The sequence below is a fragment of the Hypanus sabinus genome, chromosome X1, assembly GCF_030144855.1.
Source record: "Hypanus sabinus isolate sHypSab1 chromosome X1, sHypSab1.hap1, whole genome shotgun sequence".
NCBI lineage: Eukaryota > Metazoa > Chordata > Chondrichthyes > Myliobatiformes > Dasyatidae > Hypanus > Hypanus sabinus.
In genome coordinates this window covers 33,688,697-33,759,752 of record NC_082738.1, presented here as the reverse complement: position 1 = coordinate 33,759,752, position 71,056 = coordinate 33,688,697, and the positions used below count along the sequence as shown (strand labels likewise).

Here is a 71,056-nt window from a genome sequence, read left to right as displayed (position 1 = left end):
TGGGGGTGCAGCGAGAGAGAGAGGCTGGGGGTGCAGCGAGAGAGAGAGAGGCTGGGGGTGCAGCGAGAGAGAGAGAGGCTGGGGGTGCAGCGAGAGAGAGAGAGGCTGGGGGTGCAGCGAGAGAGAGAGAGGCTGGGGGTGCAGCGAGAGAGAGAGAGGCTGGGGGTGCAGCGAGAGAGAGAGAGGGGCTGGGGGTGCAGCGAGAGAGAGAGAGAGGCTGGGGGTGCAGCGAGAGAGAGAGAGAGAGGCTGGGGGTGCAGCGAGAGAGAGAGAGAGGCAGGGGGTGCAGCGAGAGAGAGAGAGAGGCAGGGGGTGCAGCGAGAGAGAGAGAGAGGCTGGGGGTGCAGCGAGAGAGAGAGAGAGGCTGGGGGTGCAGCGAGAGAGAGAGAGAGGGACAGGGGGTGCAGCGAGAGAGAGAGAGAGAGGCTGGGGGTGCAGCGAGAGAGAGAGAGAGGCTGGGGGTGCAGCGAGAGAGAGAGAGGGGCTGTGGGTGCAGCGAGAGAGAGAGGGGCTGGGGGTGCAGCGAGAGAGAGAGAGGCTGGGGGTGCAGCGAGAGAGAGAGAGGGGCTGGGGGTGCAGCGAGAGAGAGAGAGGGGCTGGGGGTGCAGCGAGAGAGAGAGAGGGGCTGGGGGTGCAGCGAGAGAGAGAGAGAGGCTGGGGGTGCAGCGAGAGAGAGAGAGGGGCTGGGGGTGCAGCGAGAGAGAGAGAGAGGCTGGGGGTGCAGCGAGAGAGAGAGAGGCTGGGGGTGCAGCGAGAGAGAGAGAGGGGCTGGGGGTGCAGCGAGAGAGAGAGAGAGGCTGGGGGTGCAGCGAGAGAGAGAGAGAGGGGCTGGGGGTGCAGCGAGAGAGAGAGAGAGGCTGGGGGTGCAGCGAGAGAGAGAGAGAGGCTGGGGGTGCAGCGAGAGAGAGAGAGAGGCTGGGGGTGCAGCGAGAGAGAGAGAGGCTGGGGGTGCAGCGAGAGAGAGAGAGAGGCTGGGGGTGCAGCGAGAGAGAGAGAGAGGCTGGGGGTGCAGCGAGAGAGAGAGAGAGGCTGGGGGTGCAGCGAGAGAGAGAGAGGGGCTGGGGGTGCAGCGAGAGAGAGAGAGAGAGAGAGAGAGAGAGAGAGGCTGGGGGTGCAGCCAGAGAGAGAGAGGCTGGGGGTGCAGCCAGAGAGAGAGAGGCTGGGGGTGCAGCAGAGAGAGAGAGAGGCTGGGGGTGCAGCCAGAGAGAGAGAGGCTGGGGGTGCAGCCAGAGAGAGAGAGGCTGGGGGTGCAGCGAGAGAGAGAGAGAGAGGCTGGGGGTGCAGCGAGAGAGAGAGAGGCTGGGGGTGCAGCGAGAGAGAGAGAGGCTGGGGGTGCAGCGAGAGAGAGAGAGGCTGGGGGTGCAGCGAGAGAGAGAGAGGCTGGGGGTGCAGCGAGAGAGAGAGAGGCTGGGGGTGCAGCGAGAGAGAGAGAGGCTGGGGGTGCAGCGAGAGAGAGAGAGGCTGGGGGTGCAGCGAGAGAGAGAGAGGCTGGGGGTGCAGCGAGAGAGAGAGAGGCTGGGGGTGCAGCGAGGGAGAGAGAGGCTGGGGGTGCAGCGAGAGAGAGAGAGGCTGGGGGTGCAGCGAGAGAGAGAGAGGCTGGGGGTGCAGCGAGAGAGAGAGAGGCTGGGGGTGCAGCGAGAGAGAGAGAGAGGCTGGGGGTGCAGCGAGAGAGAGAGAGAGGCTGGGGGTGCAGCGAGAGAGAGAGAGGCTGGGGGTGCAGCGAGAGAGAGAGAGGCTGGGGGTGCAGCGAGAGAGAGAGAGAGGCTGGGGGTGCAGCGAGAGAGAGAGAGAGGGGCTGGGGGTGTAGCGAGAGAGAGAGAGAGGCTGGGGGTGCAGCGAGAGAGAGAGAGAGGCTGGGGGTGCAGCGAGAGAGAGAGAGAGGCTGGGGGTGCAGCGAGAGAGAGAGAGAGGGGCTGGGGGTGCAGCGAGAGAGAGAGGGGCTGGGGGTGCAGCGAGAGAGAGAGAGAGGCTGGGGGTGCAGCGAGAGAGAGAGAGGCTGGGGGTGCAGCGAGAGAGAGAGAGGCTGGGGGTGCAGCGAGAGAGAGAGAGGCTGGGGGTGCAGCGAGAGAGAGAGAGGCTGGGGGTGCAGCGAGAGAGAGAGAGGCTGGGGGTGCAGCGAGAGAGAGAGAGGCTGGGGGTGCAGCGAGAGAGAGAGAGGCTGGGGGTGCAGCGAGAGAGAGAGAGGCTGGGGGTGCAGCGAGAGAGAGAGAGGGCTGGGGGTGCAGCGAGAGAGAGAGGGGCTGGGGGTGCAGCGAGAGAGAGAGAGGGGCTGGGGGTGCAGCGAGAGAGAGAGAGGCAGGGGTGCAGCGAGAGAGAGAGGGACAGGGGGTGCAGCGAGAGAGAGAGAGAGGGGCTGGGGGTGCAGCGAGAGAGAGAGGGGCTGGGGGTGCAGCGAGAGAGAGAGAGCGGCTGGGGGTGCAGCGAGAGAGAGAGAGGGGCTGGGGGTGCAGCGAGAGAGAGAGAGGGGCTGGGGGTGCAGCGAGAGAGAGAGAGAGGGGCTGGGGGTGCAGCGAGAGAGAGAGAGGGGCTGGGGGTGCAGCGAGAGAGAGAGAGAGGGGCTGGGGGTGCAGCGAGAGAGAGAGAGAGGGGCTGGGGGTGCAGCGAGAGAGAGAGAGAGGCTGGGGGTGCAGCGAGAGAGAGAGAGAGGCTGGGGGTGCAGCGAGAGAGAGAGAGAGAGAGAGAGGCAGGGGGTGCAGCGAGAGAGAGAGAGAGAGGCGGGGGGGCGCAGAGGGGGAGTGGCGGGGGCGCAGATTGGGAGGGGCGGGGGCGCAGATTGGGAGGGGCGGGGGCGCAGATTGGGAGGGGCGGGGGCCGCAGAGAGGGAGGGGCGGGGGGCGCAGAGAGGGAGGGGCGGGGGGCGCAGAGAGGGAGGGGCGGGTGGCGCAGAGAGGGAGGGGCGGGGGCGCAGAGAGGGAGGGGCGGGGGCGCAGAGAGGGAGGGGCGGGGGCGCAGAGAGGGAGGGGCGGGGGCGCAGAGAGGGAGGGGCGGGGGCGCAGAGAGGGAGGGGCGGGGGCGCAGAGAGGGAGGGGCGGGGGCGCAGAGAGGGAGGGGCGGGGGCGCAGAGAGGGAGGGGCGGGGGGCGCAGAGAGGGAGGGGCGGGGGGCGCAGAGAGGGAGGGGCGGGGGGCGCAGAGAGGGAGGGGCGGGGGGCGCAGAGAGGGAGGGGCGGGGGCGCAGAGAGGGAGGGGCGGGGGCGCAGAGAGGGAGGGGCGGGGGCGCAGAGAGGGAGGGGCGGGGGCGCAGAGAGGGAGGGGCGGGGGCGCAGAGAGGGAGGGGCGGGGGCGCAGAGAGGGAGGGGCGGGGGGCGCAGAGAGGGAGGGGCGGGGGCGCAGAGAGGGAGGGGCGGGGGCGCAGAGAGGGAGGGGCGGGGGCGCAGAGAGGGAGGGGCGGGGGCGCAGAGAGGGAGGGGCGGGGGCGCAGAGAGGGAGGGGCGGGGGGCGCAGAGAGGGAGGGGCGGGGGGCGCAGAGAGGGAGGGGCGGGGGGCGCAGAGAGGGAGGGGCGGGGGGCGCAGAGAGGGAGGGGCGGGGGGCGCAGAGAGGGAGGGGCGGGGGGCGCAGAGAGGGAGGGGCGGGGGGCGCAGAGAGGGAGGGGCGGGGGGCGCAGAGAGGGAGGGGCGGGGGGCGCAGAGAGGGAGGGGCGGGGGCGCAGAGAGGGAGGGGCGGGGGGCGCAGAGAGGGAGGGGCGGGGGGCGCAGAGAGGGAGGGGCGGGGGGCGCAGAGAGGGAGGGGCGGGGGGCGCAGAGAGGGAGGGGCGGGGGGCGCAGAGAGGGAGGGGCGGGTTGCGCAGAGAGGGAGGGGCGGGGGGCGCAGAGAGGGAGGGGCGGGGGGCGCAGAGAGTGATGGCGAGAGAGGGTGGTGGTGGACAGAGAAGCGTGCGAGCGAGGTGGCTCAGTGAGGGGTGTAGGGAATGAGAAAAATTTCAGCATCATCTGGACATGTTTCCTCAGTAGACAGAGACATGAGTGGGAAGTGGTCCAGTGCAGGGGAACCGTTTCAGTAACCAAGGACAAAGTTTTGGCATCGCTCAGTGAACACTAGCCCTTATACAACACAGGGGAGAGGAGGAGAGACAAAGAGGCAGAACTGTCAGGGTACTAAACATGAATCTCTTAACCAGAAATCTCTGCCACGCTGATCAGGAACAGCACGTACTAAACATTTTACACCAGTAACTTCAGGTCAACACCTGAGTGCTGGAGGATAAACATTTCAATGAGACAGCTCCTACGTTGGTGCAGACATACTGCAGGGAGCACTAAGATAGGGAGAGAGAGCGGTTCAGCCCCTCTCCACAACTCATCACACAGCCACCGGATAGCGCCTGGCCCTCCAGGCCTGAACCACTTCGTCCCAGGCTGACTCGGGGCAGGAGGTTGCTGAACGCAACTGCTGGGACACAGATGTCCTAAACGCACCACACAGCAGTGCGAGATGCAGGGGGTAAGGGGCCCATCCCCTCTCTTCAGTGATGTTCCTCACATCATCTCCATCTATCCATTTCTAGAATGAGGACCAACTTCTCCCTCCAACCCTCCCCATACTGGAGACTCCCTCCTGCATCTCCTCCCTCCCAGTACGCAGGATCTTAACCTTCATCTGTTCCCGCTCCACAGTACGAGGCAGTTTCCCCTCTTCCTGCCACGGTAACCACAACCCTCCACTTCCCTTCCTCCCACGCCCCCAATTCAAAGGAACCTCTCCTCCATCTTCCACTCTCCACGAGGATCCGTCTCCTCCATCTCCATCCCTCCCTCCACGCAGTACGGGAGACCCTCCCCTCCATCTCCTTCCTTCCCAGCGACCAGAAGAGTCCATCTCCGCTCCCCCCCAGACCGATATTGTCCATCTCCATCACAACCCCCCCGTACGAGGGACCCGCCCCTCCATCTCCTTCCCTCTCTTCCCCCAAATACGAGGGATTCTTGCTTCCACCTCCTTCTCCTTCCCCATGTCCACCAAAGTAAAAGGGGGGCTTTCCCTACATTCCACGTATGGGGCTCCTCCCCTCACCATTTCTTCCTTCCCCCCCTCCTCCCCGGCGCTACAGCGGCCCTTCTCTCCCTCCATCCCAAGTTATTTTAGGGCTCCTCCCTCCCCCCCTCCCCTTACTACGCTGTAACTCAGGCCCGTTCCTTCCTGGCGGGGCCCTCACCTTCCGCCGCAACCCCCCCCCCCCCACACCTCAAGACTGCAAACACGATATCCCCGCCTTCCCCACGCCCCGGTGGTTTAGGCCGCATAATCCCCAGCCCTCGAGTGGCGTGGCTGCCGCCCTACCTGCTCCGTTAGGCAGAGCACACCCATGACCCGGTTGGAAGCAAGTGCCGGGCAAGGAGGCGCGGGAGCGGGCGTGGCCGGGGCCTGGGCCGAGGCCGGGAGCAGAGCGAAAGCTGCTGTCGCCGGAAGACGCTCTGGCTCATCACTGGGCTCTCGGCGCCTGGCGCAGCCCGCCTGAGAAAGCGCGGCCAGGGACAGGAGAGAGGCGGGCGGGGCGAGGCCTAACACTGCCGCTTACCGGCGGGAGGTCCGAGTCGGTCTTCCCATTCGTTGACTAGACTTCCGAAACACCGCCGCCAATCGGCGGGAGGTCAGTATTGGTCTCGCACACGTCTCCCGGCTGAGTATGGAGGTGCAGGCCCCTTCTCTTATCCACCGCAGGAGCTTCCAGTCTGTTCCTCCCAAACATAGTCCCCAACAGCTGAGAGGACCAAGTTGGTCCTTCCACATATTGTTTGAGTGGGCGGATTTTGGCAATGGCGAAATCAGGCTTCTTGGCGAGGTAAGTATCTGGTAAGTTCATTATTCTTCATCCTTTGTCTTCAGGAAGTGGTGTCTCAGAAAGCCAGCGTCCATTATTAAGAACCTCCAGCACCCAGGGCATGCCATTTTCTCACTGTTACCATCAGATAGGAGATACAGAAGCCTGAAGGCATACAGTCAGCGATTCAGGAACAGCTTCTTCCTCTCTGCCATCCGATTCCTAAATGGATTCCTAAATCCTTGAACACTACCCTCACTTTTTTTTAAATACACAGTATTTCGGGGGTTTTGCACTTTTTAAAAATCTGTTCAATATATGTAATTTATTTATTTTAGTGTTTTTTTTTCTTCTATATTATGTTTTGCATTGAACTACTGCTGCTAAGTTCACAAATTTCATGTCACATGCCGGTGATAATAAACCTGATTCTGATATGGCATAGTTAGAACAGCGAGAATGACTTATGTTCTTTGTGTTAGATGTGATATAAGACCTGCATCGAGTGCACCGAGCTACAGCTCGACGACCTTCGGTTTATATGGGAAAATGAGGAACAGACAGAAGCTACAGGGAGGTGATCACCCCTAGATTGCAAGACGCATGTGACCGCCAGGAGGAAAGGGAGGAAGAAATAGGCAGCTGGTACAGAGCAGCCCTATATGGCCGTTCTCCTTAATTAGTATACCGTTTTGAATACTGAGGGAGAACTACCTACCGGGGAGCAGTAAAGACCAGGTCGCTGGCACTGAGGCTCTGAAGAGAGGGTGAAGTAATGTTAGGAAATTCCATAATTAGAACGTAGATGATATTCTGTGGCCACCATAGAGATAGTCAGATGACATATTGCCTCCCAGGTGCCAGGGATGCCTCTGATCATTCACAGCATTCTAAAAAGGGACAGTACCAGCTGTCGTGGTACATATTGACACCAATGACATGGGTAGGAAATACAAGGAGGTTATGAAGAGGGATTTCTGGCAGCTAGGTCGAAAGCTGAAAAACAGGACCTCCCGGCTAGTAACCTGTAGATTGATCCGTGCCACACACCAGTGAGGTTAAGAACAGGAGCATTTGGCAGATAAATGCATAGCTGAAAAACTGGTACAGAGGGCAGGGGTTCAGATTTCTGGATCATTGGGATCTCTTCTGGGGAAATTATGACCTGTACAAAAGGGACGGGTTACACCTGAACCAGAATGGGATCAATAACCTTGTATCACTGAGTTGTGGCTGAGGATGGATTATAGCTGGGAGCTTAACATCCAAGAATACACATATCAAAAGACCAAGCAAGGGGGGTGAGGTGGCTGTTTTAAAAAAAGAAATCAAATCCTTCGAGGTGACAGGGATTGGAAGATGTAGAATCCTTGTGGATAGAGTTAAGAAACCCCCAAGGTATAAAGTCAGTACCAAAGATGTGGGTCTCAAATTATAACAGTAACATACAAAATGCTGGAGGAACTCAGCAGGCCAGGCAGCATCTATAGAAAGAGTAAACAGTCTATGTTTCGGGCTGAGATCTTGAAGGGTCTTGGCCCAAAATGTCAACTGTACTTTTCTCCCCCATAGATGCTAACTGCCCACTGAGTTCCTCCAGCATTGTGTGCGCGCATGCTTGGATTTTTAGCATCTGCACATTTTCTCTCATTTGTGATTAAATTACAACAGGCAATAGAAAATGCATGGTGCAATGTTATGACAGTTGTGGGGGATTTCAATATGCAGATAGATTAGGAAAATCAGGTTGGTGCTGGGTCCCAAGAGTGGGAATTTATAGAATACCTATGAGATTGCTTTTTAGAGCAGCTGTGGTTGAACCCACGAGGGAAAAGGCAATTCTGGATTGGATGTCATGTGATGATTAGCTGGAATTGATTGGAGAGCCTAAGGTAAAAGAACCATTTGGAGACAGTGATTAGGATATGATGGAATTCACCTGCAATTGGAGAGGGGGAAACTGTCAGATATATCAGTATCACAGTGGAGTAAACTGAATTAGAGACATGAAAAAGGAGTTGGCCAAAATTGATTAGGAGACACCAACAGGGATAATGGCAGAGCAGCAATAGCTGGAATTTGCAAGGTGCAGGATAGATATTGTACATCGCAGAGTAGTATTCTGGAAGCAGGATGATGCAACCACAGCTGACAAGGGAAGTCAAAGCCAACATAAAAGCAAGAGGGCATATAATAGAGCAAAAATCAGTGGGAAGTTGGAGAATCGGGAAGTTGTTAACAACAGAAAGCAACTAAGAAATCACAAAGGAGGAAAAGATGAAATACAAAAGTATTCCAATAACATTAGAGGATATCAAAAGTTCCTTCAAATATAAAATAATAAGAGGTGAGATTCGATATTGGATCACTGGAAAATGATGCTGGAGAAAAGTGGTAATGGGGGAGGGGGTAACAAGCAAATGGCAGACAAACTGATTATGTATTGTGCATGCCTTCACTGTGGAAGACACTAGCAGTATGCCACAAATTTGAGTGTGTTAGGGGCAGAAGAGTGCAGTTGTCATTACTAGGAAGGTGCTTGGGAAGCCGTTCTGAAGGTAGGTAAATTATCTGAACCAGATTTTCTACATCCCAGGGTTCTGAAAGAGGTGGTTGAAATGATTGTGGAGGCATTAGTAATGATCTTTCAAGAATTAGAGTTTGGCATGGTTCTGGAGGACTGAAAATTTGCAAGTGTCACTCCACTTTTCAAGAAGGGAGAGAGGTAGAAGAAAGGAAATAACAGGCCAGGTAGTTTGACCTCATGATTGGAAAGATGTTGGAGTAAATTGTTAAGGACTTCGTTTTGGCATACTTGGAAGCATGTGATAAAATAAGCTGATGTCAGCAGTTTCATTGAAAAGTAGGTGGAGGGGCAGGTAGTGCTGAGGAAGCAGGGAGGCTGCAGAAGGATGGACAGATTAGGAGAATGGGCAAAGTGGCGGCAGATGGAATTTAGCCTCAGGGAGTGTATAGGTATGCACTTCGGGCGGGGGGAGGGAGGAGAGAAAGAATCTCATTGAAACGTATCAGATGTTGAAAGGCCCAATAAAGTGGATGTGGAGATGATGTTTCCTTTGGAAGGGGAGTCTAGGGCCAGAGGGCACAGCCTCAATAGAGGGACATTCATTTGGAATGGAGATGAGGTATTTCTTTATCCAGAGTGATGAATTTGTGGAATTTGTTGCCACAGGTGGCTGTGGAGGCCAAGTCATTGGGTATATTTAAGGCAGAGGCTGATAGACTCTTGATTAGTCAGGACGTGAAGTATTATGGTAGAGAAGGCAGGAGATTGGGTCTGGCAGGGATGATTAAATGAAGGAGCAGACTCAATGGACCACATGGTCTAATTCTGCACCAGTACCTTATGTCTTATTGATGCTCACCAGTGGGACGTCCAGAGCGCCACGAGGTTGGAGGACAGCTTTGGTCCTCCCCCTATACCACAAATCATGGGGTTCGCACTTTGGTGTCCCAGACAGCAGGAAGCACACTGTTCTTCATCTTTTAGAGACTCCCCACTTCACTACAAGGAGCAGCCACCCTGTGCTCCAAAGAGGACCCATCAGCTAGATGGTTCCACTGCTCAGGAGCCTCAATGGAGGAATCCTTGTGGAGGAATCAAAGTGCAGTAGAGGAGTTTCAAAGTGAAAGGATCCTGTGGGGATGTGACTCAGATGTGGAGATGGTTCACCAGTGGTAGTCTTTAACAAGGAAACTGTTATAAGATTGGGAGGGGGCAAGAACGCTAGTGCTGGCATGTTGCAACATGCTGCAAACTGCTCTAAAGATCTACAGTGTGTAAACAGTCTCTTCAGCCCAAACCATCCACGCCAAATTGCCTAGTCATTTTTGGCTCATATCCGATCTTTCCTATCAACATACCTTATAAACGTTGTTAATGTACCTGCCTGGGAGAAAAAAAAAAGTTGGCCCCCTGTTCCCATCTTTCCTTCCCATCTTAAACCTATGGCTTTGAGTGTTAGATCTGGGGGGGGAAACTGCCCCTCATGATTTCATACACCTCCTTAAGGTCACCCGTCTTCTATACTGCAAGGAATAGTCCTAGCTTGCCCAACCTCTCTCTATACACCAATACAATTGTTGCATTTTTTAAGCTTTATGGCACTGTGAAAGTCCTAACCTCATTTGACTTACAAAAATGCATCTCTCATATATCCAAATAAGACCACAAGGCATAGGCACAGAATTAGGCCATACGGCCCATCAAGTCTGCTCTACTGTGGCAGATTTTTCCTCTAACCCCATTCTCTCACCTTCTCACCATAACCTTTGCTGCCCTTACTAATCAAGAACTATCAACTCTGCCTTAAATATACTCAATGTGACCTCCACAGCTGTCCATGGCAATGAATTCCACAAATTCATCACTCTGGCTAAAGAAATTCCTCCCCATTTGTTCTAAAGGAACAACCTATTCTGAGGCTGTGCCCTCTGGCCCTAGACTCCCCACTATAGGAAACATGTCCATATCTACTATATCTAGGCCTTTCAATATTCAATTGCTTTTAATAAGATCTCCCCTCCTTCATTCTTCAATTGATTTTCATGAACCTCCTCTGGACCCTCTCCAAAGCACATCCTTTCTTAGATAAGGGTCCAAAAACTGCTCACCATACTCACAACTGCAGGTTGACAAATGCCTTCAGCCTCAGCATTACATCTTTGCTTTCATAGTCTAGTCCCTCTGAAATGATTGCATTGCAATAGCCTTCCTTACCACTAACACAACTTTTATTCCCACTCTCTGCCAATCTTCTATCCATGCTATCTTTCCTGTAATACCATGGGCTTTTATTTTGTTAAGCAGCTTTGTGTGGCATCTTGTCAAAGGCCTTCTGAAAATCCAAGTAAGCAACATCCACTGACTCCTTTGTCCACCCTGCTCATTATTTCCTCAAATAATTCCAATAGATTTGTCAAGATTTTCCCTGAAGGAAACCATCCAATTTCAACCCATTTTATCATGTACCTTCGAGTACCCCAAAACCTCATCCTTAATAATGGACTCCAACATCTACTAAAGTAGGGCTAACTCAAATCAAACTCTGTTTGTCATTCCTTGGCCCACTTGCCCAGCTAATCAAATTCTCTCTATAATTCACAATAATCATCTTTACAAGGCCTCCTACAAACTTATTAACCACACATTGTACATTCTCATTCAAATTATTGACATAGATGACACAGCAATGGGCCCAGCACTAACCCCTGAGAACACTACTAGTCATTGGCCTCCAGTCTAAAAAAAACCTTCCAAGATCACCCTCTGCTCATTATCAAACTACTTGTATCCAGTTAGCCAGCTCTCCCTGGATCCCATGCAAACCAACTTGTTAAGAGCACTCACTATGCAAACCTACTGCCCTGCCCTCAAACTTCTTGATTGCTTCAAAAAACTCAATGAAATACATGAGACATGATCTCCAATGCACAAAGTGATGTTGATCATCTGTAACCACCCCATCTTTCCCCAAGAGTTGTACATCTCATTCCTCAATCTGCTCCAAAAACATATACCACAGATGTTAGGCTTAGTCTACAGTTCCCAGGTTTTTCTTTTCAGTCCTTCTTAAGGACAGCATTAGCCAACCTCCAGTCCTGTGGCACTTCACCTACCATTAGGCACAACTCTCAGCCAAAGCTCCTGCAATTTCTTCACTAATTTCCTGTAGTACTCTTGAATGCCCTAAAGACATCCACATTAAAACATCCAGCAGCACCTGTCATGTGGACTATCTCTAAAACATCCCCAATAACTATCGAGATCAAAAGTCTCCACTTTTCTTCGTGGTAAAAAAAAAGGAAGATAATCAGAGAATCTCACCACCTCCTGCAGTTCCACATCAAGATATCCATGGGTTAAATTTAAACAAAGATAGATAAGGGGGGGGCAGAATGGCAGAAAAGCAGTTAGTGTAATGCTTTACAGCACTAATCAGGGTTCAATTCCCACTACCGTCTGTAAGAATTACATGTTCTCATGATTGTGTGCATTTCCTCCAGTATCCTCTCACATGCCAAAGGTGTACGGGTTAGGGTTAGTAAGTTGTGAGCATGCTATGTTGGTGAGACGCATGGCAACACTTGCTCCCAGAACATCCTCTATTAGAGAAAAGACACATTTCAACAGCTGATCTTTAACACCTTTAGCTGAAGGATCAGGAAACAAATGGGGAACTAGAACATTAGGTCCAGGGCAAACCATGTTGAATAGTGTACCAAGTGTGACATACAAGCTAGCAGAGACGGCCTTTTTCTTGGTTCATTATGACGAAGTTCATTCAGCTGAGACAAAAGCTGGCACTGTCTTCGTGTGTTTCCAGTACCTAAAGCCCGTCGCCCTTCTCAGAACAATAGTCCATTGTGTCTCAGGACAGTTAAGGTGAAGAACCCTCCATCACCTACTAACAAACCCCAGGGTCCCAAACCATAGACAAGGAGACAACCCCATCCCTTCAGAGTATGAAAGAATAATTACATCCCACACCTTTTACCCCCCCCCAACCAATATTTGAAAGGAGAAACTTTCCTGCCCACCCACACCCTTCACTCAGATGCCAAAGGGGGACACGCTCCGCACACCAACCCTGCCCCAAACAGGGAGAGTGCCACATATATAACCCCCACCATGGCCTAATGTGTGCTCCAGATGGGGACAGAGTCCTCCCCCCACCACTGGCTTCTTTCCAGAAAGGGAAGTGAACTTTTCCAGATGGAGAGAAATACACAGCCCATCTTCCCATCCAACCCTTGACCCAGACAGGGACAGACACACTCCCCTCCAACAACCTGACCCCATACCAGACAGGGAAGACATACACTCCTCACCCCCCTCCCAACAGCTTAACCCATGCTAAACAAAGGCACACAAATGCCCCATAGAGAGGAGGATCCTGTACCCAGACCAGAGGGTAAACACCTGAACCAAGCCAGTAATAAAAACATTTATTTTCCTGCTTTGAATGCTGAACAACCTGAGGTATGAGACACAATAAGTACATTTACACAACTAAAGTCCAATAGCTCTCTCTGCCAATGTCAGCACAGTGGGTTGGGCAGTGAGGGGAGAGAGATTACTTGAGGCTGGCTCACCCTCACCTCGCCCACTTACTAAGGAGTGTGTGTGCGTGCGCACGCTTTCATGTCCGTCCGTCTTTGTGTCTAAGTCAACATAACACGTCGCCCATTCTCTGACAAAAGATTTTTTTTTAAATTAGGTATCCTTGCTTTTGTCCTGCTCCCTTGGTGCCAGCAGCCCAACCCCCGCCCCCCATCCCAGCTGAGACAAACACAGTATACATCTCATTCTTCAGGTCGTGCCATTCTCTGAGGGCACTGACCAGCACCTCCTCCTCCAGCGACAGTCATGTGGAAGGGCGTGGAGTCCTGCCATTACCCCAACTTGCTCTTGACCAGCTGGATCAGGCCGTCTGTGCTCATGGATTTGGGACGCTCCAGCGGGAAGCCCAGGGCGCGGCTCCAAATTAGCTGGGAGAGCACGCCAAGGGCTCGAGATACCCCAAACAGCACAGTGTAGTAGTTCATCTCCTTCATTCCATAATACTGTAGGGGAGGGCAGAGAAAAAGAGACATGGGTTACAGGGAGTAGTGGCTCACCTACTTCATTCTCTAATACTGTGGGGGGGTGGGGGAGGGAAGAGAAAAGACAGCAAGATGTTACACACAGGGTGTAGTGGATCACTTCCTTCATTTTCTGATATGGGGGAAGAGAAGAATAGAGAGGTTACAGAGTGGGGTATTTAACCCCCTTCATTCTCTAATATTGAGAGAAATGGAGGTTGTGATAATGGAACAGCTGTAACATACTGAATAGTCAGTTGGGTTAAGATCAAGCACAGGACTCTGAGGGAGTGTTACATGTCAGTACCCTCCAACAAACCCTCCCCAATCCCTTCTCCTTGCCCCTCACCTGAAGCAAAACACCACTGTGGGCATCCACGTTGGGCCAGGGGTTCTTGGCCTTGCCCTGATCCAGGAGGACCCCTGGCACAATCTTGTAGAGCTGAGCCACCAGTTTGAACATGGGATCATTGGGGAGGTGCTTGAGGGCAAACTCCCTCTGGCAGGTGTAGCGAGGGTCGGTTTTCCTCAGCACGGCATGGCCATATCCTGGTACCACCTGCAAACCAACAAGGCAGTCACTGCTCTGCTTCTGGACACACACACCTCCGTGGAAAGAAGGATGGGGAGCATTAGAGACTAGCCCCCCACCCCCACATCAGCCCTCCCAACACATCCAAGCCTGGGGACACCAACCCACCAGCACCTGCTCCCAACATTGACCCTGGTTAACATCACCCCCCCCCCCTTATTAACCCCTACCACACACCTCCCCCCACACCTCAGCCACAGACCACCACCTCTCTCCTTCCCCCTCAGATCGCAGATAAGGAAAGGCAAATGTAATGTTAGCATTCATTGAGAGGTCAGGCAGCATCTATAGAATGTAACGCTGAGGCTTAAATACATTGGTCAGAGAACATTTGAAGTATTAAGAGCAGTTTTGGGCACCTTATCTAAAAGGATATGCTGTCATTGGGAAAAGGTCCAGTGGTTTACAAGCATGATCGCAGAAATGCAAGTGTTAATGTACGAGTGTTTGATGGCTTTGGGTCTGTACTCACTGGAGTTTGAAGGGGAGATCTCATTGAAACCTATAAGATATCGAAAGCTCTGGACATTTTCAATAGTGGGAGTCTCACTGCTACCATCAGGGTGGTAGTACAGACTCAATGTTTCAGAAATAGCTTTTTCCACTCAGCCAGATTTTTGAATGGACAACAAACCCATAAACACTACCTCACTTTTTGCACTAAAATGTTTGTATTTCTTATAGTAATTTGTTTTAATGATTATGTAATGCATTGTACTGCTGCTGCAAAGCAAATTTCACAACATGTCAGTGATATTAAATCTGTGATTCTGAACAGATAAGGAGGAATTTCTTCAGTCATCTGTGGAATTAATCGCCAGAGTGACTGTGGAGGCCAATCATTCAGTACATTTAAAGTGTAGGTTGATAGGTTCTAAATAAGTAAGGGTTTCAACAGTTACAAGGAGGCAGAAGAATGGTGTTGTCAGGGGAAAATGAATCACTTGAATGGCAAAGCAGACAATGGGCCGAATGGATTGATTCTTATGATCTGTGGCAATATTTCCCCCCATCCCAGAGACCATCTGCACTATTTCTTGGTCCCATCCTCATCCACTCACCCTGCCAGAGTTGAGGGTGTTCCAGATGAATTCCCTCAGCTTCTCGTCAGACACCTCACCACCCAGCTCATTCTGCAAGTTGGTCAGCCACATCAGCACCTCCTGAATGTCAGGGAGAGAACACACAAGAGTCATACCAGCCCTAGCTGTCCGTGCCTGCCTGAGCTGATCCTGACTCAGTAACTCCGTAAATCCCTTCCTGTCCATGACTGCTGGTGCAAGCACCTCAGTCCCAGGAAACTGGATATTTATCCAAACCACCCCCACCAGAGACAAACACCACCCCTCTTTCCAGAGATTAAAAAGATTAGCTTTGTCACATGTACATCAAAACAATGCAGTAAAAAGCGTTGTTTGCATCAAATCAGCGAGGATTGTGCTGATCAGCCCACTAGCATCACCATGCCTCCAGCACTCACACAGCATGCCCCAAATCACTAACCCTAAATGTCTGTCATGGGAATGTGGAAAGAAACCTGCATGGTTAAAGAGAACATGCAAATACCTTACAGACAGAAGGAACCAAACCCTGATCTGATGAATCATACTCCCCTCCCTCTCCGGAGACCAACAGCTGGAAAAATGGTGGGTTGAGCCTTCTACACCGCCCCCCGCCCCCCCCACCGGAGAGTGGTCCAGGCCGAGTCTCCAGTGACCAGAACAGAGGCAGGACTTTCCCCAGAGTTTACCCCCACTGATTCACATTCCCAATGTGACGAACATTCACCTCAAGCTTGTGACCCCAGTAACTCCCAACCTAATTCCCCTTCCCAGTGTCATCCACAAATTTATTCATCTCATTTACTACATTATCATCCAAATCGTTCATATAGATAAATAATGGACTGAGCACCAATCCCTGTGGCAACACCAAACACACCTCCGTGCCCTACACCCTGACATCAGTGCCCCACCTGTGGATTAAACAGCTCCCACATCCTCTCCCAGTGCAGCCAACACCTTACCTGATTGGCAAGTCCATGAAGAGGGCCTGCCAGTCCATTCATGGCAGCCCCAAAACACAAGTAAGGGTCAGAGAGGGCGCTCCCCACCAGGTGGCTTGTGTGTGCACTCACATTTCCGCCCTCGTGGTCACTGCGGACAAGGTAACAGTGATGACAGTTAAACCAAGTCCAACCTAGAATAACGTGTGAGAGCAGAGCTCCTGGAGAGGGCACTTAACAGGCCTCGTACTGTCTCTCCAGATCAACATCCCAGCACCACCCACCACTTCCAGAACTGCATTCCAAATCATCTACATCTCCCTGTCCCGAAGTGGGCAGTGGTCAGGGAAGTGAAACACTGTTTTACAACTCCCTGATGCAGAATCTGCCTGCAGACAGATACACCTGGGGAAAGGAGGACTTGGTTACTGCCCACACATCTCCTATATGTAGTATAAAACCAGAATGCATCCTGTCACATAGTAGACAGTGGTGGACAAGGGGGCTTGGACTTGGACTTCAACCACACCACACACCCTGCATCTTGTGCTCCTGACCCAGACATTGCCCACCCAATACCGCATCCGAGAGCAGGGCAGGTGCAGAACTCAGACACGAGATACTGCAGGTATTGGAAATCCCAAGGAACACAAACTACTGGAGGAACTCAGGTTAGACACCATTTTTGGAGGGAATAAAGCAGTCGCTATTTCAGCCCTGTAGGGTCACATCCTTTTTATTTCCCTCCACAGATGCTGCCTGATCTGCCGAGTTCCATGAGTGTTGCTGCAGAGGAGCACGGTCAGGTGAAGGGAAGGTTGGCTCCAGTGCAGACACCAGGAGAGACCCAGGCACTGACCTCCACTTCTCTGCCAGAGTAGACAACACTGACCTGTGGATTGTGAGGTAGAGTCTCATCAGCTCAGTGAACTCAGGTTGAGTGTAACCCAGCATGTTAGTGAAGTTGTGTGACCAGTCCAGGTCAGAGTCAATGGCCCCAATACTGCTGCCTTCTCGGTACAGGTTCCTGTAGATCTTTGCCGCCACGCAGGGCAGCTTGGCAATGAGGTCCATCGAGTCCTCATAGATAAACTACAGGAAATGGTGGGGAGAGAGGACAATCAAGTTAAGGCTGCATTGAAACAGCTGCAGCAATTGTTACAGCTCAGAGGATGACCAAGATAGATACCACCATCCTCCCACAGTGACACTTCTGGGAGCCCAGGAAGAGGGGCTTAGGTGAAAGCAGTGGGCCAACTCCACTCCAAGAGTGCAGACCTCAATTACCAAGTCTCAGGGTAAACACACTGCAGGATCCCCACCAGAGAGCCAACTGCTTGGTCTGAGGGTCCATTGCACACTCACCCAACCCTGCAGTCCCACCCCAGCCCAGACCCACCAATTCACAATCATCCCACACATTTGCCACCACATCCACCCTCCTTACATCCCCATACTTTGTCTTGTTGAAGTACAGATGGGACAATCCCTCCACTTCTCCCCACAGACTGGCTCCATCACTGCCTCAAAATATTTATCCCTCAAATCCCCCTTACCTCTGTACTTGGCTGTGTTGTAAGGACTGGACAACCCTTACACCCCTCCCCACAAATTCCTTCCTCAATGCCCCAATACCACAAAACCTCCCTTCCCACTTCCCCTCCTTACCTCCCAATACTTGGTCTTGCTGATGCCCTCAGAGTATGCGCGGGCGAAGCTGCTTTCACTGTTGAGGGCTGTGATGGTGGCACTCAGCTGTGACATAGGGTGCAGGTTGTTGGGAAAGTTGTCCAGCATGGTGACCACATGGGAGGGCAGGGCCGCTCTCCGTGCCCATTCCCGGGACACCCAGGTGACCTGTGTTGGGGGTGGGGGAGAGAAGGGTCAGTCCATAGCATAGTAGAACATGGCAGGGAAAGGGGCACAGTGAGAGAATGGTCTCACCCCACCCATTGCCAGCTGGCCAGGCCCACCAAACTTTGGGGTGGGAGGCATTTTTCCATTTCCCATCTAGCTGATCACATGTACCAAGATACAAGTGCAACACTTATTTGCGTGACATCCAGACAAATTTTTAACACATAGGTGCATCAAGTTAGTACAAAGGATACAATGTGCAGAATATCATGTTACAGTTGGGGAAACTACAGTTTGCACAAATCCGTTACCTGTTCCTCTGTGGGGATTTCTCCAGTCACGAGCAACCAGAACAGGCCTTCAGGAAGGGGCTCTTCTCCTCCGGGGACTTTGGGCAGAAGCTTCTGGCACTCTGGGATGCTATAGCCACGGAAACGGATGCCCTAACAGAGAGGGTCACAAATTCACATTCCATCTGTAAGCATGTGTGGTCAAGGGTGCGGGAGGGATGCAGTGCAGAGAATGAGTGAGTGGGGGAGAGCAGAGTAAGTATAGTGAGCTGGGCCAGGAGAGTGCAAGGGATCCCAACCCCACACAGATTCCTTGCCACCTACATACCTCCTCCGGATCCAGCACTGACGTCTCATACACCAAGCCCTTCATTCCTCTCATGCCACCGTACACCTGGGAAGAGCAATGTTATTTGTTAACTCGGAGACTGTTCTGCACCTCAGCTCCAACCTGCCCCACAGGGACCACGTTAACACAATGCAAGGAAAATACCAACCCTGTGGCCACGGGGGTGGCCTTTGCTTTACAGGGAAACAGCCTGTTCCCTAAACTGTCTACTGTAATATAATTTCCCTTTCAACCCTATAGCTTTTTTTTGTGTGCCATACTCTGCCAGAACCTCGGCAAACACTTTCCAAGTGGTTGTCTTGGAGGAAAGATTCTGTGAGTGGTCCCCCACGTCCTTCTCACAATGCAGTTGTTTTGTTTGTTCGTTTTTTTTTACGAGGCCAAGTTACAAACTCGACACTCAACCCAGCATGGATGGAAAGAGTGCCCAGGAACAGCCCAACTGGGTTTGCACTCAGGAACCTTCGCTCCAGAGTCCAGCACTGACATCACTGCACCACCAGCCAGTCCCTATAGCTTTAATGGGGTCCTTTTTACATCATCTCACACCTTATGACATCCACACCCAATAGGAGTATCCCTCATAAGCAGTGGAGGGTGGGAAGTTGCCTAGCACAACACAGCAAGCCTTTAGCCATTTCCAGCTAGTACCATTGAGTTTCAGAACAATGTTTGACGCCAGAGCTTGTGGTGGTGCGTGAAGTGGGAATGGTTGCCTAACGTTACAGCAAGCTATGGATCAGGTGGGTTGTTGAGGGAGTGTTGGGCAGATAAAAAGGCAATTTGGAAAGTGAAATGAGGATAAAACATTAAATGGTAGGGCACTACCATTGATCTGATTGCACATTGTATCTGACTGTACATGTAAACAATTTTAGTGTGTAATTTCCTCTTGCATTCCCCTTTTATTGCTTGTACATTGCGACAGTCATGCACCATAAAGATTTTTGTTCCCTCATGTTGTGAGATGGACGCAAGAAACAAAAATAAATTCTAAATTCACACTAAGGAATGCTGATGAACAGAGAGCTGGGCATGCACAATTCCCTAGAAATAGCAACACAGATAGGGTGAAAGAAGCATATGGTATGTTTGCCTTCATAGGGCACAGCTGAGGGGGATATGTTTAAAATTTACAACAGTTGACAGACCTCACTTGGAGTATTGTGTAAAGCACTGATCACCACACTTGGGATCTGCTTGCACTGGAGGGGGTGCAGGGGATTCACCAGGGTGTTGCAGGATTGAACTTCGTTTATTGGGGAGAGTGGATAAGGTGGGCTTTTTTTTTCCTGGAGTGAAGGAAGTCAGAGCCACAGACAGGGTTGATAGTCAAAGAAAAAGTGGGCAAGTTTAAGGTGAGAGGAAGGAGGTTCAAAGGGGACCCAAAGGGCAAGTTTCCCCACATGCAGAGTGGATGGTATTTGAAAGTTGCTGCCAGAGGTGGTGGTGGAGGAATCAGAGACCCAGTGTTTGAGGAAGATTTAGACAAATGCAAATGGGGGTAGGAGTAACTTAGGGTGGCACTATAGCATATTTACAGTGCTTGTGACCTGGGTACAATTCTACTGTAAGGAGTTTGTACATTCTCCCTGTGACTATGTGGGTTTGCTCCAGGTGCTCTGGTTTCCTCCCACATTCCAAGGACATGCGGGTTAGGTTAACTGATTACATGGTGGAATCGGGCAGCATGGAATCATTGGACCAGAAGGCTTTAAATAAAATCTCTAAAGATAGGGAGGCCGGGTGGAGATCCATCTCTACCAAAGTGCTTTGCAGGTCACCCTTGGGCAAGGTGTAGTACCTCTTTAGCCTATATCATACAACACAGCACATAAGGAATGAACCAAATAAATGTCCTAACGAGAGCATAGGGAATTGGTGTTGAAGGGTAAAGAGGTAAGCTGAAGGAAGTTTGTGCTGACCAAATCTGTGACCCTGGGGATGACTAACAACGCTGCAGTGTCAAGAGGAGGCACAACCATTTTGGAGATGGCCACTGGCTGCCAGTCAACACTGCCCAATCCACCACCTCTCTATACCACAAAAACAATCATAACCCTTACCATGTCAATACTGATCTGTCCAATGATCGTTTTACCATGCTGCTGTTTGAATGCCTTGATCCTGGACTGTTCCTTGGGGATAAGGTCAGCAAGAACATCCTTCAAATTCTAGAAAAGACAAGTGATTGTTAAACACTGCACAGGGGCTACAATTGGTTGCTTCCACCACCAAACCACCTCGCATGCATCCATGCCCCTTGTTGGGTCAGTGTCACTCAAGGAACAAGGCTACCTCAAGATGCTGATCCTTGAAACACACCATAAACGAAGCTGCTCTGACACCTTGCAGCTCTCACACTGATGAATCATGAACGCCACCCACCAACCTCTACCCGCCCCAACACCAAAGTCTGCAGGTGCAGATGCTGCCCACGTTCTCCGATGTCATGGATAATGGAAGTCAACTCCAGCTGTGAGCCTATGAACTGGGGAGCTGGATGGAGAGAAATATAAGGTGGCAGGTGATAAGCGAGACCAGATGAGGGGGAAGGTAGGTGGGGGAGGGAGGGGATGATGCAAGAAGTTGGGAGGTGATAAGTAGAAGAGGTAAAAAGCTAAAGAATGAATCTGATTGTAGACAGTGGACCATGCAAGAAAGGGAGGGAAGGGACCCAGAGGGAAGAGATGGGCAGATGATGAGCTGAGAAAAGGTGAGGGGGTAACTGAGGGTGTGGTTATCAGGAGATGAAGAAATAAATGCTCATACCATCAAGTTGGAGGCCATCTGTACGGAATGTGAGATGTTACACCTCCAACCTGAGTTTGGCCTCATCATTCAGCAGAGGCCATGACAGATGTCAGAATAAGAATGGAAAAATCAAATTCCAATGGGTGGCCACAGAGAGGTCCAAACTGTTGCAATGGACAGTGCAAGAGCTCAGCAGATGAGTAGATCCAGGTGAAGGTTGGAGGGGTGGGGATGGGGGTGGAGAGAAGAGAATGGGAATAGTGCCAGAAGCTGGGAGGTGCTGGGTAGACGGGCTAAAAATGGCAATCCGATGGATGAGAAAGGTGCAACACAGAATAGTGGATGGGAGAAGCAAGAATGGGCGAGAAAGTGGTCGAACAGCAGGAATCAAAGTGGAATGAGAGAAGCTCTTTAAAGAAGAACACTTGCTCAGAGTGGGCAAGCACTTGAAGAGACTTTGCAGTGAAACAGCAGAATGGACAGAAAAGACTACAGATTCTCAAGTCTGGAGCATCACAGTGTGATCAGCAAGGGGTGGAGGGGGGCTGTGGGGATGGAGAGAACAGTCAGGAAACCCAGGCACAGATCCAAGCAATAAGGGGACATGGAAGTGACGTTACAGAACCAAGGGTGTGGCAGTCCAGGGACAGCAGGGAAACTACTCACCGTTGAAGAACTTTTACTCCGCGAGGCAACTACAATGCACGCTGAATTCTGTTTAAAAACAAAAGATGTTCTTTGAATAGACCATACAAAGAAAGCATTCAGCCCATCTAGATTAGGCTATCTTTCAATTATGGCAGATTTGTTTTCCCAATTAACACCATTCTCTTGCCTTCTCCCTGTAATCTTTGATGTCCTGACTAATCAACTTATCAACCTCCACTTTAAATGTGCCCAAGGACTTTGCTGCCACAGACATCTGTGCCAAACTCCACAAAGATTTACCATCTGCTGGCTAAAGAAACTCCTCCCCATCTGTAGTCTCCTCCACAATTGGAAACATCCTCTCCATGTCCACTTGATCTAGGCCTTTCAATATTCAGTAGGTTTCAATGAGATTCTCTCACATTCCTCTAAACTCCAAAGTGTACAGGCCAGAAACAATCAACCACTCCTCATAACTAAAGAGTGGGAGACATTGTGTGTGGTCTGTACATTTTCTGTGACTGCACAGGTTTTCCCTCATGCTCTGCTTTCCCTCCACATTCCAATGATGTGTGGGGTCAGTGGGTTAATCAGCCACTGAGTCGTGTCTCCTCAGTTTGTGAGTGAGGCAATAGGAATGTGGGGATGAATGGATTGTGATCAGTCTAAGTGGATGGCTGATGATTGGCAGGGGACTAGATGGAGTGAAGGGCCAGTTTCCCCTGATGTAGGATAATGACTTTATGACGTCCTTGAGGGGGTTGAGAACACAGATGTTTGAACACAAGGCCAAGTCAGAAACATTGCTAAATAATCAGCAGCCAGCTCAGGTCGAGGATAATGGCAAAATCTCCAAACAGATAATGTATGTTCCGTAGCAAGGTCACTGGAAGTACAAAATTCTGTTGTCAGTCTTCTGATTACAAGTTTAGTATAATACTCCTCACTTTCCCCATTTGCTCACCAGACTCTCTGTGCTTTATGCGCCAGCACTTGTGGGTGGGGTGGGGCGGGGGGGAAGAGGAGCTCACAAACCCCAAAAAAAAAGACAGTAAACTTTGTCAAAATCAGCATACCTTGAAGAGACTTCAGTCATATCCAACTATCTGGATGTACCTTAACTTGGTGCGACAGCAGCTCTGCCCATGACCACAAGAAACTAGAGTTGTGGACACAGCTTAGCACATCACAAAAACCAAACTCCCCTCATGGACTTCTCCTTACCTCAGTAAAGCAGCCAGCACAATCAAAGACCCCACCCACCCCAGACATTCACTCTCTTCTCCTCCCTCCCCCAATCCATGGGACAAAAGATAAAGCTGAAAAGCATATGGCACCAGAATCATGGCAGCCTCTACCCCATGGTTATAGGAGTACCTGATAATTTCCTAGCACGATAAGGTGGACTTTTTGAACCCTGATCAATGATCACAGGAGCTGTAATGACATTACACTAACCACTGTTACTGTGTTGCTCCTAAGGGATTATTCTGGAATTCAAATCATGGACAGCTGAGAGTAATTAAAATGGGAACCAACCTAAAGGAAGTATGCTCAAAATTTAACTTCAACTGATACTCAAGGCTATTGAAACTGATCATTTGGTACAGGGCATTCTGATTTGATCCAACCAACCACACGGGAGCTGACAATAGATCATTTACGTTAATTGATGATCATTAAAAATTTCAGGATAGGATCAGAGAAAGTAATAAGTGGCCAACTCCGGTATCAAAGTTAAAGGTGTATCCATGCCAGTCAAAGAGTGTCAATTTACGTTCAGAAGCTTTCAGACCAGAGACTAATATTCAAAGAGGTACTGCTTGTTAGGAAGGCCTCCCATTGTAAATGTGCAATTTGACAAAACTATTTGTCTACAGTTAAAGTGTTAAAGTTAACTAGATAATTATGACCACTGAAACTGTAGTCAATCATTTATTGTCATGTATTTAAGAAGTCTAAAACATGGGAACACAGAACTAGATTCCCTCTGAGTGATCTCTTCTTGAATAAAACTTTTATACCACAAGATCCAGCGACTTAGGTGGATGTTTACGCTAGTGAGAGACTCTCAAACTCTTAGTTGCAAAACAAAAAGGGGGCAGTCATTTAAAACTCAGGTGCACAGGAAATATTTTTTGTTGGACCTTGAGAATTCAGGGTTGTGGAAGTTAAATGACAGGGGTATACAGAGCACAGCAGATAAAGATTTGAAAGATCTGGGACCAGGTGGAACTAGCGGCAAATCTCATGCTGAATGGCAGACCAGGCTGAAGAACCCCACACCCCACCCCAAATTCTCTTATGCACTTCATGATGAAAATCTCTTGACTTGGAAACATCCATTTCTTGTTTAAGATTACACTAGGCGAGATACTTACTGAGAAGTTCCATCTGAACTATTGCTAGACTTCCAGTGGTAAGCAACACTGAAATTCAAACATACTTTCTCCACTTCCCACCACAGACCACCTTGTGAATCACGTTTATCAGAATCCAGGTTTAGTATGACTGGTTGTGAAATTTGTTGTTTGACAGTGCAAGACAAAAATTACTCCAAATTACCACTACTGCCCTTCAGTCCTGGATCTCAGCACAATTCCAATTTGGCCTTTCACTCATTCTTCACCTTTTTCCTCCCCCCACCTCCACGCTATTTACGTATTTCATAGACACAAGACACTGTAGAGACTAGAATTGGAAACAATCTAATGGAAGAGATTGGGTCAAGCTGTGGGATTCTGCAGAGGCTGGAAACCTTGAGCAACACACAAAGTGGAGAAACTCAACAGGTCAGCCAGCATTTAAGGAAATAAACAGTCGACAGTTTAATCCCCACCACAGTTGCTGCCTGACCTGTTGACTGCCTCCATTTTGTGTGTGCTGCTAAGAAACAGAATGAGGTTGGTCATTCTTCAACCTAAAACACCTACAGTTCCTTTCCTTCCAGTGTTCTTCCAGCAGATTGTGTGTTATATGTTCTACTTACTGATTGCATGCCTGTTCTGCAGTCTTAATCTTGCTTCTCCTTGTCAATGCACCTCAATACCTACTAAGCTTTGAATCATGTCTTAATATCGTACTTTTCTAAGAGAAATGCCTTGGGGCCATTTTGCTGCAAAGGAGTTCAGGTGAAATCTGACAAAACTTGTCAACAGACACAGGCTGATTGAGTGTACAGCAGCTGTTTAACACTGTCCTTGAATGAGTCAGCCCATATGTTCACCCTGGCTACTGTATCCCCTGTACTATTTCCTGGAGTGCTTCAGGAGGTCAAACGGATCACAAGTTAAAAGGAGGCTACCACTGTATACCTATGGTGGGTCATTGTAACCTTCAGTTAGCAGTCCAGACCCAAGTTTCACCCAAGTGCCACTGCACTGGGACCACAGTGAGGTCATGAATTCAAGCTGGCAACATTCTGAAACAAACTCCAAGTTAATACAAGTCATGCTGCACCCTGTGAACACAGATCCAAATATACCACCATTTTAATTCGCTTTTGCCTTTGTTGCATCTCACTTTACAACAAAATAACTTGGCACTGCAATATTTGTCCACGATGCTATAAATAACGTGAGAGATGAGGACCAGTTCTAATTAGTTTGCCTTTATAGACAAGACTAGCCCAGATTCAACATGCTAAAGACAAGTCATGTTGTATTGATTTTAAAATTGTCACAAATTGATGGCTCTACCAGAATACCATTTGATAAATTAAGAAAACCTATACTTATTATAACTTAGCAGACAAACCAGCATCAAGAGAACTCCAGATTAACTGAACCCTGTCGTTTACTAGGGGCTGCTTCTACTGCATGCAAATTTGGAAAAGACTCAACTCTGCCAGAGATTCCAAAATTGGCAACAGGCAGAGAATTTCAAAAGTGTACAGAGTGGTGCCAAGTTAAATCACAGGACTAGGAATCCAGAGGCTATTCTAAGCGAGGGACGATAGTTCAAATCCCACTGCAGCAACTTCCAAATTAACATAATTAGGCCACTCAACCCCTCAAGACTAATCTCTTCATCGGTCCCGGTTTCCCACAGCTCTCAATCCCTCGTCTTTCTAAAAAGCACTTCCGTCTTTAAATACCAGTATTCTGCCCACCACCACCTTTGGGGGCAGGGAATTCTTGAGGATCCCCACACTCAGATGTTCTTCGGCACCACAGTTTAAATGACTACTCCCCTCATCTTGAATCTATTATCCCCTCATTCAACTCTTGAATTAGTGGAAATCTCAATATCTACACTGTACTACATGTACCCTTAAATTCTGATTCAATGAGATCACCCCTTATTCTTCTTAACTTCAAATAATACAGATCAACTTTTCAAACTGTTTGTCTGAAAACACATGTACAACAAAACTCATCAAGAACCATAGTCTGAGGATGTGTTGGGGCAGCTCACAAGTGACACCACACTTCTGGGCCAACATAACTTGCTTACAACTCGCTAACCCCTAACCCATACATCTTTGGAATGTGAGAGGAACCGAGTATCCAGATGAAACCTATGCAGTCACAGGGATAACATGCAAACTTCTTGCAGACAACAGAAATGAACCAGGAATGTGCCTGCTGAATCTCTAGTACTGGCTCTGGTGCAGATATATCCTTATTCAAAGGGACCCTAAAACAGTGTACAGTACTCCAGGTGTAGTCCCATCTTGATCCACTGGTACTCTATAAATCTAGAACTTTTTAAAAAGACATCTTAACTACAGGGTTGCTGCAAAAAGCCAGTCCTTTCAGGAACAGTTCCTGCTGATTGGAGGGTGGCTAATGTTGTCCCACTTTTCAAGAAAGGAGGGAGAGAGAAAACAGGGAATTATAGACCGGTTAGCCTGACGTCAGTGGTGGGAAAGATGCTGGAGTGAATTATAAAAGGGGAAATTACGACACATTTGGATAGCAGTAGAAGGATCAGTCCGAGTCAGCATGGATTTATGAAGGGAAAATCATGCTTGATTAATCTTCTGAAGTTTTTTGAGGATGTAACTATGAAAATAGACAAGGGAGAGCCAGTGGATGTAGTGTACCTGGACTTCCAGAAGGCTTTTGATAAAGTCCCACATAGGAGATTAGTGGGCAAAATTAGGGCACATGGTATTGGGGGCAGAGTACTGACATGGATTGAAAATTGGCTGGCTGACAGGAAACAGTAGTGATTAACGGGTCCCTTTTGGAATGGCAGGCTGTGACCAGTGGGGTACCGCAAGGTTCGGTGCTGGGACCACAGCTGTTTACAATATACATTAATGATTTAGATGAAGGGATTAAAAGTAACATTAGCAAATTTGCTGATGACACAAAGCTGGGTGGCAGTGTGAAATGTCAGGAGGATGTTATGAGAATGCAGGGCGACTTGGGATGGCAGATGCAGTTTAATGTGGATAAATGTGAGGTTATCCACTTTGGTGGCAAGAACAGGAAGGCAGATTACTATCTAAATGGAGTCAAGTTAGGAAAAGGGGAAGTCCAACGAGATCTAGGTGTTCTTGTACATCAGTCAATGAAAGCAAGCATGCAGGTACAGCAGGCAGTGAAGAAAGCTAATGGCATGCTGGCTTTTATAACAAGAGGAATTGAGTATAGGAGTAAAGAGGTCCTTCTGCAGCTGTACAGGGCCCTGGTGAGACCACACCTGGAGTATTGTGTGCAGTTTTGGTCTCCAAATTTGAGGAAGGACATTCTTGCTATTGAGGGAGTGCAGCGTAGGTTCACAAGGTTAATTCCCAGAATGGCGGGACTGTTATATGTTGAAAGATTGGAGTGACTGGGCTTGTATACACTGGAATTTAGAAGGATGAGAGGGGATCTGATTGAAACATATAAGATTATTAGGGGATTGGACACACTGGAGGCAGGAAGCATGTTCCCGCTGGTGGGTGAGTCCAGAACTAGAGGCCACAGTTTAAGAATAAGGGGTAGGCCATTTAGAACAGAGATGCGGAAAAACTTTTTCACCCAGAGAGTGGTGGATATGTGGAATGCTCTGCCCCAGAAGGCAGTGGAGGCCAAGTCTCTGGACGCTTTCAAGAGAGAGTTAGATAGAGCTCTTATAGATAGCGTGGTCAAGGGATATGGGGACAGGGCAGGAACGGGGTACTGATTGTGTATGATTAGCCAAGATCACAGTGAATGGCAGTGCAGGCTAGAAGGGCTGAATGGCCTACTCCTGCACCTACTGTCTATTGTAGTCTGACTTGTGACACTTGATCCACAATTGCATGAAGGTACAGTTCCATCACAGGCATAACACCCCAACCCCGAGGAAATTTTCAAAAGCTGGTATCTGAAGGAGGCAGCATTTATCACTGAGGTCCTTCACCATCTGGGACATGCCTGCTTCTATTTACTACCATCCAGGTGGCGGTACAGGAGCCTGAAGATCCACACTCAATGATTCTGGAACAGAGTCTTCCCGTTATCAGATTACTGAACAGTCCATAAACACATTGTTATTCATTTTGAACGTTGCAAAGATACAATTACTGTAAATTACACTGTACTGCTGCCACAAAAAAACATTTCACATCATACAAGTCAGTGACAATAAATTTGATTCTGATGTGGCCTTGCAAGCCATCCAATCCTAACAAACTGATACATTGTTATGGGCACCACACCACTTTCTTCAAAGGAAATTAGGAATTCAGGATAATCAAGAGGCAAGGCTGCCTGAAATTAAGAGCTTGCATCCCTATCCAGATTAGGAGTTCCCTAATTCCCCAGGATCTGAACCAAACACCAAACAACTAGACCAGGCATTGGCAAACTACGGCCCGTTAAGCTTTTTAATCCGGCCTGCAGAACTTGATGAAATTATATTAATAAACCTTGTTAACGTGTTTTCCCCGCAATTCTGGCGTTTTCCCAATAGATGACGCACTCTATATACATTGACCTTTGTTGAGGTGCAGCGTATTACTCCACATTTGCGCTTTACTCTTTGTTCGGCTCGACCTATTTGCGTGAACAGGCGTTCAGCGTCATGAACATCAACAAAGCCAGCCACAGATCCAAGTTAACTGACCAACACCTCAGATCCATCCTGAGAATCGCCACAACAAAACTAAATCCAGACTTTGATGCGCTGGCTAAAAAGGGAGACCAACAACACTGTTCCCAATGAAATTAAAAATAAGTTTCTTCGTTGTGTTATGCAAAAAATGCTTTTGAAAATATTTTTTCAATAAGCCTTACATGTTACATGTCATTTCTGTTAAATGATGGACATGAGTAGTGCGCAGGTGCATGTACGTTCTCAAAATAAAAAATGCGCTCCAGATCAAATAACGTGCTCCGCATACTGGCACTCTGTCCCTGTTCTGTCTTTGTGCTGGTCTTTGTTCGAGTTTTGGCACAGGGGACAATTGAGTAAGAAGGAGCAGGACAAGTAGACCTGCATCTCCTACCGTCTTTGAAATGAAGACAGTCAGGAGGAGAGTGATGATGATAATATCTTGAAGGATAACAGAATTTTCAGTGCTTTAAAATAATAACTGTTACTTTTTAAAAAAAGCTGTATTTTATTCATTTAATTTTCAGTGTTTTAAAAGTCATTTCAATAAATAGCTAAATACCATGGGACTTCAAAGACAGATATTTTGTTGTAATGCATTTGTTCATTTTCAATTGAAATTAAAGCACATGTTTTCTACATATCCCATGATATTTTATTTTCTCTTATGAGGTGTATTACCAAAACACTCCGTCCATCTGCTCCTGGTCCGGCCCCCCTGTCAAATTTTAGAACCCTTTGTGGCCCACAAGTCAAAAAGTTTGCCCACCCCTGAACTAGACCATTCCAAATTTCTTTTAAAGGTAACGCTGAGGTGCCTATAGTGTAGCTGGACAAGCCCTGCCAGACTCCAAGTTCCTATAAAGCTTGACATCGGTGGTTGAGAAGTTGTTGGAGTCGATTGTCAAGGATGAAGTTATGGAGTACCTGGAGGCATATGACAAGATAGGCAAAACTCAGCATGTTTCCTTAAAGGAAAATCCTACCTGACAAACCTAGTGCAATTTTGAGGAAAATACAAGTAGGCTAGACAAGGGAGATGCAGTGGATGTTGTGTATTTGGATTTTCAGAAGGCCCCTCATGAGGCTGCTAAACAAGATAAGAGCCCATGGAATAATGGGAAAGTTACATATGTGGATAGAGTGTTGGTTGATTGGCAGAAAACAGAGAGTGGGAATAAAGGGATCCCATTCTGGTTGGCTGCCGGTTACCAGTGGTGTTCCACAGGGGTCCGTGTTGGGGCCACTTCTTTTTATGTTGTATATTAATGATTTGGATTATGGAATAGATGGCTTTGTGGCTAAGTTTGCTGATGATACAAAGATAGGTGGAGGGGCCGGTAGTGCTGAGGAAACAGAGTCTGCAGAGAGACTTGGATAGATTGGGGGAATGGGAAAAGAAGTGGCAAATGAATTACAATGTCAGAAAGTGTACGGTCATGCACTTTGGTAGAATAAATAAATGGGCAGACAATTATTTAAATGGGGAGAGAATTCAAAGTTCTGAGATGCAATGGGACTTGGGAGTCCTCGTGCAGGATACCCTTAAGGTTAACCTCCAGGTTGAGTCAGTGGTGAAAAATGAAGGCGGCGAATGCAATGTTGGCATTCATTTCGAGAGGAATAGAGTATAAGAGCAGAGATGTGATGTTGAGGCTCTATTAGGCACTCGTGAGACCACACTTGGAATACTGTGTGCAGTTTTGGGCTCCTTATTTAGGAAAGGATGTGCTGATATTGGAGAGGGTTCAGAGAAGATTCACAAGAATGATTCCAGGAATGAGAGGGTTAACATATGAGGAACGTTTGACCGCTCTTGGACTGTACTCCTTGGAGTTTAGAAGAATGAGGGGGGACCTCAGAAACATTTCGAATGTTGAAAGACACGGACAGAGTGGATGTGGGAACGTTGTTTCCCACGGTGAGGGAGTCTAGTACTAGAGGACATTTTTTTTTAGCCAGAGGGTGGTGAATCTATGGAATTTGTTGCCACGGGCAGCTGTGGAGGCCAAGTCACTGGGTGCATTTAAGGCAGAGATTGATAGGTATCTGAGTAGTCAGGGCATCAAAGGTTATGGTGAGAAGGCAGAGGAATGGGACTAAAGGGGAGATTGGATCAGCTCATGATGAAATAGCAGAGCAGACTCGATGGGCCGAATGGCCTGTCTCTGCTCCTCGTCTTATGGTCTAAATACAAGATGAAGATGCCAGAATTTGCATGCTAGCATCTTTCTATGCCAGATTTTGTGAACAAATTAACAATTTAACATTTTGATATGGATTCTGTTTTACCTTCCCGCTGCTTGCCCTGGATAAGCAGAAGGATGGTGTGCGCACGAACAAATGGATTCATTGACTTGATGTTTTGACCACTACAATTAACTCAAAAGCCTCTCTGCTCAGCTCCCATTACAACATAACGCCAGTTGATGAACAGGAGCCCCATTAGTCAGGATCAGGTTACGCAGTAGTGCTGCCCAATGATGCCTGAAACTCCACAGACATGGCCACAACCACCATCGAAACCCTGTGCACGTGGATATCCAGTTTTCCATGTTACTCAGCTCTCCAAACAAGCTCCTCACACAGGAAGCTGCCTCTTGGTTTGCTAGTCCCATAAAAGTTTCACTGTTTTGCTGCTTCTCCTCTACCATCAACTTTCTGAATGGTCCATGAACACCATCTCATTTTCCATTTTTTTTTGCACAATGTATTTTGTTGCAAGCAAAATTTCACATTATTGATAATAAATTTGATTCTGCCCACTTATTCCAATACTACAGAGAGGGAAGTGGATGAGTTTGAATCCACTGAGGTACTCAATTAACCTTTAGGTTGAAATTTGTCTATTAATACAAATGCTTCTCGGTTCAGTTCCCAATAAAACCTTAAATGTTCGAAGATTTCACCTGCTATACATCAGAGGGATTAAAAAGATGGAGTTAGAAAGAGCCCAATTCTCAATAAACTGATTCTAACTATTAGTTTTAATAAGTTTCAAAATATCAACTATAATTTTGAAGTATAATAAAACATCTCAAAACTCAAAACATCTCAAATATAATAAAACATCTCAAAACTGCAAGTGAATCCAGTCACCTTAAACCTGTACTCCATGTTCAATTGCAAAACCTGTCCTCATTCTCAATGCAAAATTGAAAATAACAGTTCTGCAGGTGCTGCATGTCACACTAACAGGGACATTTAAGTGGGACACCTGCAGGCATGTTTAATCAGCTTTGACACTAAAAGCTGGGGGGGGGAAATGCATGCCCCTGCAGTTGCTATCCTTGGGTTATTGTATTATATTGCTATTAAATCATAAACAAAGATATTCTCTTCTTTCTCTCTCTCCCCCCCCCCCCCCCAACCCAATTGGGGAACAGATACAAAAGCCTGAAGGCATGTATTTGCTTGTCAACTGTATGCAACCAAGCTAAACTGGGAAAGAACAGTTCCCGGGGGGGGGGGGGGGGGGGGGGAGGTGGATGGGGGGAGAGGAAGAGGGTTAAATCTGCCAAAACTCAATGGCTCTGCCTGCTCAATGACATCAACAACTTCACATCCTGTAACTTAACAAAAAGGTTCAACCCCAGTGAGGATGCAGTAGTGCAGTAGTCATAGTCACTCGTCTACAGTGAATGGAGGAGCCAAAATTGTTCATGCAATACAGCAGGCAGCCAGGCTCTTCAAAATCATTTCATCCTCAGCAACCATCGAACACATTTAGACTAAACCTACCTTAATCCCATTTTTACAGCAGAGAGTTTAGCTGACAAGACAGTCAAGGAAAAGGGAATGGGGAGAATCTGTTGCCAGATTTAAGTGAGGTGCTATGAACTGGAGTGACCCAGGAAAACACTGGTTGAACAGAAAGTGACAAAAGATGCACTGCTACTTTCATAGGTTATGGGAAAAGCATTCTTAATTTCTGGAGAAAGATGTCAGCCTGCTCTTGTCTGTGTTGAGAATAATCCATAAGCTTCAAGAGCTTGGCCTCAATACCTCCTTGTGCAATTGGATTCCAGATTTTCTCAGTTCATTTAGACAACATCTCCTCCACGATCTCCATCAGCACAGATGCACGAGGCTGTGTGCTTAGTCCCCTGCTCTACTCGCTTTACACTCACTGTGTGGCTAAGTACAGCTCCGATGCCATATTCAAGTTTGCTGATGACACCACTGTTAGTTGAATAAAACATGGTGATGAATCAGCATATAGGAGAGGGACTGAAAATCTGGTTGATGGTGTTACAATCTCTTGCTCAATGTCAGCAAGACCATGGAGCTGATTTTTGAGTTCAGGAGGAGGAAACTGGAGAACCATGGGCCAGTCCACTTCAGAGGGGTAGGTCAGCAACTTTAAATTCTTCGGTGTTGCAAGAGTAATTGTGAAGGCATGGCAGTGCCTCTACCTTATTAAGAGTTTGTGAAGATTTGGCATGACATCTAAAACTTTGACTAACCTCTATAGATGTGTGGTAGAGAGTATATTGACTGGTTGCGTTATGGACTGGTATGGAAGCACCAATGCCTTTGAATGAAAAATCCAAAAAAAGTAGTGGATACGGCCCAGTCCATCACAGGTAAAGCCCTCCCCATCATTGAACATATCTACACAGAGCATTGCTGCAGGAAAACAGCACCCTCACCACCCAAGTCATGCTCTCTTCTCACTGCTGCCATCAGGAGGGTGGTACAGGATCCTCAGGATTCAAATCACCAGATTCTGGAACAGTTATTAGCCCTCGACCATCAGGCTCTTGAACCAGTGAGGATAACTTCACTCATCCCATCTCTGAAATGTTCCCACAATCTATAGACTCACTTTCAAGGACTCTCATTTATTATCTATTATTTCTTTCTTTTTGTATTTGTACAGTTTGTCTTCTTTTTCCACACTGGTTGAATGCCCAAGTTACTGGCTTTCATTGGTTATCCTATTACGGATTTGAGGATGCCTGCAAGAAAATTAATCTCAGAGTTGCAATAGTGACATGTACTTCAATAATAAATTTATTTTGAAATTTTAACTTTGATTGGCTTGACATACCAAGCTACATGACAAAGAACCATCAAGCACAGCACTTCTCAGGCATCCCCTTGTCCAGAGGTCATCCACCCCAGGTGAGAGGTGCTGAGTGCCTTCTGGAATCAACTAGAGTAACCCACAGAACCAGCAACCTCAGCTGAATCTACTATGTAGAAAGCAAGCACTAAGATTTCAAGGGCAGCAATAAATTCAATCTGCCATTCTCCCCAATTTAGTCAAAAGGCAAGCACTCAGATTAATTACATTGCTGATTAGTGTGCTACACATCAGTTACTGGGGGGGGGGGGGGGGAAGAGAGGAGAACATCAAGTGAGCAATATTTGCTTTGAACAACAATAGAAGAGGTGTTGGAAATACTCCCCAGTGTTAGCATATTAGATAGATGAGCGTCACTGGTGTTTTCCTGAATCTGTCCGGTTCAGCCAAACATGGCAGACAGGAAGCAGCACAATTCTCACAGCTGGGGCTGGGGGCAGAGTGGATTAGTCCCTTACAGTCTAGTCCTCCGGCATTACAGCATTAGACCCTCATATCCAGAATGTCAGGTAGCTGTGGAGGAGCCCATGGAAAGTGGGAAGTGGAAGAAAGATACAAGTTAGGAGGAGGAAAACAAACAAGACGACATTTTGTGCTGCAATTGTTCAAGATGTCAGTGAGGCCACATCTGGAGTATTGTGCTCAGTTTTGGTCACCCTGTTATAGGAAAGACGTCATTGAGCTGGGAAGAGTGCAGATTTGAGGATGTTGCCAAAACTTGAGGGTCTGAGTTATTGAGAGGTTAAGTAGGTTAGGACTTTATTCCTTGGAGGGAGATTGAGAGACTGCATAAAATATTGGGGGCAGAGATAGGTTATACATATGGTCTAATTCCAGGGAAAGGAAACCAAAGAAAGAGGGCATAGGCTTGAGGTGAGAGCAAAAAGATTCATTAGGGACCCGAGGCACAACTCCTTCACGCTCAGGGTGGAGATATGGAAAGAGCTGCCAGAGAGAAAGTAGACGAGGTGGGTACATTGGGAGAAGGCAGGGAAGTGGGGATGACTGGAAGAATTGCATCAGCCCATGATTGAATGGCACTCGATGGGCCGAATAGCCTACTTCTGCTCCTATATCTTATGGTCTTATATTTGGATAAGTGGATAGGAAAGATTTAATGGGATAAAAGCCAAATACAGGCAAATGTGACTAGCCTAGGTGGCCATCTAGGTCAAGTGGATTGTTGGCATGTTTACGCTCAGTCTTGCTAGCTGCCAACTCTAAACTTACACTATCAGCTGATGTATGCTAGTGTTTCATGTTCTCCCTGTCATGGAAGAGAACAAAGACTGACCCCACAGTATCCATCCAGCACCACTCTTCTTGGCTGTGATCTGTAGTAGCTATTTTTGTGTGTTCTCAATACAGGCAGCACCATCATCCCAAAATGGACGTGAAGGGTGAACTCAAACTGCAGTTCATGATACAACAATTCTGTAGTTCTCAGTGTTCTCATCTATGCTCTATCAGAAAGGCACAAAAAGATCCCAACACTAGGAAAGACTGATAGGCTGGTGCTCGTATTTTTTCCAGTAATTATATTTTCACAGTGGGTGGGAGAGGTGAGGAGTCTGTACTATTGAAGATTGTAAATAAAAGGAACCTCTAATGCTAAGGAGTTCAGGAGAGGTTCCTTTGCTTTGACAAGGGAGCGTTGAGAATAGGTGCTCACCACATTCAGGTGGATTGAGGGAAATACTTAACACAAAAAGGCAGCCATTGCAGTGGGAGATGAAACATCCCAGCCCCAGAACATTTCTGGGGTTGTTCAGGGCAGTGAACCATGCCCAACACTTCCAGCTATTTCCTCAATAACCTTCTTTCCCAAGGTCATTAGTGAGAATGCTCACTGATGATTGCACAATGTTTGAAACAGCCTTTGCCTGCAGGCAGCAACACCTGGACAAAGCTCAAGCGTGGGCTGATAAGTACCATTTGTGCCACAGAAATGGCAGACCACAATCACCTCCATTGCAGAGTAATACAGCACAGAAAAAGGCCCTTCAGTCCAATTCATCATGCTAACCAAGATTCCAATCCAAGACAGTTCCATTTGCCTGAATCCCTGTAAACCTCTTATCATGGACCTGTCCAAAAGTATTTTAAATGTTATTAGACCAACCTCAAATACTTCCACTGGCATCTTCAGTATATGCACCACCCTCTGCATGAAGTAATCCCTCAGGTCTCAAATCTTTCCCCTCTCAGTATGCCCTCTAAATTTTAGATCCTCTACCCTGAGAAAAACACTGCACATTCACCCTGCCCACCTCTGCTAGGTCACTCCTGTCTCCCAACCTCCAACTCCTAGCCTAACCAATGTCTCCCATTAACTTAGGCACACGATTTCCAGCAATGTTCTCAAATCTTCTTTGCAGTCTTTCCAGTTTCCTGATGTCTTTCTTAAAATATGATGACTGTATACAATACTCCAAGTGGAGCCTCGAAGTCTTGTAGAACAGGAACATCGTTCTAACTCCTATACTCAATGCCCTGATTGACAAAGGCCAGCATGTCAAATGTATTCTTGCTTAGTCATGACACTGCTTACAAGGAACTACAAACTTGTACTAAGTCCCTCCATTCTACAACATGCCATGGGGTCCCACTGTTCACTTAGAAAGCCCCATCCTGTTTAGACCTTCCTAAAATGCAATATCACATTTAACTTGATTAAGCACCAACTGCCATTTCTTTGCCTACTTACCTGGCTGATCAAGAGTCTGCTGTAGTTTTTGATAACCTTGATGTCACCTATTTTAGTGTGGTGTGCAAACTTGCTAACCATACCTTGTACTTTCACACCCAGTTTATGTGAGAGACTTCCGACCTATGACATTAGCACCACCAGTTCCCACACTATTACATCTTGGATTGGGCGGAGCATTTGCAAGTGCCAGTTAGACTGGCTAGATCCCTGTGGCAAATGATTCACTTACGAACACCCAAAAGCTGCTCCCAAGCAACATGCAGGACAAAGCAGCCTGCTTCATTGGCACCCCATCCACCACCCTAAGCATTCATTTTATCCATTACTAATGCACCTTGGCAACAGTGAATGTTATCTACAAAATGCACAGCTATTATTCATCCAGGCTACTCGACAGCACTTCACAAACCCACAGCCTCTACTGCTGAGGACAAGAACACTCATCACACAAGGACACAACCGCCTGCAGGTTCCCTCTAAGCCTGATGCTGTACTGATTGGGAAGCTTTGTTGCTGCTTGATCAGTAGGTCAGGGAACACTCTCTCCAACACTGTAGTGGGGAGCACAATCACCTCAAAGACTGCAAAGGTGCAAGGCAGCCCACCTTCACCTTTCAGGGCCCTGAGGGATGGACAACAAACACTTACCTTACCAGTGATGCCAAGATGCTGGTTAAGTAAATTATAGCCAAGATAGCTGCAGGAAACTTGGAAAGTACAAGAGGAAGGCTATTGAGTTTCTTGTACTTGCTGCCAAGTACAAGAAGCTGCGACAGAGAGCCCCTCAAATACGGTGCAGGAACATTTCATTGCTTTGAAATCAGTTAGCAGCTGATTTCAGTTTTTCAATTCATGGCGCTGTTGTTTGAAACTAGTTTTAAGCTGCTCTCTCGTTTATCTCAGCATGCTCTCCCCCTCCTCACAATTACCCCCCCCCCCAAAGTACCTTGTTAACTGTAGCTGTCCATTGGAACCCATTTGTTAAAACATAATTCAACCTTCTCTTTTCTGAGCAGGAAAAGATAGAGGTGTCCCACCAGTGAGAGAGATGAACTTTCACAATAACAGACTATACAGAAGGCAACAATTCACCACACTGGAGAACCCAACCAATTTGCTTCACCCTGTCCTCAAATACCTCTGCAAATCCCTCCAGTACTTATCCAGTTACATTATAAAGCTACCACTAAACCTGTTTCCACTGCCACTTCAAGTGAGAGGAGGCAAGTTAAAAGATATGTAAGGTGGGTGGGTGCTTGGAATGCACTGCCAGAGGTGGTGCTGGAGGCGAATACAATAGTAGCACTTAAAAGTCTCCTAGATAGGTACATGAATGTGCAGAGAATGGAGAGACATGGACTTGTGTAGGCAGAAGGGTTTAGTTTAGTTAATTAGTTCGTCACAACATGGGGGCCCAAAGGGCCTGTTCCTGTGCCATACTGCTCTGGATTCTATAAAAACACCACAAACATCATTTCCCTTTTCGCCTTCCTTGACAACACCATACATGCAACACTAGCTAACAACACTCTACCACAGGTCTGAATGCACCGACCCATCACCCAGAGACAGGTCCCTGCCCTGGGGACCAGAGACAGGTCCCTGCCCTGGGGACCAGAGACATGGACACCATTACTGGTGCCACATTTGCCAAATTCAATTTCATGAACTGCTTGTCAAATGTGGTGAACAGACCAATGCTAGGAGGTTATGGCAGGGGTGTTACATTAACCTTGAACCTGGTGTTGTTTTGTCCAGCATTAATGACACCAGCGTGGAAAGCTCATGAGAGACAACCATTTAGCCCAAAATCATGCTGACCAGGAATGTCCTGCTTAAAAGTGGGGAAGTGTTTCTGCCTCCACTATTAGTTCAAGGCAACAAGCTCCAGACCTCACATCACCTTGAGGGAGAACAATTCTCCTCCTCTCACCCTTCCACCTTTTGGTTTAAACCTCAGCTCCCTGCCCTTTGACCCCCTTCTAAGGGAAACAGTCCTTCCCAATCAGACTTTTCACGTCCTTTGCTAATACTGTTCCAGAGCCAACCTCAAATATTTCCTGAGTTAACATTCTCCAGTCTTGGCAATACTCTTATCTCTCCCTTGACCTCCCCAGTGCAGTCACAGTGTAGTCCAGAAACAATGATAAAAAGCTTTGCATGTGCCCTTCTGACCACATTATCTAGCTGCAATGTTACCTTTGAACATTTACTCTAAGGTCCCTTTGTTCCCAATGCTCCTCATTTATTGTACATGACCTTGTCTATAGTAACTCTGTGAATATTAACTCATACATCCCCAGTCTAGTGTTGCTAGAACACCAAGTAGCTCAGGTCCATCTGTATGTAAAACAGAAAGGTTCTTTTAACTAGCCAAATATACAACATGGACTGTAGCCTACACTAATCACTCATGCCATTTAGAATTTGAAGACATTTTAGTTAGGCCCCCAAAATGTTTTACTTCAGGAATAACATGAAATCGGGATATTCCCTCAACACCAACAATCTCATGCAAGTCAAGGCCAGTTTGAAAGTCTCAGAGGGGATCGATTATGTGGCCATTAGAAGGGGGCATCTGAAGACCCAGGGTCTGATTGCATTAAAGAGGATTGGTTACTTCAGTGTCAAAGGGTACAGGGATTGGCAGTTGGCCCCTAGAACAAGGCTGGACTTCAGCTACCAGCTTCCATCCAGTACCCCCTCCACCATTACCCCCCACCCTTATCACATGCACTCAATCTCTTGATTGAGTGCCCTCTCCCCAAACCCTTCCTGCACAACTTACACCCATACCTCTTCTATCCAACTTTTCCCTTCTCATCTTCCCTGGCCTTACACTCACATCCGTTCTCACCTCCCTTTACCCTCATTTTATTATGCCCACTCAACCTTTACCACTACCCAATCCTTTACCTTGCCCTCTACACCTCACCTACCTTCTTTAGCCCACATTCTCAACCCCTTACCCTCATTCCCATTTCCATCTCCTCACTCTCAAATTCACATCTACCCTTCTCCCCCTTTATCACCCACTCCACACACCTCCATCCTCAGAACCTACACCTAACTACACCGTCCATTTCCCACCCACCCCCGACAAACTCGAAAACCCAGTCAATTGCTCACACCCCGCGGACGGACTCCCCAACTCCATAGCAACCGGGCGACCGCGGCCTAGTGGTCAAACCGAAGCCCGATGCCCGCCCAGCCACGCCGTCGGTTCCCACGTTCACCCGGCTGCCCAGCTCCCCGGTTCGGGAAGCCGGAACCCACCGCCTCACCTTGGCACTCCGCAGCAGCATAGCCGCCCCTCTGTTCGCTGCCAGCAGAGACATGATGCTCAGTAGTCAGCCACAAGGTTGAAAGGTCTCACGGCGCCGAGAAGGAAAGACGGCATTCGCGTCACTGCTCAATACGCCTGCGCACAAAAGGGAGGAGCCACACAACGGGATGACGATCGCATGACCATGAGTCGCTGCCGGGCGATGGTTGTAAATGACCTGCCCAGACTCATCACGCTGATTGATGGCCCACTCCTCAGGGGGCGTGTATGGTCTGCCTGCTCTATCCCGCTCCATCGGACTTCCGCCCCCTCATTGGCTTTCTGCTCGTCAATCAGACAGCTGGCATACTATTTCCCTGAATTGTGGAAGCTAATTAATATTAAAATTTCCAAGGGCACAAATGACACATATTTTAAGACACTCTTATGCAGTGTATAAAGCAAAGCAATGAAAAAAATGCAGTTAATCTGACTACTTACAATCATACTTAAATATATTAATACAGAATATAACGTTTCCAAATATATTACATAAAAACTTTGACTTTATACGGCTTAAATAATACAATAAAGTGAGACATAATTCCATTGTCTCATTTCAATGCATTAACAAGTGTATTATATAATTCATGCTAATATCCTGAAATAATTAGGAATTAAATGAATGTCCTTGAGGGATAGCACAACATCAATGGAGTGGACTGGGCTAGTCTGTTACTCATTTGCTTCACTGGTTTGACCCTGGTTTAATTGAACTCGAAATTATGTATTTTATAGGTCTAAAATCTTCAGTTTGCAATGAAACCATCATCTGTGTAATTCCTGTTAAAGTTAAAGGATTTACATCATAAGCCATTGTTCTCCTCAGATGCTGAAGTAATGACCTTGGTAAAGTATTGAGACAACTGCTGGAAATATTCAGCGGCCTCTAATTTAAAGGGACACTCAGAATCAGAATCAGGTTTATTATCACCGGAATGTGACATGAAATTTGTTAAACTTAGCAGCAGCAGTTCAATGCAATACATACCGTAATATAACAGAGAGAAAAAAATAAATAAAATAAATAATAATAAATAAACAAGTAAATCAATTACATATATTGAATACATTTTTAAAACATGCAAAAACAGAAATACTATATATTTAAAAAGTGAGGCCATGTCCAAAGATTCAATGTCCATTTAGGAATCAGATGGCAGAGGGGAAGAAGCTGTTCCTGAATCACTGAGTGTGTGCCTTCAGGCTTCTGTACCTCCTACCTGATGGTAACAGTGAGAAAAGGGCATGCCCTGGGTGCTAGAGGTTCTTAATAATGGACGCTGCCTTTCTGAAACATCACTCCTGAAAGATGTCCTGGGTACTTTGTAGGCTGGTGCCCAAGATGTAGCTAACTAGATTTACAACCTTCTGCAGCTACTTTTGGTCCTGTACAGTAGCCCCTCCATACCAGACAGTGATGCAGCCTGTCAGAATGCTCTCCGCGGTACAACAGTAGAAGTTTTTGAGTGTATTTGTTGACATGCCAAATCTCTTCAAACTCCTAATAAAGTATAGCCGCTGTGTTGTCTTCTTTATAACTACATCGATATGTTGGGACCAGGTTAGATCCTCAGAGATCTTAACACCCAGGAACTTGAAACTGTTCACTCTCTCCACTTCTGATCCCTTGATGAGGATTGGTGCTGCTGCAAGTGAGTTTTTCACTGCACCTGAATACAGGTGACAATAAACTCCACTTTGACTTTGACAGGAGCCTGCTCATCCGGTGCCAGGTACTCTCAAACCCACTCCTCTGCCATGATGATACCCTGAACCATGTTGTGTTTCTCTGGAAATCCAAAATGGTGTCATGACAACAAACTTTTCCTCAATATCAGCAAAACTAAAGAGTTAGGCATTGAATTCAGGAAAGGGGGTATTGACGGCGCACAAACTCTTGCCTACATCAATAGTGTTGAGGATGAGAGGGTTGGGAGCTTCGAATTCCTAGGAGTGAACATCACCAATATTCATCCTTGTCCAAACACATAGACACCAGGGCAAGAAAGCTCACCAATGCCTCAGGAGGCTAAAGGAATTTGGCATGTCTCCATTGACCCTCACCAATATCAATGCACCACAGACAGCATCCTATCAAGATCACAGTTTGGTACAGCAACTGCTCTGCCCGTGACTGCAGAGAGTTGTGGACACAGCTCAGCACATCATGAAAACCAGCCTCCCCTCCATGGACTCTGACCACACTTCTCACTATTCTATAAAGCAGCAAGAATAATCAGAGACCCCTCCCACCCCGGACGTTCTCTCTCCTCCCCCATCCCATCGGGTAGAAGATACAAAAGCCTGAAAGCACGTTCCACTAGGCTCAGGGACAGATTCTACCCCGCTGTTATCAGACTATTGAATGGTTCCCTAGTATGATAAGATTGACTCTTGATCTCACAATCTACCTGATTATGACCTTGCACTTTATTGTTTACTTGCACTGTACTTTCCCTGTAACTGTGACACTTTATTCTGCATTATGTTATTGTTTTACCTTGTTCTACCTGAGTGCACTGTGTGATGCTCTGATCTGAATGGACAGTGTGTAAGTCTCACCCATTACCTGCCAACTTGTCCTCCTTCCCCTGCCCCCACGTTATTCCGGCTTCTGCTCCCTTTCTTTCCAGTCCTGATGAAGCATCTGGGCCTGAAACATTTGCCATTGATTCCTCTCCATAGAGTGTGCCTGTACTGCACTTTCCCTGTAACTGTGACACTTTATTCTGCATTCTGTTTTTGTTTTCCACTGTATCTCAGTACGTGTGACAGTAATAAACCAATTCCAATATGGAAGTGAATGGTATCCACTGGGTCATAATACATAAATGTCTATAGAAAGGAAGGAATACCATACCCAACATAGCCCTCTCCTAAAGACCACCTTTGGGAGCAGCAGCATCAAGCATTGTGCAGAAATTGATTATGTGAAGACCAAGTGCCACAACCAGTCCACAGTGTTAATATGCACTATTCCACTCAGTTGACCTTTGCCACAGAATTTAAAAGAAAAAGATATTTCTAATTCAGATATTTAAGATGCTAAGGAAGTCTAGTGGTCAATATGCATACAGTAAACTTCCAAAAGAGCAGCCGGTGTGTGGCCAAGTGGTTAAGGCATTGGACTAGTAATCTGAAGGTCATTAGTTCAAGCCCCAGCCGAGGTGGTGTGTTGTGTCCTTGATATCCTTGATATCTTGGATATCTTGGCTAACTCAAGCAATATCAGTCCAGATTTTTCTATAGAGATTCAGAGGCAAGAATTTGACACACAGAGGGTGACAATTGGTAATTTCATAAACACAAAAGGTTTTCAGATGCTGGAAATTCAGAGCATCACACATTGCTTGAGCGTCCATGGAAAAGAGAAACAGTCAATGCTTTGGGCCAAGACCCTTCATCTGGAAAGGAGGAGAGCAGAAGCCAGAATAAGAGGATGGGTGGAGGGGAAGAGGTACAAGCTGGCAGATGAGGGGGAAGGTGGGTGGGTGGGGAAGGGGAATGAAGTGAGAAGCTAGGAGGTGAGAGGTGGATGAGATAAAAGGTTGAGGAAGGAATCTGATAAGAGAGGTGAGTGGACCACAGGAGAAAGGGAAGGAGGAGGAGGGACACCAGATTGAGGTGATGGACAGATGAGGAGAAGGGATGAGAGGGAAACAAGAATGGGGAATAGAAAGTGAAACAAGGAAGGAGGTGGAGAAATGACCAAAAGTTGTAGAAATCGATACTCTTGCCATCAGGTGGAATATGAGGTGTTGATCCTCGAACCTGAGTATTGCTTCATCGTGACAGTAGAGGAAACCATGAGGTGACATGTCAGAATGTGAAAGGAAAGTTGAATTGAAATGGGTATCCATCTGGAGATCCTGCCTTTTATGATGGACAGAGTGATAGTGATCAACAAAGCAGACCCTCCCCCAATCTGCATAGGGTCATAGGCAGCAATTTGGGGAGTGGGGCAGGGGAGGGCTGGAATAATAGTTAAAAGCCCATCATGCTACCCTGTAACATATTACATGAGCAGATTTTGCAGGGATTGTTGGAGCAAAAAGCCAGACAGCCCAGTCACCCTTTAATAGACTTAGACTTAGACTTATATTCAATGAAGATAGGACAGATCTTGCTCCGCCTAACATTAGTGTCCAGAATTCCCAGGATCACACAACTAGGAATAGGATCTTCACCTAGTGAGTATACTCTATGGCCATCTCCCCAGGATCACACAGTAGAGAAACAGGATCTCCCACTGAGTACACACTGACCATTTACACTAATCCCAAGTCTCCCCAGAGTAAAACATTATGGAAACATTTTTTTTCACTATACCTGAGTACATGTGACAAGAATAAAACCAATACATTGTATCGGGAGCTCCCAGTGCAGCCTCCTTTACATCCAAGATTCAGGGAAGAAGATTTAGGATGGAGATGAGGAGAAACTGTTTTTCCCCAGAGAGTGGTGAATCTGTGGAATTCTCTGCCCAGGGAAGCAGTTGAGGCTGCTTCACTAAATATATTCAAGATACAGTTAGATATATTTTTACATAGTAGGGGAATTAAGGGTTATGGGGAAAAGGCAAGTAGATGGAGCTCGATGGGCCAGATGGCCTACTCCTACTCCTATTTCTTATGTTCTTATGTTCTCACCACCCAGGCTATGTTCTTTTCTCACTGCTGCTGTCAGGTAGGAGGTACAAGAGCCCCAGGATATGCACCACCAGGTTCAAGAATAGTTACTGTCCCTCAACCATCGTAATTACACTCATTTAAGGTGAGGAAGAGCTGGGGGGAGATGAGGATGAAGTGGAACAATGGTGAGGATCAGCTGGAGGGAGAAGTGAATGTGAGGTGCAGGGGAATTAAATTGCTACTCTACCCACGATTCGTGCGCTAACTAACGCTTGGGGGCGCAAAGGCGCAACTTTCTTCGCTGCCAGTGCACTTCCCTTTAGGAGTATATAACGACTTAATTTGTGTCGGCACCGTCGCCGGGAAGGAAGGAGGCGCCTTTAATTACATCCGGGTTCAGGGGAAGCTGGGCGCCGCTCGGGATGGCGGCCACCGTCTTGCTGAGGAGAAACAGGCCGGGCACTAAAGCCCAGGTGAGGAGCTGGGGGAATAGTCGGATGTGCTAAGCGGCGAGTGATCCCCGCTCAGGATCTGAGGAGGGAGGGAAAGGGAGAAAGAGACCCAGTGAGAGGAGTCCGAGGGTGCCCGCCCTAATTCAGGGCATGGGGCCCCGGTTTCGCGCTGATTGGTTGGGTCGCCACAGGATGTTCCCACCCTCCGCTCGCCATTCGTCGGTTTAGGGATGACGCCCTACCGATTGGATGTGAGGACAGTCCATCACACACCCTCGGACCCTTACCTTCGTCTCCCCATTTATCTTCCTCATCACTCTCTTCACCATCATCATCTCCCCACTTCTCCAATTGCTCCCACCTCTCTGAACCCCTTATCGCTCCCGTCACCATCACCCCTTCTCAACCCCATAACGTCAGTTCCTCCATCCCCATCACCTTCCCCCTTTCAGTCCCACCCTTACAAACTCCCATCCCACCTTCACCCCCTCCAATTACACCTGTCACCATCATCCCTCCTCAACTTCACCACATTTGCTCCTCTATAATCCCACCCCCTTGTTGCCATTGCCCCTCATCATCCTATTACCCCATGACCATCACCCCATCACTTCCCCATTCACTATTTTCCTACTCTCATCACTACACCCCTGACCTCATCCACATCATCCCTACACCCTCACTCAGTTGATCCCTCCAGTAACTCCCTCATGCCCTCATTACCATACCCCAGTTATGTTGTCCTGCCTGCATCCCTCTCCTTGTGCTTAGTATTCCCAACCTCTCCAGTTGGAGCTCCCCCCCCACCCCACCCCACCCCACCCCACATCCTCCTTCACATCTCTTTTGCTCTCCATTAATACCTCTGCTCACTCCTCCTCTGGGTTCATGCCAACATAGCATTCCCACAATGTACTAACCCTAATTCATACATCATACATCTTTGGAATGTGGGAGGAAACCCACGCAGTCACAAACCCCTTACAGACAGTGGCGGAATTGAACCCCAGCAGTGTTATGCTGGCTTCTATGCCACCAATTGATCCCTGGGCCAGCCTCCTCACCTACAGTTTTGCTTCACTCCATCCTCTAGGACTTCTACAACTGGCCGGATGAGTCGTTGGATGAGATGGACAGCACCCTGGCTGTACAGCAGGTGAGTACGTCCAGAGTTGCCCTGAACTCTGTTCAAGGCTCCTGAGCATTGGAACACCAGTGACCAATGTGGCACAGTGGGAAAACTGCACCGTGGAGGTGGTGTTCCGGGTGCATTGGTAAACCCAAAGCTCTTATTTAACTTACACCTGTGATCAGGCCTCCACAACCCTTGGGGGCAGAGAATTCCAGTGATTTCCCCCACTGTCTGTAGCAGAAGTCATTACACACCTCAGTGTTAAATGACCCCTCACTAATCTTGTGACTACATGGCCAGATTCTGCTTTAGCTCCATGTACAAGTTTGCAGATGATACCACTGTAGTGTGCCACATATCAAATAACAATGCATTGTAGTACAGGAAGGAGATAGCCTAGTGGTGTGGTGTTAAGACAACAACCTTTCCCTCAATATCAGTTAAACAAAAGAGTTGGTCAGTAGCCTGTCCTGGACACCACAGCAGAGATAACACAAACACCTCTACTTCCTCAGAAGGTTAAAGAAATTCAGCATTTCCCACCAACCCTTACCAATTTTTATCGATGCGCCATAGAAAACATTCTGTCTGGATTACGGCTTTGTACAACAACTGCTCTGCCTGTGTCTGCAGAGAGTTGTGGACCCAGTTCAGCATATCACAGAAACCAGCCTCCCATCTAGGGACTCTGTCTACGCTTCCCACTGCCTTAGTAACGTTGCCAACGTCATTAAAGAACCCACCTGCTTCGGACGTTCTCTCTTCTTCTCCCCTCTCCCATCGAACAGAAGATAGAAAATTCTGAAAGCACATACCACCAGGTTGAAGGACAGTTTCTACTCCACTCTTAGTAGGACGTTAAACTGTTCTTTAAGATGGACTCTTGACCTCTATGTTCTGTTATTGTTTTACCTTGTTCTACCTCAATGCACTGTGTAATGATTTGATCTGTATGAACAGTATGAAAGGCAAGATTTTCACCATTTCTCAGTACGTGACAATAATAAACCTGTTCCAGTGATCTTCACACTTGACTTCATAATCTACTTCATTGTGGTCCTTGCACCTTATTGTCTGCCCATACTGCACTTTCACTGTAACACTTTATTCTGCATTCTGTTATTCTTTTTCACTTGTACTATGTCAATGCACTTGAGTCTTGAAATTATCTGTATGGCTATCATGTAGAACAAGTTGTATATTTTATCTTGGTATGTACATGTGACAATAATAAACAGAATTACCAATTCAGGTCCCAAGTGGACATTACAAGGTAGAAATGGAGATGTTGCCACCAGCAGGAGAGTCTTGAAGAAAATGAAATTGGTTTATTATTGTCACATGTATCAAGGAGAGTGAAATGCTAGTCTTCCATACTGTTCCTACAGATCAGATCGTTACACAGTGCTTTGCGGTAGAAGAAGGTAAAAAAATAACAGAATGCAGAATAAAGTGAAACCAGTCATACAAGAGGTCCATCTAAGAGCCTTATAACCATGGGATAGAATCTGTCTTTGAACCTAGTGGTACGTATTTCTTCTGTTGGGAGGGGGGGAAAGAGTGTCCGGGGTGGGTGAGGTCTTTGATTATTCTGGCTGCTTTACTGAGACAGCAAGAAGCACAGACAAAGTCCATGGAGGAGAGGCTGTGTTTTGAGCTGTATCTGTAACTCTCTGCAGTTTATTGCAGTCCTGAGCAGAGCAGCTGCTGTATCAAACTGTGATGCATCCTTATAAAATGCTTTCTATGGTGCATTGATAAAAATTTGTAGAAGTCAAAGGGGATATGCCAAGGCAGGTGTATGGGGTTGAATGGGATCCGGGATCAGCCATGATGAAATGGTGGAGTGGACTTGATGGGCTGGATGGCCAAATTCAGCTCCTATGCCTTATGGTCTTAGAATACGTCCACTTTATCGAGGCCTTTCAACATTCAATAGGTTTCAATGAGAACCCCCCCCCCCACCCCCCTATATTTCTGAATTCTAGAGTACAAACCCAGAGCTCCTGATATGGTAAGCCTTTCAATCCCAGAATCAACCCCTTTCTCTCCCTCTCTCTCCCCTTTCCCCTCCCCTCATCCAACTCTCCACTCCACACCCACCCCTCCCTCCCCCACTCTCCACTCCACTCCAAACCACCCCCTTCCCTCTCCCCATAGTACATCCAGCAGAGCATCCGTGATGATGCATCGGACATCGAGAAGATCCTGGAACCACCGGAGGGGCAGGATGAGGGCGTCTGGAAATATGAGCATCTCCGGTGAGGGTCTTGCTGGGATCATAATGGCGCAAGGCAGAGTCTGGGGGTTGGGGAGGGGTGTAGGGGTAGTGAAGTGGATTTAGTCTGACCCACCACTTCCACTGGTGTGCGCCCAGGCATCTAAATTAAAATCTCATCCACTTATAGCAATACAAGGAACTGAGTAGGTAAGGCAACATCAGCAATGGACTCTTCAGCAGTCCGAGTGAAGGGTCTCGCCCACAAACATCTGCTGTTCAATTCCAACTCCTGGTCCAGTGAGTTCCTCCTGATTCTCCTGTGTTGCTTCGTGTTCCAGCATCTGCCATCTGCGGTGCCTCTGAGCACCAATGGGAGTGTGCTGGCCATTTGAGCGACTGAGTTCCACTCCCCTGTTCCCTGCTCTTTCTGTCCCACCTGTTCCTCACTCTCACACTCGCCCAGCCCTTCACCCATGCTCTCACCCAGTCCTCAGCCCTCGTCTAGTCCTTGCCCTTTGCCATCCCTTCCAGTTCCTCACCCCAAGTCCCTCACTCCCTGTCCCTTGCCTTTTCAGCATCCCAGTCCCAGTGCAGGTGTCAGGGGAGTGGGGAGAGAAATAAATGGTTGGTGTGCATGCAGCTGAATGACCACTGATGACAGGGGCAGAGATAATGGAGGGGGCTGGAGAGGGTCATAGAAACAGGATGGCGCTAATTCAGTATTTCCAGACAGTTGATGAGAATTTTTAAATGGGTGCTAAACGGAAGGGATGCCAAGAATGGGATAGTGATGATGTGTTCACATTGGAGTGTTTGCCTCAACCTAATAAACAATAAACTTGGATTTTATTTCAGGCAGTTCTGCTTGGAACTGAACGACTTGGCTGTGAAACTACAAGTAAGTCAACTCCTCAGCAAGGTGCAAGGATGATGAGCTCCCCTAAGACAGAGCATCCACTACTTTTTAAACTTTATCTGTAGGGCTGTGCATCTCATGTTCACTCCCCCTTCTCCCCCCTCTGTGTGCATGTGTCTCTCTTTCTGTGTCTCTGTCGATCTCACACTCACTCTGTCTGCGTGTCTTTGTGTGTGTCTGTCTGTCTGTGCTCCATGTCGCGTGTTTCTGTCTGTCCACTTTCTTTGACCCTGTCTCCCGCCAGCATGTCCCAATAATATGTCCTGTCTCTCCCTCTCTGTCCCTCACTCAAATGTATCCCAGTGATGTGACCTGTCTTTTTATGTCATCTCTGCAGAGCGAGTGCCACTCCGACACCTGCACTCAGATGACGGCGACGGAGCAATGGATCTTCCTGTGTGCCGCACACAAGACCCCGAAGGAGGTGGGCAGGCCTGTTCTCACCGGGGGATGGGTGGGTGGAGGTTGGTGGGGGGGGGGGGGTGAGTGTTTTGCTGAGACAAGTGCTCCCACAGGTCTCTGGTTGACCCACGTCCTCAATGATTGAGCAGTAGCCCAACCACTCCTCCATCCCCCGCCAACTTTCCTCCTAACCTGGCCGAGCTCCCCTGCAGAGGCACCTCCTGAAATCCACGGTCCCATCCTTGAAGGAACAGGAGACTGGGGCTTAATAAGCGAAAACAGCCTCCTTCATGTTGTAAGGAAATACTTGATGATCACAAGGACTCAATGGAGCACCGACTCCGGTTCCAGTCACCACCTTGCAGCAATGCCAGGATGTGGGAGAGAGAAGGTCACCAGGATGTGGGAACATTGTGGTTACAGGGAGAGACTGGGGTGGAGATGGATTTCCCCGATGCAGTAAACTGAAGCTGTTGATATGGGGAGGCAATAGGAACTGTCACTCAGTTCCTCTATCCTAGTGGTCGCCAACCCATCGATCGCGATCGACTGGTCGATCTTTGAGACTTCCCCAGTAGATCCCAAAAAAAATCAAAAATAAATACACAAATACTGTTGAGAGATTGTTTCCTGGTTGCGGGGTTTTAGTTCCGTTTTTTCTGCCCAGTCTGCATGCATGTAGCTCCCCCACACTACACATTTTAATTCAACACGTACAAACCTGCTGGATGAACTCAGCAGGTCGGGCAGCATCCATTGAAATGAGCAGTCGATGTTTCAGGCTGCTGAGTTCATTCAGCTTGTTTGTATGTGTTGATTTGACCACAGCATCTGCAGTGTACTTTGTGTTTACACAGTGTAATTCAGTGGTCCCCAACCATCGGGCTGCGAGGAAACAAAATGAGTCAGCTGCACCTTTTCTCATACCCTGTCTCGCCCACTGCTGAACTTGAACCCACACGAGGTCATCAGTCGCCTAAACGCAGTGATACCCTCGCGCGCAGGGATCACTGGTTCATCTCGGGCGGCCGGTGAGAACTGCCGACGCTACTGGCCCGGAGCGCGGCTGACGGGAAGTGCCGTTGCTACTGGCCCAGAGCACGGACAGATGGGTACCGCCTCTGAACCTGTTTAGCACACCGAATGTTCGTGGGGAACCCAGTGTTAAAATATTCGCAGATGATCTAATTCAGGCTCAGGGTTCCGTAAGTATCAGAGCAGCTACCGTGCTGCGATCTACTGAAACAAACTTTTGTCAGCCGATAGACCCTACAAGGGGGGCAGGCGGGTGCCCTGTCACACTCCTCGCTCAGTAGCTCTCTCCGGACTGGAACTGCCGCGGCTCCGGCACGGGGACCTCCAACCCTGATCTTGTCCTCTCACTCCCCCCCCCACGACCAGCTGCACCTGGCCAAGGCGACTGGCGGCGGACGGACGGAGGTTGTCTAATGAAGCAATGAAGCCCTCAAAACTGCTTTGGTACCCTGAGTCCAAGTACCCCGCACTTAAAGACAAACCCGCTGAGTTTTTTCAGCGGAAAAAACGTAGGCAAGCGGGACAGAAGTGCTGAGAGCCGCTAAAACTACATTGCAGAATAGACTGGGCATAAGGAACCTGCCTCGAGTATCACTGTATTCCGGTTGTGTTTAACACCCCCCCCCGTCAGCTGGTCGGCGAGAATATTGTAAGGGGACCAAAACTGTACACCTTATTGCAGCTGTGGCTTTACCCAAAACCCTATATCAACCCTGACATAGTTCTGAACTTCCAACATACCTTCCCAACCAGGAACTGGCTGCCTGAAAGTAATTTGTGCAAAGGGATTTTATTGCCATCAACCCTTCCCCCCCCCCCTCATTTTCACCCACTGTTTTCCCTCTCCCCACCCTTCCCTTCCACTTCACCGTGCTCTCAACTACACTGCTCTCTGCTAATCCTCCCTTCCCTCTACCTCAATTCTCAGCCTCTCCCCTCTGTCCCCTTCACTGCCCTCCCCTCCCACTGCTCTCCATTTCTCTTCATCGCTCTCTCCCTCTCCTCTTCCCCTTCCCCATCCCCCTTCAGTGCTCTGTCCCACCTTCTCCCCCCCCTTCAGTACTCTCTCCCTCCTTCCCCTTTTCACCACCCTCCCCACTTCCCTCCATCCCCCTTCACTGTGCTCTCCCTCACTCTACCCTGCCACTTGTCCTTGCCTCCACTCACTGTGATCTCTGCTTTCAGTGCCCTGCTATTGACTACACGAGACACACTCTGGATGGAGCTGCCTGCCTGCTCAACAGTAACAAGTATTTTCCCAGCAGGTAGGTCCCTGGCTCTGCGGACTCTCACACTGACCCCACATGCTCCAGTTGGTCGGGGAGATCCCCCCGCTTCACTCACGGGGAGGCCCTTTTCATCAGTGAACCTGATCACTGTCCCTGACCCCTGTATTGAGGATCAGGTGACAAGGGTCATGCACCCTAACCTTTGAACCAACAGGTAGGAAGGCTGTGTGAACTCTCTGTCCTCCCCTGACACCTAAAACCCCAGCTCCACATCCCCATTCCTCACATACTCTCCCCATGGAGAGCTCGTCTTACGTGGGAGTTCTGTGTGTGTGTTCACAGATCTCCCCTCATCCATTCCCCATTCTGTGTGTGTTTATAGATCTCTCTTACACGACGCCACCTTGTGTGTGCATTTACTCCCCAACTCACTACCCATACAGTCCCCACGCTCCATCCCCCCCTCCCTGTGTGTCTGGTGGCTGTGGTCCTGTCCTACCTACCTGTCTCTGAGCCTCACACTCCCCACTCCCACTCGATCCGTCTTTCCCTCCTATAATCCACACTCTGCCCATCCCCGGCTCTGAAATTCCCCCCCAGTGATCTGCCCTGGAGTGCTGACAGTACTGTCCTTGGCCCCACAGAGTCAGCATTAAGGAATCCTCTGTGGCCAAGCTGGGCTCCGTCTGTCGGAGGATTTACCGCATCTTCTCCCACGCCTACTTCCACCACCGCCAGATCTTCGACGATTACGAGGTGAGTCACCCTGCTGTTGGTGGGAAAGAGGATGGGACAGGATATGAAGTCCCCATATCCTCTGACCTGCTCCATTATTATGTAGATGATGGGGAATGTCTTTAACTTTAGTGTGTCTGATTTGACCAGCATTTATTGTCCCTCCCTACGGGTCCCTCAGGAAAGCCAGGAAGGGGGTCATATGGTAAGGGTGCTCCCACAGCACTGGATTAAACAGGCAAGACAGTCGATGTATTTCAATCTGATGATGTGGAAAGGGGCAACCTCCATAAGGCATAGATCTCCCCTCATCCATTCCCCACCCTGTGTGCATGTTTACAGATCTCCCTTACACACCCCCACCTTGTGAGTATGTTCACTCTACAACTGAGGTGTTTCTCTACTGTAGCGTACTACAGACCCTTCAGCCAATCTAGTATGCGCCAAACAGTTATTCTGCCTGATCCCATCAAGAGGAGCAGAATTGGGTCATTTGACCCATCGAGTGCTTCACCATTTGATCATGGCTGATTCATTCTTCTCTCTTCTCCCTGTAACCTTTGCCACTATGACTAATCAAGAACCTGTCAAACTCTGATTTAAAATATACCCAATGACTTGTCCTCCACACCCATCTGTGGCAATGAATTCCACTGAACCTCCAGTGTATGGTGTTTCTCTTCCAAGTTGGGAAGAGGTGGGGAGGTTTGGAGTAGGCAAGGCAAGTGACCACAGTGGGTTCTGTGGTGAAGGGAGGGAGTATTTGTGGTGGGGGAGAGAGTTGTTGTTGTAGATGGTACACACTGCAGTGGAGGGAATGGGTTTTGAGGAAGCAGCTAAAGAAACTGTATTGTATGTAGAAGGATGAGAAGAGAGCTATAAGATTTCAGACCCTGAGGGGTAGGTGACAAGGTGGATATGTCTCCACCAGTGGGTTAAAGTCAAAGGGGATAGAGTTATGGTGCAGGACAGTGGCGCCAAGCACACGAAAGGGGCTAGGTGTAAGAGGCCGAGTGGGCTACCCTCATTCCTTCTAGTGTGGGGATGTCAAATCACTGCCCTGTCCTTCTGTCACACTGCCTAGGGTTAACGTGATCAGCTGGTGGTGCTGTGGGGACTAGGTTCTAGGGGTGGTACTATGGCTGGGTGGGGTTTGTACTGCCTGATGTCTCTAATTACCATCCCTCCTATCTCCCCACTACAGAATGAGACCTTCCTGTGTCACCGATTCACCAAGTTTGTGATCAAGTACAACCTGATGTCCAAGGACAACCTCATCGTTCCCATCCTGGAGGAGGAGGTCCAGAACACCACAGCTGGAGAGAGTGAGGCCTAAGTCCAGGGCAATCCCACCAGCACATCTCCCCTTTCCCCCCCACCTGCTAACCACTGTGAGACCCTTCTTCATCCCCCCCCCCACTTCACCCATGGGGAGACCACTTCTCATCTCACCCAAATATGTGTTGCTGCCTTTCAACAGCACAGACCCATTATCCTTTTTTTTTGCCGAGATCAATGAATATTGGAGCAGAATTAGACTACCCTCTCCATTCCACAGGGACCCCTCCTTGCAGCCTCACTGTCACCAGAGAATGATGTTCAAGAAGAAACTCATCAGGTCAGGCAGTGTCTGTGTGCAGAGGACTAATGTCTTCAGACCAGATTCTCTCACTGCAGATGCTGACTGAACTACTGCCACTGCTTTTACTACAGTATCCATTTGTGTTAGCATGAGGATTGACGTGCCAACCCACACTCTGACACAGCTGAGATGGTAATCAGTGTAAACCCCTCCCCTCTCAGCTGATCAACTCCCTCCCTAATTAATGACCATTTTACCAGAGCTAGACTCGCCTAGTACCTGACGTGTTCAGTTATTTATGTAAAGTTATCATTGCTCTGTTCTTTGTCTTCTTGATGTTTTAAAAAAAAAACAATTAACTCCTCTGGTCAGTGTTGGTGCTTTGCCATTTGTGGATCATGTGATGGGTCAGTGTGGAAGGATATTCACTCTGTGTCTGAACCCTGGAGTGTGTGATGGGAGAGTGTGGAGGGAGATTCACTGTGTTTCTGACCGCAGGAGTGTGTGATGGGAGATTCATTTTGTGTCTGACCCTGGGAGTGTGTGATGGGAGAGTGTGGAGGGAGATTCATTCTGTGTCTGACCCCGGGAGTGTGTGATGGGACAGTGTGGAGGGAGATTCACTCTGTGTCTGACCCCGGGAGTGTGTGATGGGACAGTGTGGAGGGAGATTCACTCTGTGTCTGACCCCGGGAGTGTGTGATGGGAAGGTGTGGAGGGAGATTCACTCTGTCCCTAACCCTGGGAGTGTGTGATGGGAGTGTGTGGAGGGAGATTCACTCTGTGTCTGACCCCGGGAGTGTATGATGGGAGAGTGTGGAGGGAGATTCACTCTGTGACTGACCCTGGGATTGTGTGATGGGACGGTGTGGAGGGAGATTCACTCTGTGTCTGACCCTGGGAGTTTGCGATGGGAGTGTGTGGAGGGAGATTCACTCTGTGTCTGACGCCGGGAGTGTGTGTTGGAATGGTTGCACGTAGATTCCGTCTGTCACTGACCCTGGGAGTGTGTGATGGGACGGGGTCGAGGGAAATTCACTCTGTATCTGACCCTGGGAGTGTCTGATGGGACAGTGTGGAGGGAGATTCACTCTGTGACTGTCCCCGGGAGTCTGTGATGGGACAGTGTGGAGGGAGATTCACTGTGTTTCTGACCGCAGGAGTGTGTGATGGGAGATTCATTTTGTGTCTAACCCTGGGAGCGTGTGATGGGACAGTATGGAGGGAGATTCATTCTGTGTCTGACCCCGGGAGTGTGTGATGGGACAGTGTGGAGAGAGATTCATTCTGTGTCTGACCCCGGGAGTGTGTGATGGGACTGTGTGGAGGGAGATTCAGTCTGTGTCTGACCCTGAGAGTGTGTAATGGGAGTGTGTGGAGGGAGATTCACTCTGTCCCTGACCCTGGGAGAGTGTGATGGGAGTGTGTGGAGGGAGATTGACTCTGTGTCTAACCCTGGGAGTGTGTGATGGGAAGGTGTGGAGGGAGATTCACTCTGACCCTAACCCTGGGAGTGTGTGATCGGACGGTGTGGAGGGAGATTCTCTCTGTGTCTAACCCTGGGAGAGTGTGGAGTGAGCTTCTCTCTGAGTCTGACCCTGGGAGTGTGTGATGGGACGGGGTCGAGGGAGATTCACTCTGTTTCTGACCCCGGGAGTGTATGATGGGACGGTGTGGAGGGAGATTTACTTTGTGTCTGACTCTGGGAGTGTGTGATCAGACAGTGTGGAGGGAGATTCACTCTGTGTCTCTCCCTGGGAGGATGAGATGGGACAGTGTGGAGGGAGATTCACTTTGTGTCTGACCCCGGGAGTGTGTGATGGGACGGTGTGGAGGGAGATTGACTCTGTGTCTAACCCTGAGAGTGTGTGATGGGATAGTCTGGAGGGAGATTTACTCTGTGTCTGACCCCGGGAGTGTGTGATGGGAAGGTGTGGAGGGAGATTCACTCTGTCCCTAACCCTGGGAGTGTGTGATGGGATGGTGTGGAGGGAGATTCTCTCTGTGTCTGAACCCTGGAGTGTGTGATGGGAGTGTGTGGAGGGAGATTCACTCTGTGTCTGACCCCGGGAGTGTGTGATGGGACAGTGTGGAGAGAGATTCATTCTGTGTCTGACCCCGGGAGTGTGTGATGGGACTGTGTGGAGGGAGATTCACTCTGTGTCTGACCCTGGGAGTGTGTAATGGGACAGTGTGGAGGGAGATTCACTCTGTGTCTGACCCTGGGAGTGTGTGATGGGACGGTGTGGAGGGAGATTCTCTCTTTGTCTGAACCCTGGAGTGTGTGATGGGAGAGTGTGGAGGGAGATTCACTCTGTGACTGAACCTGGGATTGTGTGATGGGACGGTGTGGAGGGAGATTCATTCTGTGTCTGACCCCGGGAGTGTGTGATGGGAAGGTGTGTAGGGAGATTCACTCTGTCCCTGACCCTGGGAGAGTGTGATGGGACAGTGTGGAGGGAGATTCACTCTGTGTCTGACCCTGGGAGATTGTGATGGGGCAGTGTGGAGGGAGATTCACTCTGTGTCTAACCCTGGGAGTGTGTGGAGGGAGATTCACTCTCTCTCTCTGACCCAGGCAGTGTGTGATAGGACAGTGTGGAGGGAGATTCACTCTGTGACTGAACCTGGGATTGTGTGATGGGACGGTGTGGAGGGAGATTCACTCTGTGTCTGACCCTGGGAATGTGTGAAGGGACAGTGTGGAGAGAGATTCATTCTGTGTCTGACCCCGGGAGTGTGTGATGGGAAGGTGTGTAGGGAGATTCACTCTGTCCCTGACCCTGGGAGAGTGTGATGGGACAGTGTGGAGGGAGATTCACTCTGTGTCTGACCCTGGGAGATTGTGATGGGGCAGTGTGGAGGGAGATTCACTCTGTGTCTAACCCTGGGAGTGTGTGGAGGGAGATTCACTCTCTCTCTCTGACCCAGGCAGTGTGTGATAGGACAGTGTGGAGGGAGATTCACTCTGTGTCTGACGCCGGGAGTGTGTTTTGGGATGGTTGCACGTAGATTCCGTCTGTCACTGAACCTGGGAGTGTGTGATCGGACGGTGTGGAGGGAGATTCTCTCTGTGTCTGAACCCTGGAGTGTGTGATGGGAGAGTGTGGAGGGAGATTCACTCTGTGTCTGACTCCGGGTGTGTGATGGGACAGTGTGGAGGGAGATTCACTCTGTGTCTAACCCTAGGAGAGTGTGGAGGGAGATTCACTCTGTCCCTGACCCTGGGAGAGTGTGATGGGACAGTGTGGAGGGAGATTCACTCTGTGTCTGACGCCGGGAGTGTGTGTTGGGATGGTTGCACTTAGATTCCGTCTGTCACTGACCCTGGGAGTGTCTGATGTGACAGTGTGGAGGGAGATTCACTCTGTGACTGTCCCCAGGAGTCTGTGATGGGACAGTGTGGAGGGAGATTCACTCAGTGTCTGTCCCTGGGAGTGTGAGATGGGACAGTGTGGAGGGAGATTCACTTTGTGTCTGACCCCGGGAGTGTGTGATGGGACGGTGTAGAGGGAGATTAACTCTGTGTCTAACCCTGGGAGTGTGTGATGGGAGAGTGTGGAGGGAGATTCACTCTGTGTCTAACCCTGGGAGTGTGTGGAGGGAGATTCACTCCCTCTCTCTCTGATCCGGCAGTGTGTGATAGGACAGTGCGGAGTGAGCTTCTCTCTGAGTCTGACCCTGGGAGTGTGAGATGGGACGGGGTCAAGGGAGATTCACTCTTTTTCTGACCCCGGGAGTGTATGATGGGACGGTGTGGAGGGAGATTTACTCTGTGTCTGACCCTGGGAGTGTGTGATGGGACAGTGTGGTGGGAGATTCACTCTGTGTCTCTCCCTGGGAGTGTGAGATGGGACAGTGTGGAGGGAGATTCACTTTGTGTCTGACCCCGGGAGTGTGTGATGGGACGGTGTGGAGGGAGATTGACTCTGTGTCTAACCCTGGGAGTGTGTGATGGGATAGTCTGGAGGGAGATTTACTCTGTGTCTGACCCCGGGAGTGTGTGATGGGAAGGTGTGGAGGGAGATTCACTCTGTCCCGAACCCTGGGAGTGTGTGATGGGACGGTGTGGAGGGAGATTCTCTCTGTGACTGAACCCTGGAGTGTGTGAGGGGAGTGTGTGGAGGGAGATTCACTCTGTGTCTGACCCCGGGAGTGTGTGATGGGAGAGTGTGGTGGGAGATTCACTCTGTGACTGACCCTGGGATTGTGTGATGGGACGGTGTGGAGGGAGATTCAGTCTGTGTCTGACCCTGGGAGTTTGTGATGGGAGTGTCTGGAGGGAGATTCACTCTGTGTCTAACCCTGGGAGTGTGTGATGGGACAGTGTGGAGAGTGATTCATTCTGTGTCTGACCCCGGGAGTGTGTGATGGGACATTGTGGAGGGAGATTCACTCTGTGTCTAACCCTGGGAGAGTGTGGAGGGAGATTCACTCTGTCCCTGACCCTGGGAGAGTGTGATGGGACAGTGTGGAGGGAGATTCACTCTGTCCCTGACCCTGGGAGTGTGATGTGACAGGGTGGAGGGAGATTCACTCTGTGTCTGACGCCGGGAGTGTGTGATGGGACGGTGTGGAGGGAGATTCACTCGGTGTCTAACCCTGGGACTGTGTGATGGGACAGTTTGGAGGGAGATTCACTCTGTTACTAACCCTGGGAGTGTGTGATGGGACGGTGTGGAGGGAGATTCTCTCTGTGTCTGACCCCGGGAGTGTGTGATGGGAGAGTGTGGAGGGAGATTCACTCTGTGTCTGACCCTGGGAGTTTGTGGAGGGAGATTCACTCTCTCTCTCTGACCCAGGCAGTGTGTGATAGGACAGTGTGGAGGGAGATTGACTCTGTGTCTGACCCTGGGAGTGTGAGATGGGACGGGGTCAAGGGAGATTCACTCTTTTTCTGACCCCGGGAGTGTATGATGGGACGGTGTGGAGGGAGATTTACTCTGTGTCTGACCCTGGGAGTGTGTGATGGGACAGTGTGGTGGGAGATTCACTCTGTGTCTCTCCCTGGGAGTGTGAGATGGGACAGTGTGGAGGGAGATTCACTTTGTGTCTGACCCCGGGAGTGTGTGATGGGACGGTGTGGAGGGAGATTGACTCTGTGTCTAACCCTGGGAGTGTGTGATGGGATAGTCTGGAGGGAGATTTACTCTGTGTCTGACCCCGGGAGTGTGTGATGGGAAGGTGTGGAGGGAGATTCACTCTGTCCCGAACCCTGGGAGTGTGTGATGGGACGGTGTGGAGGGAGATTCTCTCTGTGACTGAACCCTGGAGTGTGTGAGGGGAGTGTGTGGAGGGAGATTCACTCTGTGTCTGACCCCGGGAGTGTGTGATGGGAGAGTGTGGTGGGAGATTCACTCTGTGACTGACCCTGGGATTGTGTGATGGGACGGTGTGGAGGGAGATTCAGTCTGTGTCTGACCCTGGGAGTTTGTGATGGGAGTGTCTGGAGGGAGATTCACTCTGTGTCTAACCCTGGGAGTGTGTGATGGGACAGTGTGGAGAGTGATTCATTCTGTGTCTGACCCCGGGAGTGTGTGATGGGACATTGTGGAGGGAGATTCACTCTGTGTCTAACCCTGGGAGAGTGTGGAGGGAGATTCACTCTGTCCCTGACCCTGGGAGAGTGTGATGGGACAGTGTGGAGGGAGATTCACTCTGTGTCTGACCCTGGGAGTGTGTGATGGGACGGTGTGGAGGGAGATTCTCTCTTTGTCTGAACCCTGGAGTGTGTGATGGGAGAGTGTGGAGGGAGATTCACTCTGTGACTGAACCTGGGATTGTGTGATGGGACGGTGTGGAGGGAGATTCATTCTGTGTCTGACCCCGGGAGTGTGTGATGGGAAGGTGTGTAGGGAGATTCACTCTGTCCCTGACCCTGGGAGAGTGTGATGGGACAGTGTGGAGGGAGATTCACTCTGTGTCTGACCCTGGGAGATTGTGATGGGGCAGTGTGGAGGGAGATTCACTCTGTGTCTAACCCTGGGAGTGTGTGGAGGGAGATTCACTCTCTCTCTCTGACCCAGGCAGTGTGTGATAGGACAGTGTGGAGGGAGATTCACTCTGTGTCTGACGCCGGGAGTGTGTTTTGGGATGGTTGCACGTAGATTCCGTCTGTCACTGAACCTGGGAGTGTGTGATCGGACGGTGTGGAGGGAGATTCTCTCTGTGTCTGAACCCTGGAGTGTGTGATGGGAGAGTGTGGAGGGAGATTCACTCTGTGTCTGACTCCGGGTGTGTGATGGGACAGTGTGGAGGGAGATTCACTCTGTGTCTAACCCTAGGAGAGTGTGGAGGGAGATTCACTCTGTCCCTGACCCTGGGAGAGTGTGATGGGACAGTGTGGAGGGAGATTCACTCTGTGTCTGACGCCGGGAGTGTGTGTTGGGATGGTTGCACTTAGATTCCGTCTGTCACTGACCCTGGGAGTGTCTGATGTGACAGTGTGGAGGGAGATTCACTCTGTGACTGTCCCCAGGAGTCTGTGATGGGACAGTGTGGAGGGAGATTCACTCAGTGTCTGTCCCTGGGAGTGTGAGATGGGACAGTGTGGAGGGAGATTCACTTTGTGTCTGACCCCGGGAGTGTGTGATGGGACGGTGTAGAGGGAGATTAACTCTGTGTCTGACCCCGGGAGTGTGTGATGGGACGGTGTAGAGGGAGATTAACTCTGTGTCTAACCCTGGGAGTGTGTGATGGGAGAGTGTGGAGGGAGATTCACTCTGTGTCTAACCCTGGGAGTGTGTGGAGGGAGATTCACTCCCTCTCTCTCTGATCCGGCAGTGTGTGATAGGACAGTGCGGAGTGAGCTTCTCTCTGAGTCTGACCCTGGGAGTGTGAGATGGGACAGTGTGGAGAGTGATTCATTCTGTGTCTGACCCTGGGAGTGTGTGATTGGACAGTGTGGAGGGAGATTCACTCTGTGTCTGACCCTGGGAGAGTGTGATGGCACGGTGTGAAGGGAGATTCACTCTGTGTCTGACCCTGGGAGTGTGTGATGGGCGAGTGTGGAGGGAGATTCACTCCCTCTCTCTCTGACCCGGCAGTGTGTGATAGGACAGTGCGGAGTGAGCTTCTCTCTGAGTCTGACCCTGGGAGTGTGTGATGGGACGGGGTCGAGGGAGATTCACTCTGTTTCTGACCCCGGGAGTGTATGATGGGACGGTGTGGAGGGAGATTTACTCTGTGTCTGACTCTGGGAGTGTGTGATCAGACAGTGTGGAGGGAGATTTACTCTGTGTCTGACCCTGGGAGTGTGTGATGGGACAGTGTGGAGGGAGATTCACTCTGTGTCTCTCCCTGGGAGTGTGAGATGGGACAGTGTGGAGGGAGATTCACTCTGTCCCTAACCCTGGGAGTGTGTGATGGGACAGTGTGGAGGGAGATTCACTCTGTCCCTGACCCTGGGAGTGTGTGTTGGGATGGTTGCACTTAGATTCCGTCTGTCACTGACCCTGGGAGTGTCTGATGGGACAGTGTGGAGGGAGATTCACTCTGTGACTGTCCCCAGGAGTCTGTGATGGGACAGTGTGGAGGGAGATTCACTCTGTCCCTGACCCTGGGAGAGTGTGATGGGACAGTGTGGAGGGAGATTCACTCTGTGTCTGACCCTGGGAGATTGTGATGGGGCAGTGTGGAGGGAGATTCACTCTGTGTCTAACCCTGGGAGTGTGTGGAGGGAGATTCACTCTCTCTCTCTGACCCAGGCAGTGTGTGATAGGACAGTGTGGAGGGAGATTCACTCTGTGACTGACGCCGGGAGTGTGTTTTGGGATGGTTGCACGTAGATTCCGTCTGTCACTGAACCTGGGAGTGTGTGATCGGACGGTGTGGAGGGAGATTCTCTCTGTGTCTGAACCCTGGAGTGTGTGATGGGAGAGTGTGGAGGGAGATTCACTCTGTGTCTGACTCCGGGTGTGTGATGGGACAGTGTGGAGGGAGATTCACTCTGTGTCTAACCCTGGGAGAGTGTGGAGGGAGATTCACTCTGTCCCTGACCCTGGGAGAGTGTGATGGGACAGTGTGGAGGGAGATTCACTCTGTGTCTGACGCCGGGAGTGTGTGTTGGGATGGTTGCACTTAGATTCCGTCTGTCACTGACCCTGGGAGTGTCTGATGTGACAGTGTGGAGGGAGATTCACTCTGTGACTGTCCCCAGGAGTCTGTGATGGGACAGTGTGGAGGGAGATTCACTCAGTGTCTGTCCCTGGGAGTGTGAGATGGGACAGTGTGGAGGGAGATTCACTTTGTGTCTGACCCCGGGAGTGTGTGATGGGACGGTGTAGAGGGAGATTAACTCTGTGTCTAACCCTGGGAGTGTGTGATGGGAGAGTGTGGAGGGAGATTCACTCTGTGTCTAACCCTGGGAGTGTGTGGAGGGAGATTCACTCCCTCTCTCTCTGATCCGGCAGTGTGTGATAGGACAGTGCGGAGTGAGCTTCTCTCTGAGTCTGACCCTGGGAGTGTGAGATGGGACGGGGTCAAGGGAGATTCACTCTGTTTCTGACCCCGGGAGTGTATGATGGGACGGTGTGGAGGGAGATTTACTCTGTGTCTGACCCTGGGAGTGTGTGATGGGACAGTGTGGTGGGAGATTCACTCTGTGTCTCTCCCTGGGAGTGTGAGATGGGACAGTGTGGAGGGAGATTCACTTTGTGTCTGACCCCGGGAGTGTGTGATGGGACGGTGTGGAGGGAGATTGACTCTGTGTCTAACCCTGGGAGTGTGTGATGGGATAGTCTGGAGGGAGATTTACTCTGTGTCTGACCCCGGGAGTGTGTGATGGGAAGGTGTGGAGGGAGATTCACTCTGTCCCGAACCCTGGGAGTGTGTGATGGGACGGTGTGGAGGGAGATTCTCTCTGTGACTGAACCCTGGAGTGTGTGAGGGGAGTGTGTGGAGGGAGATTCACTCTGTGTCTGACCCCGGGAGTGTGTGATGGGAGAGTGTGGTGGGAGATTCACTCTGTGTCTAACCCTGGGAGTGTGTGATGGGACAGTGTGGAGAGTGATTCATTCTGTGTCTGACCCCGGGAGTGTGTGATGGGACATTGTGGAGGGAGATTCACTCTGTGTCTAACCCTGGGAGAGTGTGGAGGGAGATTCACTCTGTCCCTGACCCTGGGAGAGTGTGATGGGACAGTGTGGAGGGAGATTCACTCTGTCCCTGACCCTGGGAGTGTGATGGGACAGGGTGGAGGGAGATTCACTCTGTGTCTGACGCCGGGAGTGTGTGATGGGACGGTGTGGAGGGAGATTCACTCGGTGTCTAACCCTGGGACTGTGTGATGGGACAGTTTGGAGGGAGATTCACTCTGTTACTAACCCTGGGAGTGTGTGATGGGACGGTGTGGAGGGAGATTCTCTCTGTGTCTGACCCCGGGAGTGTGTGATGGGAGAGTGTGGAGGGAGATTCACTCTGTGTCTGACCCTGGGAGTTTGTGGAGGGAGATTCACTCTCTCTCTCTGACCCAGGCAGTGTGTGATAGGACAGTGTGGAGGGAGATTGACTCTGTGTCTGACGCCAGGAGTGTGTTTTGGGATGGTTGCACGTAGATTCAGTCTGTCACTGACCCTGGGAGTGTGTGATGGGACGGGGTCGAGGGAAATACACTCTGTGACTGTCCCCGGGAGTCTGTGATGGGACAGTGTGGAAGGAGATTCACTCTGTTTCTGACCCCGGGAGTGAGTGATGAGACGGTGTGGAGGGATATTTACTCTGTGTCTGACCCTGGGAGTGTGTGATGGGACAGTGTGGAGGGAGATTCACTCAGTGTCTGTCCCTGGGAGTCTGAGATGGGACAGTGTGGAGGGAGATTCACTTTGTGTCTAACCCTGGGAGTGTGTGGAGGGAGATTCACTCCCTCTCTCTCTGATCCGGCAGTGTGTGATAGGACAGTGCGGAGTGAGCTTCTCTCTGAGTCTGTCCCTGGGAGTGTGAGATGGGACAGGGTCAAGGGAGATTCACTCTGTTTCTGACCCCGGGAGTGTATGATGGGACGGTGTGGAGGGAGATTTACTCTGTGTCTGACCCTGGGAGTGTGTGATGGGACAGTGTGGTGGGAGATTCACTCTGTGTCTCTCCCTGGGAGTGTGAGATGGGACAGTGTGGAGGGAGATTCACTTTGTGTCTGACCCCGGGAGTGTGTGATGGGACGGTGTGGAGGGAGATTGACTCTGTGTCTAACCCTGGGAGTGTGTGATGGGATAGTCTGGAGGGAGATTTACTCTGTGTCTGACCCCGGGAGTGTGTGATGGGAAGGTGTGGAGGGAGATTCACTCTGTCCCGAACCCTGGGAGTGTGTGATGGGACGGTGTGGAGGGAGATTCTCTCTGTGACTGAACCCTGGAGTGTGTGAGGGGAGTGTGTGGAGGGAGATTCACTCTGTGTCTGACCCCGGGAGTGTGTGATGGGAGAGTGTGGTGGGAGATTCACTCTGTGACTGACCCTGGGATTGTGTGATGGGACGGTGTGGAGGGAGATTCAGTCTGTGTCTGACCCTGGGAGTTTGTGATGGGAGTGTCTGGAGGGAGATTCACTCTGTGTCTAACCCTGGGAGTGTGTGATGGGACAGTGTGGAGAGTGATTCATTCTGTGTCTGACCCCGGGAGTGTGTGATGGGAAGGTGTGGAGGGAGATTCACTCTGTCCCTGACCCTGGGAGAGTGTGCTGGGACATTGTGGAGGGAGATTCACTCTGTGTCTGACGCCGGGAGTGTGTGTTGGGATGGTTGCACGTAGATTCCGTCTGTCACTGACCCCGGGAGTGAGTGCTGGGACGGTGCGGAGTGAGCTTCTCTCTGAGTCTGACCCTGGGAGTGTGTGATGGGACAGTGCGGAGGGAGATTCACTCTGTGACTGTCCCCGGGAGTCTGTGATGGGACAGTGTGGAAGGAGATTCACTCTGTTTCTGACCCCGGGAGTGAGTGATGAGACGGTGTGGAGGGAGATTCACTCTGTGTCTGACCCTGGGACTGTGTGATCGGACAGTGTGGAGGGAGATTCACTTTGTGTCTGACCCCGGGAGTGTGTGATGGGACGGTGTGGAGGGAGATTTACTCTGTCCCTAACCCTGGGATTGTGTGCTGGGACATTGTGGAGGGAGATTCACTCTGTGTCTGACGCCGGGAGTGTGTGTTGGGATGGTTGCCCGTAGATTCCGTCTGTCACTGACCCTGGGAGTGTGTGATGGGACAGTGTGGAGGGAGATTCACTCTGTGACTGTCCCCGGGAGTCTGTGATGGGACAGTGTGTAAGGAGATTCACTTTGTTTCTGACCCCGGGAGTGAGTGATGAGACGGTGTGGAGGGAGATTCACTCTGTGTCTGACCCTGGGAGTGTGTGATTGGACAGTGTGGAGGGAGATTCACTCTGTGTCTGACCCTGGGAGAGTGTGATGGCACGGTGTGAAGGGAGATTCACTCTGTGTCTGACCCTGGGAGTGTGTGATGGGAGAGTGTGGAGGGAGATTCACTCCCTCTCTCTCTGACCCGGCAGTGTGTGATAGGACAGTGCGGAGTGAGCTTCTCTCTGAGTCTGACCCTGGGAGTGTGTGATGGGACGGGGTCGAGGGAGATTCACTCTGTTTCTGACCCCGGGAGTGTATGATGGGACGGTGTGGAGGGAGATTTACTCTGTGTCTGACTCTGGGAGTGTGTGATCAGACAGTGTGGAGGGAGATTTACTCTGTGTCTGACCCTGGGAGTGTGTGATGGGACAGTGTGGAGGGAGATTCACTCTGTGTCTCTCCCTGGGAGTGTGAGATGGGACAGTGTGGAGGGAGATTCACTCTGTCCCTAACCCTGGGAGTGTGTGATGGGACAGTGTGGAGGGAGATTCACTCTGTCCCTGACCCTGGGAGTGTGTGTTGGGATGGTTGCACTTAGATTCCGTCTGTCACTGACCCTGGGAGTGTCTGATGGGACAGTGTGGAGGGAGATTCACTCTGTGACTGTCCCCAGGAGTCTGTGATGGGACAGTGTGGAGGGAGATTCATTCTGTTTCTGACCCCGGGAGTGTGTGATGGGACAGTTTGGAGGGAGATTTACTCTGTGTCTGACCCCGGGAGTGTGTGATGGGAAGGTGTGGAGGGAGATTCACTCTGTTACTAACCCTGGGAGTGTGTGATGGGACGGTGTGGAGGGAGATTCTCTCTGTGTCTGACCCCGGGAGTGTGAGATGGGAGAGTGTGGAGGGAGATTCACTCTGTGACTGACCCTGGGAGAGTGTGATGGGACGGTGTGGAGGGAGATTCACTCTGTGTCTGACCCTGGGAGTTTGTGGAGGGAGATTCACTCTCTCTCTCTGACCCAGGCAGTGTGTGATACGACAGTGTGCAGGGAGATTGACTCTGTGTCTGACGCCAGGAGTGTGTTTTCGGATGGTTGCACGTAGATTCAGTCTGTCACTGACCCTGGGAGTGTGTGATGGGACGGGGTCGAGGGAAATTCACTCTGTGACTGTCCCCGGGAGTCTGTGATGGGACAGTGTGGAAGGAGATTCACTCTGTTTCTGACCCCGGGAGTGAGTGATGAGACGGTGTGGAGGGATATTCACTCTGTGTCTGACCCTGGGAGTGTGTGATGGGACAGTGTGGAGGGAGATTCACTCAGTGTCTGTCCCTGGGAGTCTGAGATGGGACAGTGTGGAGGGAGATTCACTTTGTGTCTGACCCCGGGAGTGTGTGATGGGACGGTGTGGAGGGAGATTAACTCTGTGTCTAACCCTGGGAGTGTGTGGAGGGAGATTCACTCCCTCTCTCTCTGATCCGGCAGTGTGTGATAGGACAGTGCGGAGTGAGCTTCTCTCTGAGTCTGACCCTGGGAGTGTGTGATGGGACGGGGTCGAGGGAGATTCACTCTGTTTCTGACCCCAGGAGTGTATGATGGGACGGTGTGGAGGGAGATTTACTCTGTGTCTGACTCTGGGAGTGTGTGATCAGACAGTGTGGAGGGAGATTTACTCTGTGTCTGACCCTGGGAGTGTGTGATGGGACAGTGTGGTGGGAGATTCACTCTGTGTCTCTCCCTGGGAGTGTGAGATGGGACAGTGTGGAGGGAGATTCACTTTGTGTCTGACCCCGGGAGTGTGTGATGGGACGGTGTGGAGGGAGATTGACTCTGTGTCTAACCCTGGGAGTGTGTGATGGGATAGTCTGGAGGGAGATTTACTCTGTGTCTGACCCCGGGAGTGTGTGATGGGAAGGTGTGGAGGGAGATTCACTCTGTCCCGCACCCTGGGAGTGTGTGATGGGACGGTGTGGAGGGAGATTCTCTCTGTGTCTGAACCCTGGAGTGTGTGATGGGACTGTGTGGAGGGAGATTCACTCTGTGTCTGACCCCGGGAGTGTGTGATGGGAGAGTGTGGTGGGAGATTCACTCTGTGACTGACCCTGGGATTGTGTGATGGGACGGTGTGGAGGGAGATTCAGTCTGTGTCTGACCCTGGGAGTTTGTGATGGGAGTGTCTGGAGGGAGATTCACTCTGTGTCTAACCCTGGGAGTGTGTGATGGGACAGTGTGGAGAGTGATTCATTCTGTGTCTGACCCCGGGAGTGTGTGATGGGAAGGTGTGGAGGGAGATTCACTCTGTCCCTGACCCTGGGAGAGTGTGCTGGGACATTGTGGAGGGAGATTCACTCTGTGTCTGACGCCGGGAGTGTGTGTTGGGATGGTTACACGTAGATTCCGTCTGTCACTGACCCCGGGAGTGAGTGCTGGGACGGTGCGGAGTGAGCTTCTCTCTGAGTCTGACCCTGGGAGTGTGTGATGGGACAGTGCGGAGGGAGATTCACTCTGTGACTGTCCCCGGGAGTCTGTGATGGGACAGTGTGGAAGGAGATTCACTCTGTTTCTGACCCCGGGAGTGAGTGATGAGACGGTGTGGAGGGAGATTCACTCTGTGTCTGACCCTGGGACTGTGTGATCGGACAGTGTGGAGGGAGATTCACTTTGTGTCTGACCCCGGGAGTGTGTGATGGGACGGTGTGGAGGGAGATTTACTCTGTCCCTAACCCTGGGATTGTGTGATGGGACGGTGTAGAGGGAGATTCACTCTGTGTCTGACCCTGGGAGTTTGTGATGGGAGTGTCTGGAGGGAGATTTACTCTGTGTCTGACTCTGGGAGTGTGTGATCAGACAGTGTGGAGGGAGATTCACTCTGTTTCTGACCCCGGGAGTGAGTGATGAGACGGTGTGGAGGGAGATTCACTCTGTGTCTGACCCTGGGACTGTGTGATCGGACAGTGTGGAGGGAGATTCACTTTGTGTCTGACCCCGGGAGTGTGTGATAGGACAGTGCGGAGTGAGCTTCTCTCTGAGTCTGACCCTGGGAGTGTGTGATGGGACGGGGTCGAGGGAGATTCACTCTGTTTCTGACCCCAGGAGTGTATGATGGGACGGTGTGGAGGGAGATTTACTCTGTGTCTGACTCTGGGAGTGTGTGATCAGACAGTGTGGAGGGAGATTCACTTTGTGTCTGACCCCGGGAGTGTGTGATGGGACGGTGTGGAGGGAGATTAACTCTGTGTCTAACCCTGGGAGTGTGTGATGGGAGAGTGTGGAGGGAGATTCACTCTGTGTCTAACCCTGGGAGTGTGTGGAGGGAGATTCACTCCCTCTCTCTCTGATCCGGCAGTGTGTGATAGTGCGGAGTGAGCTTCTCTCTGAGTCTGACCCTGGGAGTGTGTGATGGGACGGGGTCGAGGGAGATTCACTCTGTTTCTGACCCTGGGAGTGTGTGATGGGACGGTGTGGAGGGAGATTCTCTCTGTGTCTGAACCCTGGAGTGTGTGATGGGAGTGTGTGGAGGGAGATTCACTCTGTGTCTGACCCCGGGAGTGTGTGATGGGAGAGTGTGGTGGGAGATTCACTCTGTGACTGACCCTGGGATTGTGTGATGGGACGGTGTGGAGGGGGATTCAGTCTGTGTCTGACCCTGGGAGTGTGTGATGGGACAGTGCGGAGGGAGATTCACTCTGTGACTGTCCCCGGGAGTCTGTGATGGGACAGTGTGGAGGGAGATTCACTGTGTTTCTGACCGCAGGAGTGTGTGATGGGAGATTCATTTTGTGTCTGACCCTGGGAGTGTGTGATGGGACAGTGTGGAGAGTGATTCATTCTGTGTCTGACCCCGGGAGTGTGTGATGGGAAGGTGTGGAGGGAGATTCACTCTGTCCCTGACCCTGGGAGAGTGTGCTGGGACATTGTGGAGGGAGATTCACTCTGTGTCTGACGACGGGAGTGTGTGTTGGGATGGTTGCCCGTAGATTCCGTCTGTCACTGACCCTGGGAGTGTGTGATGGGACAGTGTGGAGGGAGATTCACTCAGTGTCTGTCCCTGGGAGTCTGAGATGGGACAGTGTGGAGGGAGATTCACTTTGTGTCTGACCCCGGGAGTGTGTGATGGGACGGTGTGGAGGGAGATTAACTCTGTGTCTAACCCTGGGAGTGTGTGGAGGGAGATTCACTCCCTCTCTCTCTGATCCGGCAGTGTGTGATAGGACAGTGCGGAGTGAGCTTCTCTCTGAGTCTGACCCTGGGAGTGTGTGATGGGGCGGGGTCGAGGGAGATTCACTCTGTTTCTGACCCCAGGAGTGTATGATGGGACGGTGTGGAGGGAGATTTACTCTGTGTCTGACTCTGGGAGTGTGTGATCAGACAGTGTGGAGGGAGATTTACTCTGTGTCTGACCCTGGGAGTGTGTGATGGGACAGTGTGGTGGGAGATTCACTCTGTGTCTCTCCCTGGGAGTGTGAGATGGGACAGTGTGGAGGGAGATTCACTTTGTGTCTGACCCCGGGAGTGTGTGATGGGACGGTGTGGAGGGAGATTGACTCTGTGTCTAACCCTGGGAGTGTGTGATGGGATAGTCTGGAGGGAGATTTACTCTGTGTCTGACCCCGGGAGTGTGTGATGGGAAGGTGTGGAGGGAGATTCACTCTGTCCCGCACCCTGGGAGTGTGTGATGGGACGGTGTGGAGGGAGATTCTCTCTGTGTCTGAACCCTGGAGTGTGTGATGGGACTGTGTGGAGGGAGATTCACTCTGTGTCTGACCCCGGGAGTGTGTGATGGGAGAGTGTGGTGGGAGATTCACTCTGTGACTGACCCTGGGATTGTGTGATGGGACGGTGTGGAGGGAGATTCAGTCTGTGTCTGACCCTGGGAGTTTGTGATGGGAGTGTCTGGAGGGAGATTCACTCTGTGTCTAACCCTGGGAGTGTGTGATGGGACAGTGTGGAGAGTGATTCATTCTGTGTCTGACCCCGGGAGTGTGTGATGGGAAGGTGTGGAGGGAGATTCACTCTGTCCCTGACCCTGGGAGAGTGTGCTGGGACATTGTGGAGGGAGATTCACTCTGTGTCTGACGCCGGGAGTGTGTGTTGGGATGGTTACACGTAGATTCCGTCTGTCACTGACCCCGGGAGTGAGTGCTGGGACGGTGCGGAGTGAGCTTCTCTCTGAGTCTGACCCTGGGAGTGTGTGATGGGACAGTGCGGAGGGAGATTCACTCTGTGACTGTCCCCGGGAGTCTGTGATGGGACAGTGTGGAAGGAGATTCACTCTGTTTCTGACCCCGGGAGTGAGTGATGAGACGGTGTGGAGGGAGATTCACTCTGTGTCTGACCCTGGGACTGTGTGATCGGACAGTGTGGAGGGAGATTCACTTTGTGTCTGACCCCGGGAGTGTGCGATGGGACGGTGTGGAG

General features: G+C 49.8%; 2 protein-coding genes across 2 annotated transcripts; one reads left to right on the top strand and one right to left on the bottom strand.

The window, feature by feature from the left end:
* Nucleotides 1–12,709: 12,709 nt before the first annotated feature.
* On the bottom strand, nt 12,710–40,330 carry LOC132384786 (citrate synthase, mitochondrial). The gene is made up of 11 exons (XM_059956292.1): nt 39,973–40,330; nt 21,876–21,923; nt 20,522–20,629; nt 18,435–18,500; nt 18,128–18,259; nt 17,628–17,816; nt 16,852–17,051; nt 15,981–16,110; nt 15,016–15,117; nt 13,712–13,921; nt 12,710–13,344 (listed from the first exon to the last, which is right to left on the bottom strand). Exons 1-11 carry the CDS (start codon nt 40,024–40,026, stop codon nt 13,174–13,176), a joined length of 1,410 nt encoding a protein of 469 aa, XP_059812275.1. The 5' UTR covers nt 40,027–40,330; the 3' UTR covers nt 12,710–13,173.
* Nucleotides 40,331–44,969: 4,639 nt separating this feature from the next.
* Nucleotides 44,970–54,715, top strand: mob4 (MOB family member 4, phocein). Its single transcript, XM_059956293.1, has 8 exons — nt 44,970–45,120; nt 46,193–46,255; nt 48,392–48,492; nt 49,308–49,350; nt 49,706–49,792; nt 51,991–52,070; nt 52,679–52,790; nt 53,974–54,715. The coding sequence occupies exons 1-8, from the start codon at nt 45,070–45,072 to the stop codon at nt 54,103–54,105; spliced, it is 669 nt and encodes a 222-aa protein (XP_059812276.1). The 5' UTR covers nt 44,970–45,069; the 3' UTR covers nt 54,106–54,715.
* Nucleotides 54,716–71,056: the final 16,341 nt, after the last annotated feature.

Bases quoted from the DNA above. Each gene is read 5' to 3' on its own strand.
- LOC132384786 (XM_059956292.1), bottom strand. From the start codon at position 40,026: ATGTCTCTGCTGGCAGCGAACAGAGGGGCGGCTATGCTGCTGCGGAGT. The intron at 18,260-18,434 runs GTATGTAGGTGG...CCTCTCTGTTAG, and splicing joins CAGTGCTGGATCCGGAGGAG to GGCATCCGTTTCCGTGGCTA. The intron at 17,052-17,627 runs GTAAGGAGGGGA...CATTTCCTGTAG, and splicing joins GCAAGACCAAGTATTGGGAG to TTTATCTATGAGGACTCGAT.
- mob4 (XM_059956293.1), top strand. From the start codon at position 45,070: ATGGCGGCCACCGTCTTGCTGAGGAGAAACAGGCCGGGCACTAAAGCC. The intron at 46,256-48,391 runs GTGAGTACGTCC...CTCTCCCCATAG, and splicing joins GCACCCTGGCTGTACAGCAG to TACATCCAGCAGAGCATCCG. The intron at 52,071-52,678 runs GTAGGTCCCTGG...TTGGCCCCACAG, and splicing joins AACAAGTATTTTCCCAGCAG to AGTCAGCATTAAGGAATCCT.